Here is a 72,089-nt window from a genome sequence, read left to right on the forward strand (position 1 = left end):
TGTATCAAAGAGGAAGAACAACTTATGGGAACTAACCAGATACAACGGTCCTCATACATGTTGTGCAATAGGTATAAACCAGGATCATCCCAACTTGGACTCCAACATTATTTGTCAAGCAATCATGCCCATTGTGAAGCAAAGCTCTCATATAGCTGTTGCAGTGTTGATTTCTGCTATACAGTCACAATATGGGTACACTGTCTCATATAAAAAAGCGTGGTTGGAAAAACAGAATGCCATTTGCAAACTTCATGGCGAATGGGATTCCTCTTACAACGAGCTGCCCAGTTGGTTTCATGTTGTGCAAAGACTTAATCCCGTGACAATTGTTTAGTTCGAAACTCAACATCATTACGTGAATGATCGAATGGTTCGCGATCGCTGCCAATTTTACCGTGTCTTTTGGACTTACCCTCAGTGTATTAATGCAGTCAAGTACTGTAAACCAGTTGTCCAAATTGATTGTACTTTCTTGTATGGGAAATACAAGCAAGTTTTATTATTGGTTGTGGTCCAAGATGGAAACCGCAATATTCTTCCTGTTGCATTTGCCCTCGTTCAAGGAGAAGACACTGACTCTTGGGCTTTTTTCCTTAAAAATTTACGTTTACATGTTGTCACCAGGGAACGAGTATGCATTATTTCAGACTGAGGAGCCGGGATAAAAGCAGCAATGGACTCTTTGGGTACAATGTATAGACCTCCACATGTTCAACATCGTTATTGTGTCCGTCATATTGCTGCAAACTATTACGGAAAATACAAGAAGAACGATGAACGTCAGTTAGTCGTGCGGATGGGTATGCTACTTTTTCCCAATTTTTCTATCAATTTCTTATTACTTATTTATACTTCATATTAACTATTACATATTCCTAATGGCTTAGGTTGCGAACTCTTACCTCAAAGGTTTGAGTCGATGCTACAAGAGCTGTTTGGCAAAAATAAGAAGGGGTGCGAGTACATTATGGACATCAGTAAAGAAATGTAGACAAATGCATATGACGGGGGGTATCGCTATGGTCATATGACAACAAACTTGGCTGAAGCAATAAATTCAATCTTAAAGGGGGCGCGTCATTTACCAGTCACGGCGTTGGTTAAAACGACTTATTTTCGTTTGGGTCAACTCTTTGCAAAGCTCGGTGGACAAGCTCTTACTTGGATGCAAAACGGACATATTTACCACCCAAGACTAGTAGTTGATTTACAGAAAAAAGTGGCTGCATCAAATGAGATGTTAGTTACAAATTTTTCTTGCACCCGTGAATTGTTTCGTGTAACCGAAATGCCACGTCCGCTGCAAGGGATTGGAGCTAACTCTTTCAGAGTTAATCTGCAAGAGAGGTGGTGCGATTGTGGTTTCTTTCAAGAACTCAAATATCTATGCTCTCATGTCATTGCTGCTTGCTCACATTCGCATTTGAACTACAAAAATTATGTTGATCCCTTATACCAACTTTCACAAGTATTCAAGGTATATGTTGAGTTTCCGCCCATAGGAAACGAAAGAGACCCAAATGAGATTCAAACTTGGCTTACAATTGTACCAGATCCATTGCTATTGAGGGACTCAGTCGTCGTCCAAAACTACTAGAATTGTGATATGGATATTCGGGAGAAGTCAACAGAACAAAAACGATGTGGGCATTGTAGAAACATCGGCACAATAGAAAAAAATGTCCACAATAGAAAAAAATGTTACAGCTCATACCATATAACCGTTAACTCTTATGTAATTAATATTGTATTTAAATGAATGTTTTTGGTTCTAATAATTTAATGTTATTGTATTTATATAATTTGTCAATGTATGTACACCTAAATAATTTTTTTAACTTTTAAATACATAAATATTTTTAATATATTTATTTATATAATTAATATTATTAGTTATAATTTTTTTAAAATATAATAATAATTCCACCTTCTAAGTAGAGAAAATATTAAATAAACAAATTAAAAGTTATTAAAAATTTTATGTATACGATGACACATTTCATGTTCTGATTGGAGGATTAAATTTATTAAATTAAATTTTCAATAAGACTAATTTCATAAAATATGTAAGTCTTGAAGATTAAATATGTAATTATACTAATTTATTAACTTATGCATCAATATTTTCGTTAAATATTGATAAGAGATGACTAGATTGATAACATTTAAATAATTAACTGATAAAATTAATAGATCGATAATCAAAATCAAAATAATAATATAACCATATGTAATATATAATTTCATACATTTTTCCTATAACTACAATAAAGTCAAAATTGGTTTTCATATATTGTTATATCATATTAATGTAGATAATTCACTCCACCTTTAACACACATTAACAAAATACATTTGATAATTCTTACATTATAATCGAAATACTTTACATAATATATTATTAATTTATAATAATAATAAAAATAAAATATTTATTATTAAACAAAATACGTGGCAGTCGAGCTGGCGAAAGACGCGTCCTCGGGGATGTGCCTTCCACACGTTGCATCCAACTCAGCGAAAACACGGGTAAAGCGCGTCCCCGGGGACGCGCCTTTCGTCAACTCAGCCGAAAGGGTGCCACTTCGGGAAATATATATTAAACGATGCCAAAAAGGTAAATATTCGTTAAAGGCGTGTGTCAAATAGCCGAAAGTGGAGACGTGACGGCACTTGATATGATTAAAAACCACGTGGAGTTTGGATCTAGGATCTAGGATCTAGGATCTAGGATCTAGGATCTAGGATCTAGGATCTAGGATCTAGAGATTAGGGTAGTGATCCTTTGAAATCGCATCACGTGGCGCCGCGCGCTGTTTGTTTTTGAAACGCTTGTATTACCTGATGGATTGGTAGGACACGTGTTTTATTCTATTGGGTCGCGTGTAGGATTCGAATGTCCACATTTTCAGCCACGCACATCAAAATCAAAATCAAAATCAAAATCAAAATTGATTCACTAGTGTGGTGATAAACATTAAAAAGATATTCCATGAATATAATGCAATAATTAATGTTTGTATGATTGATTTGTTTAATATTTTATATTAATATAGCGATCGGGAGATTGAGATATTTTGGCTAAGATATCTGATTGGTAGACAGAATAAAGTAGATTGACTTGGAAGCAGAGTGAAATTCATTTTAATCCATAGGTATTTTTGACCACGTGGAAACTGCAAGTGCAAGAAATCAGGTCTTTTAGACACGTGGAGTAATGGTTTCAAATTAAATCAAGAACCTGTGGATTTCCTTTTTAACTCTCCTGGTTCTTGTACCCGCCGACCAATGACCAAAACACTTTATATTAAATTATTTTTAAGATAAATTCTAAGTTTAATCTTAATGTTAATAGGGAAAGAGAAATGAGAACTTCAAACTAAAAAAAGTATTTTTAATAAATCTAAAACTTACAATCTAAGAAAATATAATGAAATAAATTTAAGTAATTTAATCAATTGACTAAATATAAATTTGCTCTTATATATTAAACTGCTACATCATATAAATTGATTATATTTGCATATTTTATATTGAGGTGGCACAATTAGGGTGCTCAAAATTGAGTACCTGCAGCTTCAGCTACCTGAAGTATTGGGTACTCGAGTTATTCGGGTATCAAAAAATTGACACATGACTCGGTCTGTAACATCAGGATACCTGCAAGTCGGGTACTCGCATAATCAGGGTACTTACTGATTCGAGTAATAAGGTATCTGATTCTTTTTTTCAAATTAAAAAAATTGTAATAATTTTTATGTAAAATTAAGATTCGAACAAACTTAAATACTTTAAAATCCGAATTACATAAATTAAAAATAAATTTTAAAAAATTAAATTGCATAATCCAAATATAAAACTTAAATATTAAAATTTTAAAGCAAAATGAAACTAAAGAAATATATTAAAATATATTAAAAATTTAAATTAAAAAGGTACAAGGTACTCGGTTAAGTCATATTTTGTGATCCGGGTTTGATATGAAAATCCGAGAAAAATAACGGGTCAGGTACCTAACCCGAAAATTCGAATACTTTCAATATAAATACCTAACAATTTTCAATCGGATCGGCGAGTCAACTGGCCGAATCATTGGAATCGGGTATTTTTAAACAACTCTGGTCACAATAAATTAAATGATATATTTCAACATAAAAGCATAAAAAATTAATATCAAGCTAATATTATTAATATATTTTTTTGAAGGAAAATATTATTAATATTAGATTGGATTGGGCAAAACTCTCGAGATATTGTTCTCGAAGAAATTATTTCACGAGATAATGCACTCCCTAGATTAATTGCTCAAATAAGCTGAAAGCCACACTGTTGGTCGTAGGTCGCCATGCCATCCGGGCGACCTACTAGGTCGCCATGGCTTTCCGGCAAGCTACGAGAGAGATTAACTTTGCATGTGCCATGCATGTCACAACACGTTGGGCATCCGAGGTTATCCGAGCGAGGCCATCCGACCGAGGGCATCCGACCGAGGCCATGCACGTCCCAACACTCCCATGTATAGGTCGCCATGGCTTCCGGAGGTCGCCATGCACGCCACTAGCTTTGCTCCCTCGTTCCACAGCTGCTACCTCCTGCTCCCTCGTGCCATAGCTTCGAGACTATCCCCTCCCACTATCATAGCTCCATTGTTGCAGTGTAAAATCAGCTGCTGCATGCAGCAATTAGTGTTGTATTATTGCAGCGTTGAACGGTTGAAAAATTTGCATCCTTCAACGTCAATTATACAGCTCAAAAATTGATTACAACGTAGTGCAAATATCATTATATATTGGATATGAGGGGTTTAGGGTAAAAGCATAAGAAAGAAAGAAAATTTGTTGAGAGAAAGGAAAGGAAAGGAAGAAGAAGAAAGGAAGATAAAGGCTCAAACATCGTTCGTGAGGTAGTTTTTTTATTGTTTAATTTAGTTTATTATATGAAATAATTAGTTTGTTAGTTTGTTAGTTTAAGGTTTAGGGTTTAAGTTATTTAATTAGTTTGTTAGTTTAAGTTATATTATTTAGTTAGTTAGTTTGTTAGTATAAATTATTAGTTTGTTAGTTTAAGTTATATTATATTAGTTTGCTAGTTTAAGTTATATATTAGATTATATAAAACATTAGTTAATTTGTTTCTTAGTTTAAGTTATTAAATGTTAACAAAATATTTAATTAATTTGTTAGTGAGTTTAAACGTATATTAGGTTGTTTGTTGAAGTTTAAGTTATATTATAAAAAAAGGGATTAGTGTTTAATTAGTTTGTTAGTTTGTTATTTAAACTAAGTTATATTATAATAAAGAAATAATTTATTAGTTTAAGTTATATTATAATATAATAGATTATATAAAATTAATTTTTTTAATTTATTGTTGTTTAAAGAAATATTTTTTTACACGTATAGGGCATTATTCCATAAGATTTGCCCACGTACAGATTGATTCGAAGAAAGAAACAAGAAAGGAAATGAAAGGAAATGAAGAATGCATAAATACAGGGGTAATTTATTATTTTTTGTTGTTGTGTATGTATAAATTAGTTAGTTAGTTAGTTTATATTAGATTAAATAAAATTAATTTGTTTAATTTATTCTCGTTTTAAAAAATATCTTATCTAATTTTTTTAATCTAACATTTTTTTTGTAGGGAAAATAAACAACAACTTTTTCACGATTGTCCATTATAATAGACAGATTATGGAAAATGAGGTCGGAGTTGTTTTTCAATCTGAAAACCCAATAAATATGATGTTAAAAAAGACATCACATTTGTAGAAATGAAGTAGAAGATTGAAAGAAAAATTTGAGGTACAGTTGATGGTTTGAGGTACAGGTTTATGATATGTCCCAACCCAGTCAGATATGTTGCAGTACCAGTTGAAGGAGATTATGATATTGGAACCGTGATTGGATTACATGAGTCAACCAATATAGCAGTTATTGAGTTATTTGTTGTTATGCGTAACATATGTGATGTTCCTGGGTCATCAAGAGATGTGGCTTAAAATCCATCTGAAATGGTTTTCGATAGTGAGTTTGAGTACCCAAGATACATGTTCCAGAACAGTTTTATGGAACTATTAGAAAGTGAAAATGAAGTCGGAGGAACATCTACAATAGCAGAGTATGAGACGAGAAACATACCGGAATTGGTTGTTGATATTGATGCTAAAAATCGATGGGGAGAAATTCATGATGATTCAAGCGAAGATGGAGAAACCGAAGAACTCGTTTTGGGCGACGATGAAATTTTTTTCGGTAAAGGTGCAATTGATGAAGTTCTGACACCGTATGAAGCTACTCCTCACATGTACGAGATAGAATATGATGCGATGAGGGCACCTGAATTCCCAGACATGCCACATTTACCTCCATACCAAATGATTGAATCATTCGATAATTCTGGTGAATTTTCAATTGGGGTGCAATTCAGAGGAAAAAATGAAGATACGCTGGTGATTAAAGAGTACTACATCAAATGCCATGTTGCAGAGTCAAACTAGAAAACCGTATACGCGAAGTGTGTAAAATATGGCCCAAAGTGCAAGTGGAAGATCAAAGTGTTGAAAAATAAAAGGCACGATGCTTGGGTCATCACGAGGTACAATGGTCCGCACACATGTTTGCGAAACTCCATCGAACAAGACCACCGACTATTGGACTCCGATGTAATATGCGAATACGTGAAGGCGATGGTTGAAAATAATCCAGGATATCTTGTTTAGTGTTAGCTGCATATATTCGAAGCCAATTTGGATATCAAGTAAAATACGACAAGGTGTGGAATGCGAAGATGAAGGCAATGAAGCTGACATATGGAGATTGGGATACATCGTACAATGAGCTACCACATTTGCTACAAGCAATGAAGCGATTTATCCTAGGAACCATAGTGAAGTCTCAAATCATGCCCACATATGACGAAGAAGGTCAACTTGTGCCAGGGAAGAAAATATTCCATAGACTATTTGGGGCATTCAAGGCATATATAGAAGGATTTCCATTTTGCAAACGTATGATCCAAGTAGATAGTACGTGGTTGTATGGTCAATATAGGCATGTACTCTTGATGATAATAATGATTTAATAATGATTTTATAATTATTAGTAATAATGATTTATTATTATTATTTAATGATTTGATATTAATATTTAAGAGATTCGAACGTTAACCATTTATTTTTTAGCAAATAACAAATCTTTTCATATTTAAATCAAAACACAAAGGATTTTTTTTTAATAATTATATGATTTTGTAATGATTTGATAATAATGATTTTAATATTTAATGATTTGATTATTTAGTAATGATTTGATAATAACCATTATAATAATGATTTAGTAATAATCATTATAATAATGATTTAATAATAATTTAGTAATGATTTGATAATAATGATTTATTATTAATATTTAATGATTTGATACTAATAATCATTATAAATATGTCGAATTTGTTAAGGTTAAAAAAACTAGTCTAATTTCAATATTTAATTTGTAACAAATAACAAATGAGTTTACAATTGTTGTCGATGCCGGGGTGTTGTTGAATGATAATGTCGGGGCGGACGTCTGATGCATTATGGCCATTGCGGTTGCTCAGGAGCATAGTACCCATCCTCCTCATGCATTGGGGCATTTGAACTGCCATTCCACCAGTTTGCGATTCCATCCCACTAGCAAACGTTGACTGAAAAATACTGGTATTTGACATCATAGATGTCATTTGGTCAAAGTCATACGTCGACTCAAACATGTGAGATTAGATGGGTGCTTCAGGCTGCACAAACTTTGGTATGTATGCCGGGACAGTAGAATCATCAAATGCGTGATGCAACGATCCCGCATCGTCGGACGGTTGCGGTGCGCTGTTATCCACATCGGTCATTTCCACTTCAGGTTGTTGAGATGAACTCCCACTCCCACTCAGTAGAGAGTATTCAGCTTTACCAAATCTTTTCTTAAACCTCAAAAAATGTCGCATCTCTACCATTGTTGTCAAGAACGACTTTCCATTATCCCAAAAATAAGTAAGGTAAGTCGAAGTCTCAAAATTAAAGTTGTCGTCTTGAATGAGGTCAAGAGTTGGCATAAATGAAGTCCTATTATTCCAAGCATTAATGTAGGTTGCATGCTTCTCAACCCAATTCACCTTTTCTTTATGGCGACCATCAAATCTGTGCAGGTGGTCATGCGTCTTAACCCAATTCACCTTATGACGACCATCTAAGTTTTGGAAGGTCATGATCCCATAGACTCCGTGGAATAGATTGGTGGAAGTGGAATTGCCTCAGCACTCTATCACCAAATTGGATCTCAACAAAAGCAAAATTGATCAATAGTGTAACAACACACCAATATTGAAACCCATCTAAAACATTGTGCGACACCAACACCAAAATTTCTTCATTCATGTATGGTCTCCAACTAAACTGTACAATTAAATTAACAATAAAATTGATTTAAATCAAATAATATTGTTAATTTAAATAATAAATAATAATAACAGATTATACATACCTCATTTTTGGCCTTAATGTCTATCTTCAGCCTGAACTCTTTAATGTTGTTGAACACCAACCCCGTTTCTTCAATTTTATGCCTCCATCTGTTTATCAATCAAAACAAAAATATGGTCATTTTGTTCAATATTTTTAATCAAAATAAATAATTTATAATTAATATTTTATATTAAAATAGAGAAATCATATTACCTTCTGGCAAGTAGAAAGTCAACCTAAGTTCGACTAATCGGTGTAAAAAATGGAAGCCTATGCTAAGCCCATGATTGTAGCAGCAGCAGACATCTACCGATTTCTAATGTATTATTATCATTCACGACTAATGACGCCTTGCACATCTCACGGTACAAGAACGCCAATATCGTCGATGCCTAGCTATATTGCATACTATTCTCAAAATTTCTTAAAAAAAGAAGATACTGAGTGTGAACATAACTACCAGATTTATCCGGCATCAAAATTCCCCCAATCAATTGTAATATATATGCTCGTGTTGCATATATAATTTCGTGCTCCGTACTATTTGGTTGAAGCTGAAATTCATTCTTCAACTATGACAACCTCACACGCCACCCTTTACACTCTGGTGGTATGAGCGTTTTCCCAAGAAACAAACTGCAAAGTTGTGCCACATTATTAAACTCATTTGTCATTACCACCGGCATCCCATTAGTTTGGACCCCGAGTTGCATTGCCACATCCTCCAGAGTAATCGTACATTCACCATACGGAAAATGAAACGTGTGTGTTTCTGGTCTCCAACGTTCAATCAACGCACTGATTAAATCTGGGACCAACTTGTAATCTCGCACAAATGTTACATACCAAAATTCAGCCTCTTGCAGGTTTTCTTCTATCAATCGGTGTGGCTTGGGTACTTTATGTAGCCGATGACGAAGGACTCGCTGCTCGTCCTCCTGCAATTAAATAATGCAAAAAATTTATCACAATCATAAAATAATATTAAATATTTATTAATAATAATTTATTAAACAAATATTTTATTCACCATTATTCCCAAATGACTTGAAATATGTTCATTGTCAAGTCTCAACAGTGGAATTTGGCTAGCCATTCGAATGAATCTGTAAAAAAAATTAAACAACAATATTTAAAAAATTATTTAATATAATCTAATGTTAAGTAACTAACTAACTAACTAATTTACAACACAACAAAAAAAATTAATATAATAACTTATAATATAATAAACTTATAAAGTAACAAACTAAACTTTTTAAAATAGAACTTAAACGTGATTTTTTTCTTAAACAACTAATAAACTATTCTTTAATATAACTTCAACTAATAAACTATTCTTTAATATAACTTAAACTAATAAACGATTTTTTAATTATAATTTACTACTAAATAACTAATTAACTAAATTTTTTATATAATATAAGTTCAACAAATCATATGACAACTTAACTATTTAACTAACACAAACTAATTACATTTTTTTTATATATAACTAACGACTAACAAACTAACTAATTATTTTTATTAATATATAACTATCAAACATACTAATTAAATAATTTTTTATTTCTATATGATATAACTTAAACTAACAATAATATAACTTAAACTAACAAACTAATTAACTAATTTTTTGTTTTACCCTAAACCCTAAAGTAACAAACTAATAATTTATAATAATAAACTAATTTAAATAATTATTCTTTTATATAACTTAAAATTAAACTGATAAACTATTTTTTATTATAATAAAACTTAAACTACTAATAAAATAATTAACTAAATTTTTTAATATAATATAAATTCAACTCAACAAACAAATATAACTTAATTTTTTTAACTAACTACAAACTAATTAACTATTTTTTATATATAACTAACGACTAACAAACAAACTAATTAATTATTTTTTTAATATATAACTATTAAACAAACTAATTAAATAATTTTTTATTTATGTATGATAGAACTTAAACTAACAATAATATAACTTAAACTAACAAACTAATTAAGTAATTTTTTTTATCATAAACCCTAACCCTAACCCTAAACTAACAAACTAATAATTTAAAATAATAAACTAGTTTAAATTAAATAAAATGAAAATTTACCTCGATGTTTGTCGGACTCCCTTTTTTCTTCTTCCTCTTTTTCATTTCCTTTCTCTCGGCACTCTTCTCCCTTTCTTTCTTATGCTTCCCTAACCCTATATCATACCCCCTATATATTAAAGAGGGCCGACTGCTTCAATTCATGCACCAATAATTGAAGACATCATGAGCCGTTGATTCTTGTGGATTGCAGCAATAATTGTTGCATGAAGCAGCAAATGATGCTGCATGAAGCAACGAAAATTATGCTGCAATAATGCAGCGAATAAAGGTGCATGGAGCAGACGAGCATGTAGTGGAGAGCAGGCGAGCATGCAGCAGGGAGCAGGTGTAGGAATCTTGCGGGGACCATGTTGCCCAGTGTGTAACAGCCTCAGTACCGGGTTAGTGACTAAATTATAAAACTTCAGAATTTGGTGATTTAAAATAGAATGATTGAATAGTGTTGTAATTTGGTATAGGGTTAAATTGCAAGGAAGATGGAATTGAAGGATAGAATGATCATTTGTAAGGGAAAATAATTAAGATTTCTTGTAATTATATTAGCTACACTTGGAAAGAATGAAGAAAAACATAAGCTTCCATAATTCTCTTATTCTCTTCTTTCCTCCCAACGTGAAAACTCATAGCAAAGGTGAGATTTCTCATAAGCTAATCGTTTGTTAAAATTTAAGTATGGTTTTGCTCCTTAGATGCTAATTAAGCTTATAGAAAGCTTAATTTGCTTTAAATCCATAAGGTGAGGAAGTTATAAGAGATTAAAGAAAATAGGTTTTTAAATAAATTTATGGGAAAAAGTTGATAAGTTGAATTGAAGTTTAATTTGACTTGTCATCGTGTTAATTAAGGAATACAAAGTGTTAGAATTAGATTTGGAACATGTTGGAATTTGAGTGAGATTCTTGAATTTCATGTGGAGGAATGGATTTTTAAGTTTAAGAGGTATTAAATGGATATTAATTAGTTTAAATAGGTGTATAAGAGTTAAGAATATAAAAAGAGGGGAAATATAAAGTGTTGAGAAGATAATGAAGAGATTTTCGTGCTAAAATAACATTTTTGGGCTATGTGCATCGATGCACATTCAATGTGTATCGATGCATCAAGGGTAAACCCTAGAAATTATTCAATGTGCATCGATGCACTCCTTTAAAATAAAAACATCGAATGTCATCAGTGTGCACCCCCTAAAATACAAACATCGAATGTGATTTATGTACCGATGCATAGATAGTGCATCGATGCACCCGTCAAAGTATGCATCAATACATGGGGTAGTGCATCGATGCATGCCTTCATTAAAAGTTGAAAATATATTTCTTTTCAGCCTAAGGAGTGATAGCTTAGAATATATTAATTAGTATACTGATTAGTATCAATGTATTACTATATAGATATAGAACATAATTTCGTTCCGGAACAAACAAAGGATTAGGATCAAGTCAAAACAAGCAAGGCCAAGGTGAGGGCACATACTAGATAGAATTGTATGGAGATAAGACTTGCGATAAGTCTATCTCTTATAGTTGAATTCATGATTTCATATTCATGTACATACATTCACATATATATATATATATATTAAATCCAGTTATTTCATGTATAATTCATTTATGCTTTAATATGATATTATATGAAATAATGAAATTTTCAGAGAATCAATCCAGGTATGTGAAATAATGAAAGTGATCATATGTGTTTATATGAAAAGTGATGAAAAAGATATGAAAATGAGAAATGTATTCATATTTAAACCCATGTGAGTTACTATGAGAGCTATAAGTATAATTGGCATGCCAAGAGTCGAGGGATTATCAGTGGTCTTCGGGACATAGTGGTTCTTCGGAACAATTAGTGGTCATTCGGGACATAGTGGTCTTTCGTGATAAATATTCAGTGCCCCTTGAGGGAATTATACGAGCTGTGGTGACAACATAGTGTACAACCTCTATGTACTCACATACCTTTGTTCTCAATAATATACATGGGCAATCCAAAGATCAATTAAAGTGGAATTATTATAAGAATATATGTTTTATATGTGAATGTTACTATCATATATGTTATAGTGAAGTAGATGCATGCAAATAAAGATGTCATGATCAGATAGAAAGAATGCATGTTCATGAATGCATTATTTTGTATATATATTTTTATATTAAGCCTCACTAAGTCTATGACTTAGCGTGTAAGTAATTTACACGTAGGTACCAAAAATCAAGAGGAGCAGTAATAGAGGCGGCAAGGACAACATCACTACTAAAAGATCATATCAGAAGTAATTGACAAAGTAGGTATTTTGGTTGTGTATAGAGTGTTGGCATGTAATAAGTGGTTAATTAGGAATGCTCTGATCAATTTTGTATTTTGTGATCTCTTTTATGTAAATTAATGTATTTGGTTTGAATGAAAGTTTAAAATTTCTCTATTTTTCTTTAAGTGTCAAAGGTTGAAAAGTCAATGTGACACATCAGACTCGTATTCAGGTCGGATACGTGTTGAGGGTGTTACATTTAATGGTATCATATCTACGGTTTAGTCGATTCTCGGCATAAACCGAAGTCTAGAGTGTCCTATAAAGTATACATGCCAACAAAATAGTGAAAACTTCGTATATGGTATAATAGTAAGTATGTTGTTTTGCTGATAGAATGATATGGGTATGTTTTTATATATGTCCAGACATAGTAGCTCTAGAAGTGAAGCGGGAGATGATAGGCCCGCTGAAAGTAGTAATTCACCTGCCCTGGCCAGGCAGAGTGAAGATCAGGCACCCTTTAGAGTGCCTGTAAGTGATCAAGATGTGTTCTTCAGAACACTGGATGCGGTATTGGCGCGTTTTCAACATTCTGTTACTTCAACTCTAAGAATGAATGTTACGAAGGAGTTGAAGGGTTAGGAGCACCAGAGTTTAGAGGTGAAGTCGAAGAAGGTCCTTTTGTTGCGGACCTTTGGCTTAATGATGTAAAAATCATGCTAGAGGGACTTCATTGTTCCGATCCAGAAAAGCTGGATGGAATAGTCTCATTGCTCCGAGGGCAAGCAAGGATTTGGTGGACCAATGTTACATTGAGAATGTCTGGTGATCAAGTAACTTTATCTTTGTTCTTAGAAGAGTTCAAGCATAAATACATCGACGATTAATTCATTAGACAAAAGAAGCAAGAGTTTATGAACTTGAAGTAATAGAATCGTACAATGTATGAGTACGAATGTGAATTCTACAAGTTGAACCGCTTTGCTGCTGAGTTAATTCCTACATAAAAGGATGTTTGTGATTGGTTCGTGGAAGGTTTACGTCCAAGACTGAAGGAAATGTTAATTGTGTTAAATTTATCCTCATTTAAAGAAGTGGTAAACCGTGCTAAAGCTCTAGAAAGAGCTCAGAATGAAAGGTTTGGAGATTCGTGGGCTCAGACATAAAAAAGAACATGTGCATCATCGAGTTCGACACCATCAAAAAGGGGCAAAGATGCTGGTCCTCGACCCCAAGTGAGATCAGAGTCAGTTGCATCCTTTGCAAGGGGATCAAATCAGATGAGGGGTCGACAGACACAATTAGTGGGATCTGGAGCTGGGAGATCTAACCCGAGCCAAGTCAGACAATGTCCACATTGTGGAAAGAACCATTCGGGGATATGCAGGATGATTTCTGGAGCCTGTTTTAAATATGGGGAAACCATACATTTTGTTCGAGATTTTCCCATGTTAGCGGATGAATATGCTCAGCCATAGAGGCATGCCTCGGCTACACAGAGAGGAAGAGGTAGAGGTAGGGGAAGAAGTCAGTCAGAATCCTCGACTCCACAAGAGATACGCTTCACAGCTCGGGTGTATAATCTCAAGACTAGCGAGGATAAAGATGACCCAGAAATAATAGCAGGTATCTTTCAGTTGTATGACAAGAATATGCTTGTACTGATTAATTCAGGGTCTACATATTCTTACATTTGTAGTAAGTTAGTAAAAAAATTGAATATTCCGTTATAATCTACTAGCAGTGAGGTAATAGGGACTAATATGTTAGGACGCATTGCTCGAGTTAATATGATATGTTGAGGGTGTCCCATACAGATTCAGGGAATTAAATTCCCTGCTAATATGATAGAATTACCTTTTAACGAATTCGAGGTGATACTGGGAATGGACTGGTTATATCGTTATTACGCTAATGTTGACTGTAGACTGAAAAAAGTAACATTGAGAAGTTCAGAAGATATAGAAGTTATTGTATTTAGTGAAGAATGAAACCCATTGGCTAATGTAATATCAGTGATGTCGACAAAGAAGTTATTGCTACAGGGATGTCAAGGGTTTATTGCAAGTGTGCTATGTGTGAGAGCAAAAGAGAAGGGGATAGAAGAAATTCCTACAGTCAGAGATTTTTCTGACGTTTTTCCTGCAGAGTTACCAGGTTTGCCTCCAGACAGAGAGGTAGAATTTCAGATTGAAGTAATGCCAAAAACTGTACCTATTTCCATGTCACTATATAGAATGGCCCCAAAAGAGTTACAAGAATTAAAGATCCAATTACAATAATTACTGGATAAAGGGTTTATTAGACCGAGTGTTTCACCATGGGGAGCTCCAGTTTTGTTTGTCAAAAAGAATGATGGATCCATGCGTCTTTGCATTGATTATAGGAAACTTAATAAAGTGACCATTAAGAACAAGTATCCACTCCCCCGAATTGACGATTTATTTGATCAGTTAAAGGGTGCTTCAGTGCTTTCGAAGATTGGTTTACGTTCTGGTTATCATCAATTGAAGATTCAAGATAAAGATACTCCAAAGACGACATTCAGAACGAGGTAAGGTCAATATGAGTTTATTGTGATGCCGTCTAGAGTTACAAATGCTCTAACTGCTTTCATGGATTTGATGAACTGAATATTCCAACCCTATCTGAATCGATTCACTGTGGTATTCATTGATGATATTTTAGTGTATTCGAAGTCGGAAGAAGATCATAGTTCCCATTTAAGGATCGTTCTACATATTTTGAGAGAAAAGAAGCTTTATGCCAAACTCTCCAAATATGAATTCTAGTTGAAGGAAGTGAGGTTCCTTGGACATGTAATTTCTGCCGAAGGAATTCGAGTGGATCCTCAAAAGATTAAAGCCATTTTAGAGTGGGAAATTCTAAAGAATGTGTCAGAAGTCCGGAGTTTTCTGGGGTTAGCTGGTTATTACCGAAGGTTTGTTAAAAACTTTTCGATAATAGCATTACCCCTAACTAAATTATTGAGGAAAGAGGTAAAATTTGTATAGACTCCGGAGTGCCAAGAAAGTTTGGAAAGGCTGAAAAAGGTTTTAACAGAAGCTCCAGTGTTGATTCAACCCGAGTCTAACAAGAACTTTGTAGTGTACAGTGATGCGTCTCATAATGGGTTGGGATACGTGTTAATGCAAGAAGGCAAAGTGGTGGCCTATGTTTCGAGACAATTGAAACCTCATGAGAAGAATTATCCCACACATGATCTAGAGATGACTACAGTAGTATTTGCATTTAAGTTATGGCGTCACTATTTGTATGGTGAGCGATGCTATTTGTATACGGATCATAAGAGTTTGAAATATTTGATGACTAAGAAGGAGTTAAATTTAAGACAACGAAGATGGGTGGAATTCTTAAAGAATTATGATGTAGTGATCAATTTTCATCCGGGGAAAGCGAATGCATTAAGTCGAAAGACGTTTACATCCTTAAGAGCTTTGGATGCCAGACTATCCTTAAGATGAGACGGTGTCATATGTGTGGAATTGACTCTCAAGCCATCATGGCTAGATCGAAATAAAGAATTGCAAGCTAGAGATGAAATATGTTTAAAGAAGTTACAGCAGATAAGGAATGGAGAGGTTATAGATTATGAAGTGAAAGTTGATGGGAACCTATATTATCAAGGGAGGCTAGTGATTCCAGATGATGATGAGTGGAAGAAAGACTTGTTAACGGAAGCTCAGTGTAGTCCATTGACTATGCATCCGGGAGGAAATAAAATGTATATGGATCTCAAGAGTCGATAATGGTGGCCTGGAATGAAGAGAGACATTACGGAATTCGTATCTAAATGTTCAGTGTGTCAGCAAGTTAAAGCTGAACATCAAGTTCCGTCAAGACTGTTGCAACCTATGTCTATTCCTCAATGGAAATGAGAGAATGTAACAATGGATTTTGAAACGGGATTACCTTTGACCCCGAATAAAAGAGATTCCATTTGGGTGATTGTAGACAGATTGACTAAGTCAGCTCATTTTATTCCGGTACGAGTTGAATTTTTCATGGATAAGTATGTTGAGTTATATATCATAGAGATTATACGTCTACATGGTGTACCTATTTCTATTGTTTCGGATCGAGATCCTAGATTTACTTAACAGTTTTGGAAATCATTACATAAAGCGTTGGGAACTTGGTTAAACTTTAGTACAGCGTTTCATCCACAAACCGATGGGCAATCCGAGAGAACAATCCAAATTTTGGAGGATATGTTAAGAGCTTGTGTTATCGAGTTCAAATGATCATGGGAAATGTACTTGGCTCTTGTTGAATTCGCGTACAACAATAGTTATCAATCAAGCATCAAAATGGCACCTTATGAAGCTCTTTATGGAAGAAGATGGCGTACGCCTCTAAATTGGTTTGAGCTTAGAGATAAAGAAATTCTTGGTCTGGAGTTGATCAAGGAAGTGGAAGAAAAGGTTCAAGTAATTCAAAGTAATCTCAAAGCAGTAGCTGATAGACAGAAATCATACGCGATTCTAAAGAGAAAAGAGATCGAATATCAAGTAGGTGATCGAATATCAAGAAGGAGATAAAGTGTTTCTCAAAGTGTCTCCTTGGAAGAAGGTTTTTAGATTTGGTCGAAGAGGAAAATTAAGTCATCGATTTATTGGACCTTATGAGATTGTAAAGAAAGTTGGACCAGTGGCTTATCAATTGGCATTACCACCTGAAATGGAAAAGATTCATGATGTCTTCCATGTCTCAATGCTTTGGAAGTATAGATCTGATCCCTCCCACATTGTGACTCCAGAAGAGATCGAGATTCAACCGGATTTGACTTATGAGGAAGAACCGGTTCAAATTTTAGCTCATGAAATTAAGCAATTAAGGGACAAGACTATTCCATTAGTCAAAGTATTGTGGAGAAATCACAAAGTAGAGGAAGCAACATGGGAGCGTGAAGAGGATATGAGGAATCAGTACCCCCATCACTTTGTGTAATGAAAATTCGAGGGTGAATTTTCTTAAAGGGGGGAGATTTGTAACAGCCTCAATACCGAGTTAGTGACTAAATTATAAAACTTCAGAAGTTGGTAATTTAAAATAGAATGATTAAATAGTGTTGTAATTTGGTATAGGGTTAAATTACAAGGAAGATGGAATTGAAGGATAAAATAGTCATTTGTAAGGGAAAATAATTAAGATTTCTTGTAATTATATTAGCTTCACGTGGAAAGAAGGAAGCAAAACATAAGCTTCCAGAATTCTCTTCTTCTCTTTTTTCCTCCCAACGTGAAAACTCATAGCAAAGGTGAGATTTCTCATAAGCTAATCGTTTATTGAAATTTAAGTTTGGTTTTGCTCATTAGATGCTAATTAAGCTTATGGAAAGCTTAATTTGCTTTAAAGCCATAAGGCGAGGAAGTTATAAGAGATTAAAGAAAATAGGGTTTTAAATAAATTTATGGGAAATAGTTGATAAGTTGAATTTGAAGTTGAATTTGACTTGTCATCGTGTTAATTAAGGAATATGAAGTGTTAGAATTAGATTTGGAACATGTTGGAATTTGAGTGAGATTCTTGAATTTCATGTGGAGGAAAGGATTTTTAAGTTTAAGAGGTATTAAATGGATATTAATTAGTTTAAATAGGTGTATAAGAGTTAAGAATATAAAAAGAGGGGAAATATAAAGTGTTGAGAAGATAATGAAGAGATTTTTGTGCTAAAATAACATTTCTGGGCTATGTGCATCGATGCACATTCAATGTGTATCGATGCATAAAGGGTAAAACCCAGAAATTGTTCAATGTGTATCGATGCACATGAAGTGTATCGATGCACTCCTTTAAAATAAAAACATCGAATGTCATCAGTGTATCGATGCACAAGTGGTGCATCGATGCACCCCCTAAAATACAAACATCGAATGGGATTTATGTACCGATACATAGATAGTGCATCGATGCACCCGTCAAGGGATGTATCGATACATGGGGTAGTGCATCGATGCATGCCTTCATTAAAAGTTGAAAATAACTTTCTTTTTAGCCTAAGGAGTGATAGTTTAGAATTTATTAATTAGTATACTGATTAGTATCAATGTATTACTATGTAGATATAGAACATAATTTCGTTCCGGAACAAACAAAGGATTAGGATCAAGTCAAAACAAGCAAGGCCAAGGTGAGGGCACATACTAGATAGAATTGTATGGAGATAAGACTTGCGATAAGTCTATATCTTATAGTTGAATTCATGATTTCATATTCATGTACATGCATTCACACATATATATTAAATCCAGTTATTTCATGTATAATTCATTTATGCTTTAATATGATATTATATGAAAGAATGAAATTTTCAGAGAATCAATCCAAGTATGTGAAATAATGAAAGTGATCATATGTGTTTATATGAAAAGTGATGAAAAAGATATGAAAATGAGAAATGTATTCATATTTAAGCCCATGTGAGTTACTATGAGAGCTATAGGTATAATTAGCATGCCAAGAGTCGAGGGATTATTAGTGGTCCTTCGGGACATAGTGGTTCTTTGGAACAATCAGTGGTCCTTCGGGACATAGTGGTCATTCGGGACATAGTGGTCCTTCGGGACAAATATTCAGTGCCCCTTGAGGGAATTATACGAGCTGTGGTGACAGCATAGTGTATAACCTCTATGTACTCACATACCTTTGTTCTCAATAATATACATGGGCAATCCAAAGATTAATTAAAGTGGAATTATTATAAGAATATATGTTTTATATGTGAATGTTACTATCATATATGTTATAGTGAAATAGATGCATACAAATAAAGATGTCATGATCAGATAGAAAGAATGCATGTTCATGAATGCATTGTTATGTATATATATTTTTATATTATGCCTCACTAAGTCTATGACTTAGCGTGTAATTGATTTACACGTAGGTACCAAAAATCAAGAGGAGCAATAATAGAGGCGGCAAGGACAACATCACTACTAAAAGATCAGATCAGAAGTAATTGACAAAGAAGGTATTTTGGTTGTGTATAGAGTGTTGGCATGTAATAAGTGGTTAATTACGAATGCTCTGATCGATTTTGTATTTTGTGATCTATTTTATGTAAACTAATGTATTTGGTTAGAATGAAAGTTTAACATTTCTCTATTTTTCTTTAAGTGACAAAGGTTGAAAAGTCAATGTGACACCTCAGACTCGTATTTGGGTCGGATACAGGTTGAGGGTGTTACACAACGTAGATAGCGACCTACCCTTGCTCGCTCGCTCGGATGCCCTCGCTCAGATGCCCTCGGTCAGATGGCCTCGCTCGAATGCTCTCACATAACTCGCTCGGATGGCCTCGGATGCCCAGCGTGTTGGGACGTGCATGGCACATGCAAAGTTAATATCTCTCGTAGCTCATCGGGAAGCCATAGCGATCTAGTAGGTCGCCCGGATGACATGGCGACCTACAGCCAACACTGTGGATTTCACCATATTTGAGCAATTAATCTGGGGAGTGCATTATCTCGTGAAATAATTTCTTCGAGAACATTATCTCGAGAGTTTTGCCGATTGGATTGAATCCATCGATTAAATCGAGCAACCTTTTAAATACGATTCATATATGAATAAAAGATGTTAATGTGTCAAGCAAGATTCAATCTCGTGTTAATTGTTACCCAACAAGTTTTTTTATTTTTCATATTAATTTAATATCAAACTGTGAGGTTATACAATGATCATAATTATTTTATAATAATTCGATAAAAATAAATAAATTATAAAATAATCATTAAACTTATCAAACTTATATACTCATTATATGATTTCTTTTTTTAATTTGGAGTTAGTAGAATGTAGTATCTGTTCAAAAATAAGTTTCAGTCAAACTTATATACTCATTATATGATTTCTTTTTTTAATTTGGAGTTAGTAGAATGTAGTATCTGTTCAAAAATAAATTTCTGTCATTTGACATTTAATACTCACACATCTGACATTAATTGTGCTCAAACCAGAGATCTTAAGGAATAACAATAATTTATTTACCACCGAAGAGGCTGAGTTCGTGCAATGAATTACATGATTTAAAAATAAAAAAATAGAAATCTAACAGTATAATAATATTAATTATTATTGTTGATGGAATAAATTGGCCTAATTGTCATTTGCAATTCATCCATAATAGTTTAGGTAAAGAGTCATGATTGGTTTCTCTTTACGAGAGAGAGTTTATCATGAGAGTGAAGAAGAAGAGAATTGTTAAGAGACAATGAAGGTTACACCCTCTCTTCCAAGTGTGTTAGGGGTATTTATAGGGATCATATCATGGTGGTGTTAGACACATGATAATTATAAATATGTGTAGGACAACGTACTAAATAGATCTTATAGTCAAATCTTAAATTTTCGCTTGGCTATTTCATGTGAACCTATTAGAAGAATTGCGAGGGTTGTATTCGAAAGATGTGGACTCATTAGAGGCTTTGATAAGCAGAGAGGTCTATTTGGAGACCTTGACTTGTGGATAGCTAGCAACTTCCATGGATCATGTTTGATGGAGACTTGAAAGTTTCTAGAGATCATCTTGGGGTATAACAAGTTGTCCCTATTGGTCGAGGGAATTTTATATAGTGGCTTGATTTGAGACTTATTTGATACAATAAATATCTTAAAATTCTCATCTTTAGGATAGCGGTCGTTCATTTTTTTTAGAAGAGCTTGGTTGATGACAAATAAGTTGTGTCGACCATTGACAATTCGCTCATTTTAATTTAGACAGTTCATTTTTTTTAGAAGAGCATGGTTGATGACAAATAAATTGTGTCGACCATTGACAATTCGCTCATTTTAATTTAGACAGAAAGTTACGGTTGGTGAACGAACGACCGTTGACCGATGGATCGGCAGGGGTTACATTTGTTCGTTGACATAGTGTATCGGTAGTAGATGATTTATTAATGAGGTGAGCACATTTTGATTATTGCTTTGATATATTTTGATGTAGTTAGGGGCATCCTGACGCTAGTAAGAGTAGCATTAGCTCCTGCGGAGATGGAGGAGTTATTCTTGGAGGCATAGGCTCGTTCAGATGACAAGGGAACAAATATTTGAATCTTGGCATTCCATTACAGTGGAAACTTTCAACTATTTCGACTGGTTTTAAGACGTAATCTGTATCGGGAGGCATCTCAATCAATTTTTGACCTGTTATTAGAATTATTTTTTCTTGATAATGATATTTTCAATGAACCAAACGTCCCTTTATGTGTTATTTTTCTTCTCATTCCTCGCCATTCTCCCGGACTCACCTTCCTGGTTGCAGTTGCCTGATTTGTCACTACTGCTTGTTGAACCTCCCCAACATCTGGGACCTGACCTTGAATTCTCTTGTCTAAACACTGTCCAAACCTTTGTTCAAAGTAAAGAATAAACATACTGATAAAGAAGTTAATTTGATGGGTTTTGAGGAAAAAAATTTCAAGTCATGCGTGTTGTCACTTATATATATTCATATAATTTCTATCTGATTCAACCCATATTTTCCTCTTAAATTCCAACCCCACTTATCGCCTCTGCCTTTACCTCCGCCCACGGCCGCACTGAGTTGCTCTGCTTGAATGAACACCTCTCTTGACCTCGCTTGCTCTGCCCGAATCTACAAGGTAACCTAGGCGTGCGGTATGGTCTTGTTCATTTGTCAATTCAAATTATGTTATTGTTTGTATTAAATAAATGAAAAAAAATTGAAACGGTGTATTGCGGCTGTAACAGACTAGCCTATTGTGTGTGTCGTCGTTTTATTTTGGTTCGTTTAGTTTATTTTTTTTCTTCTTCAAAAAGACACCTAAGCTCCTTTATTTTTCAAGAAAAGAAAATTAATATGACATTCGAACTATTACACTTAATGTGAGTCTCAAATATAAAAAAATCTAATGTAATCTATTGACCAACGATTTCATCGTTGACCATTACGATTCTGATGTGATATTTCACAGTGCTGATGTGATAATTTATGATGATTGATGAATTAAATTAATTTTTTTGATTGAGTTTGAAGACCAAATTAATTTTTTAAAACTTAATGGGCTTATTTATTATTTAGAAAAATATTTAAAATTTAAAATATACAAATATAAAAATATTAAAAATTAAAATATTAAAATATTAAAAATAAATATATATATATATAGATATATATATATATATATATATATATATATATATATCATACTGATCGAAAATATTATTATTAAATATTTTTCTTATTTATTGAATGCCTACTCTACTCGAGGTGACTCGGGCTGCTCACGAAGACGTGGAATGGCTTGAGCGCCTTAGAGTGAAGGACCTGCAAAATGATCCACCTTCCTCCAAAGACCGATTATATCAAAGCCACCGCGTCCGCAATAATATCGACACCATCATCTCCACCACCGAGAAGCTGGTAATTCCTCCCTATCTTATGCAAATTTGAGTTACGGTTAAAGCTTTTCTTATTTATTGAATGTCTTCAGGTTGAGATATATGAAGATAAAGATAATGCAAGGAAAGATGAAATCGCGGCTCTCGGAGGTCAAACGGCTACTGGAATTAATATCTTTAGCGCTTTTTACGATAGATTGAAGGAGGTAATTGTTTTCTTTGGTTTTTTTTTCCTAACGATGAGTCGAAAATGAAGAGTATGATAGAAATTCCACCCTGCTGCTCGTGTTGTCGATGCAAATGAAGAGTATGAGGCTTTACTTAAGGAAGAACCAGTCATTGAGTTCAGTGGAGAGGTCCCAACCCACCCACCCACCCACACAACACATTTGCATATAATTAAAATCACATTTCGTTACAGTAATTTCTTATTTTTATGTGTCCTGTTAGCAATTCATTTTCAGGAAGCCTTTGGTCGGTAGTTGGACTTGTACGAATTGTTCAATCAGTACATTGATTCTAAATTTGGAGCCAAAATTGAATACTCGGCTTACCTTGATGTCTTTTCATAGCCGCACAATTTTCCTTGGAAATTGAAGTCAACATGGTAAAATTCCTTCAATTCTTTTTTTTAATTAAAATAAGGTGATTTGCCCACTGTTTAATTGCTTTATGCTTTTCTACCTGTTTAGCATGCTGCTTATATTGTATTTTCAAATATTTATATCTGTAGGCAATACAAGGATTACACGGGGAATTTGGTGGAGTATCTAATTTACTTCTTTCAGAGGACTGAACCCCTGCAAGATCTTGACAGAATCTTTTCTAAGGTTCACATTATTTACTTAATAGTTACTTGAATATTTTTTTTTCCAAAAAGAGACTCTTAACCTTGAGGATGCTATGATGCTAAACTTGAACCCTATCTGTAACATAGGTTTATAGATTTTTTAGAAAGAAAAGAACTAAAAAACATTTGTCACTTGTGACCATAGTTACAGAAATCGCTAAACAGCCCACGATCTACGTACCGTACGATGTGATCCGAAACGCGGTACGAACGCGTTTCAGTCGTTTCAAAATCGTGTTCCAGTCGTTTCAAAATCGCGATTCGGTACGAGCTTTGGGTTTAGATGGAGTCCTAGCTCCTCGTCGGAGCATAGGACGGCGGATGCCATGGAGGCTTTGGGTTTCGTCGAGTGTTAAAGAGGAGCTTGAGGGAGAGGAAATGGGGGAACGACGGGGGTCGGTTTAAGGCTGAAGAAGATAATGAATTAGGCGAAACTAACCTTGGATCTGGGCGTTCATCGCCTCCTGCAGAGAGAGTTTGTGTCGGTTGAGCTTTTGTTTTTTATTTCTTTTCCTGCTTTGTTTGCTGTGTAGCTTTTGTTTTTTATTATGTTAAAACTATACTTTAACGTGCTTTGTTAAATTTCTTCGTACACTAGAATTCATGTGCACTTGTTTTAAGTTTATTCAATCATTATTTTTCTACTTTTTGATCCCTCTAAAATTTTAATTTAGTATAAAAGTAACTTTTGAAGTGTTAAATTTATTTTCAACTTTGAAGTATTGAAGTTATTGAATGAAATCTATAGTATTGAAGTTATTCTAAGAAATTTGAAGTTTTGAAGTTACTTATAAAATTTGATGTAGAAAAATAGCAACCTAAGAAACTGGTACATCGTACCAATTAATATGTTACATCGTACCGGAGCGATCCGAAATGAGTCTACCCCTCGTACCGAATTTTAGGGACCTAGCGAATTGCGATCCCGTTCCACGTCCCCGTACCGGAGCGTACCGCGATCCATGTGACTATGCTTGTGACGCTTCTGCCTTGAGCTGATATAAATATAAGATGGAACTTTTTTTGGAAGTACAAATGTAGAATGCTTCTGATAAATTAAAATACTTTTATGGTGGTTCATGATAGGTTGAGGCTGAGTTCGAGGAGCAATGGGCTGATGGCCAGGTACAAGGATGGGAGAAGCAAGGTCAAGAAAGTGAAGGTGATCCTGCCCAGCTTCACGTGATTGATCTTGATTATTACAGCACAGCTGAAGAGCTGATGGAATTGGGTCCAGAAAAGTTAAAGGAGATAATTTTGGTATTCTTTGATATGTCATCTTACTAGCTAGCTTTTGCTGTAGTGACTCCAATCTCTGCAGTTCAGTGATTAGAAATGTGTTTTTCCTCCTTTAATTATTAGTTAGGCAACTGCATGGTCAAGTCGTATTAAAGAGTGAAATATGAAGATTAGAAACATGTTGTTATTGTGTTCTCCGACCTTGTCACTGTAAACATCTTATCTTGCTGGTCAGTTTAAATTTAATTAGGTAATTTGAGAATGAAAAAGATTACAAGGGCAGGGCTATAAATTCTTATGTTGTGATTTGATGTGTTCATTTGTGCAATGTTTGGAAACATAAATTTAAAAGTTCAGATTTGGAGTTCAATTTATATATATTGAGGGAATGAAAAAGCAACCTCGGAATAGTTTTCTTCTATTTTAATTGATATAATTTGGGTTTTAAGATCCATCTCAATTACATGTCAAGCTTTGCCACTTTGCCAAAACCCAAAGGCATCATTTTTTGAGTTTTTCTAGGCAATTATTTGATATGCACTTAAATTACTTTGCCAGCAGCTTAAAATTTATAATTGAATTACCTCATTTTTTGTTTCCTTTTTGGTTGATGATTAGTGAATTGTCTATTTATCCTCACAGGCATTGGCAGCATTAGGACTTAAAACTGGACAATTATTTGATATGCACTTAAATTACTTTGCCAGCAGCTTAAAATTTATAATTGAATTACCTCATTTTTTGTTTCCTTTTTGGTTGATGATTAGTGAATTGTCTATTTATCCTCACAGGCATTGGCAGCATTAGGACTTAAAACTGGAAGTACTGTCCAGCAGGGTGCAGAGAGGCTTTTCCTCGCCAAGGTAATATGTTTTTTCGGCCCTTTCATTTTTCTTGAAATAACAATGTCTAATGCTGTCATAGGCATGTATTTGGCAATGTTACCTTCCAAGAACATGGTTCTATATAATTATAGCATATTTGCGTACCACTATTTTTGAAATTTGAAATGGTTTTTTTTTGACAAATCTGCATATCAGACTCTCTTGCTAGAATTTGCTGAAAGGAATTAGGCATATATTATTGGGGCTCATGTATAAAGGAAATGGGTTGCAGGCTCAAAGCCTGGAATTATAGGATAATAAAAGAAAATCAGTGGTGAAACCTGCTACGGCTATGAAATAATTCGATACTAGGTTGTTATGTTGCAATATGTTGATGGGATAACTATAGACTAGTGTAACGGTAATTGTGTTTTTCTGGTAACATTATATCAAATAAATTCAAAAAATATATATTCAATGTCTTTGTACTTCTCACAGCACACACCTTTGGAAAAGCTGGACAAGAAACATTTTGCAAAAGGCTTACATGGACCTCGACAAAATGGGTCCAGTGCAGTTTCACAAGACATTAACAGTCTGAAACATGTTGCGTTGATGGAGGCCAAGATGAAGAAGCTCTGTGATTTACTGATAAGGTTAGTTTGTTGCTTACTTTGCCCTTGACTATATTTGATAGGAATGTGAAATATGAGTGAAAGCCTTTGCAAAAGTACATTTTGCTGCTGTTTGTAGTCCTGAGATAAGAATTATAGTTTATGGTATTTAATTAATATTTCTGTTATCTTTTGTAGACAATTGAACAAACAAAGGAAAATGTGGTAAAGAAGCAAGCATTGACATATGCGGAAATGGAACAAGAACGTGAGGAGGTAATTTAATCTCTCATGGTATAACCAAGCAAGTGTTTCTAACACTGGAACAAAATTTCATTGATACATTGTGATGGTACAATTATAATTAATGCAACGCCATCCCTCAACACCCTGTAAGGATGGCTGTCGTAGAGTTTTGAATTGGGGGGGGGGGCTGTATGAACCAATCCACTTGTTGTCAACCCTCACTTTCAGGTGTATCTGGGCAAAAGTTGTTCTGTGTTTTTCACATAATCTCAAGGGCACATTTTAAATGGGAGGAATTAGGAATTTTGCACAATTCGTATGACTATATTTAAGGCGCAACAAATAGAGGGGATGAGATATCTTTTATTGAATTAACTGATTAAATATTTTGGTTTTTCCCTCTTCCTCTACCAATGACTTCGATTTGTTCTAAATAGGTTTTTTATCTTTTGATTGTACATTTTTTTTCCATCATAATAAGGTGCTAACATTTGGACAACTGTCTCGGTTAATCAGTGCCTTCTTAGTTCAGTACCTGTGTTATAAATAAAATATATATAGTAAATAAAAGTTAAAACTCTCTCTCGAACGTATTAGTATCTTTAAATTCTGTCTGTTGTGGTTTTGTGACAATAAATTGTTGCTTTCTGACAGGAAGAGACGCAGGTGGACACTGAAAGTGATGACGAAGATCAACAGATCTATAATCCTCTTAAATTGCCAATGGGGTGGGATGGGAAGCCTATACCATATTGGCTTTACAAGCTTCATGGTCATGGTCGGGTAATTTCTCCTACTAATCCTATACATGATGTGAATTTCTGCATGCACTGTTAGTTTGAAATTAAGTGTGAGAATAGTCTTATTGTTTACTACATAAACGAGCTTAAAGGAGCCTAATTGAGTGAGCTCAAGAAATTTAAATAGCTTGAGGTCAGCTTGGATAAATTACACCCCCAGGAGGAAGGAGTCTATGCACAAAAACCTTTGAATTTTTCTTCACTCCTTGTCTCCAAGTCACAGGATCTCATATAGCTGTCCCTATTTATTTTTTGTTGATCAGGAGTTCAAGTGCAAGATTTGTGAGAATTACAGCTACTGGGGCCGACGGGTTTTCGTGAGGCATTTCAAAGAATGGCGGCATCAGCATGGCATGCGATGCCTTTGTATTCCCAACAGCAAGAACTTCAATGAAATCACTAATATTGAGGTATGTGATATTTTCTTCTCAGATATTGTGCAACAATTTATGTTTCTTTCAGCCCATCATCCTACCTGTGGTTTTTTCTTGATCGAGCGTTACGTACCATTGTCATTGGTGTTTACTATTGTTGTAACACCCCAACCCGTCTCCGACCCGAATACGAGTCCCAGATGTCACAATGACTTTTTAAAACCTTTTTCTTATAAAATATCAAGACATTTGAAATCTTTTTAAGAAAATACGATAATATATTATTGAATCATGTTTGTTATAACCAATTTAAGAAAATATACGTTTTATGAACAGTACAATACGGTATGAATAGTACCGTATGAACAGTACCCTACTACAATACTCCGAATGTTAAAATTTCCAGATTGTAATAAGGGAACCGATTCCCCTGCTACAAGGAATCGATACTCTGCTATAGTACTGCTACAGTACTTCCATAAAATATGTATAAATTTATAAAAATCTTAGCTTTCATCCATATAAAATTTCCATTTACAAATACTGTAACATCCCAAACTAGGGGTTAGTGGCTAAATTGTAAAGTTTAAGAATTTGATGAATTAAGTAGAAGAATGGAATAATTCGATGATTTATTTGGAAATAATTCCTAAAAGTTGTTAGTAATTATTAAAGTAGATGAAGGGCAAAATGGTCATTGAACAAAGATAATATTAAATATTAATAAATGGGTATTATAATATATGAGAGGTATGATTGAAGAGATAAGTTTTAGACTTATCTTCTTCATCTTCATCTTCTCTCAAACGTGAAGAGCCAGCTTGCAAAGGTGAGTTTCTTTGTTAGTTGGTTATTTGCTAAATTTATGGTTGGGTTTTGATTATTAGATAATAACTAAGCTTAAGGAAAGCTTAGGTTATCTTAAGATTGAAAGATAAAGAAGTTATGAAAGATTAAAGAAAATGGGTTTTTAAAGGAAATTTTGGAAAAGAGTTAATAAGAGATTTTTAAGATAGAATTTGACTTGTCATTAAGAAGAATAAGAGATTTATGAAGTTAGAAAAGATTTATAACAAATTTGAAAGTTTAGTAAGATTCTTAATTTTAAGAATCTTGATGAAATATGGAAGATAAATATGATTTATATGGACATAAGTTGGTTTCAATAATGATAGTTGAGTTTAAAGTCATAATAGGGGATTAAAATAGAAGAATTGATGAATTTCGGGCTTGAAATGCAATTTCTGGACAAGGTGCATCGATGCACATTCATAAGTGCATCGATGCATTCCTTTAAAAGAAGACATCGAATGCCTTTGATGCATCGATGCATAGATAATGCATCGATGCATCCTTTTAAAATAAAAACATCGAATGCATTTTATGCACCGATGCACAAGTAGTGCATCGATGCATACCTTCATTGAAAGAGGAAATGGGCTTTTCTCTTAGCCTAAGAAGTGACAGTTTAGAATATAACAATTGGAATATTGATATGAATCTGTGTATTGTTATGTAGAGATAGAAAGTGATCCGTTTCAGGACAATTGAGGAATTAGAATCGAATCAAAGCAAAGCTAAGGTGAGTGCAATTTATTTTGTACTTATTTTATTGAATTAACATTGGCTTGTGATGAGCCAGTGATGGAGTTACTATGGTAAGAAGTAACTTCTAAATTGTTATGTGATTACCATGTATGCATTAATACATAGAAATAGATGGATGTTATGTTATATGATTTATATGCTTAAGTGAAAATGCAACATATGATATATGTTATTTGACATGACATGCATGGTTACATGAAAGAAAGCTATGTGACTACATGTATATGTGAAAGAAGCTATAAGCTTATATGCACATATGATATACGTGATATGAATTACATGAAAGGATTTACATGAATACATGTGTATATATATAATACATGTGATATGATATGAGATATATGGTTACACATACATGTGATATGTGACAGAAGAGAAAGAACAAGTGATACGAAGTGTATAAATAAATGCCCATAGTATATGATACGAGAGCTATAGGTATAGTTGGCATGCCAAGAGTCGAGGGTTTTACCTATGTCTTTTGAGACATATGGATAGTATACCTATGTTCTAAGGAACATATGGACAGTTTACCTAGGTTCTTTGGGACCTATGGACAGTTGCCGAGGTTCTTTATGACCTCTGGATAGTTACCGGGGTCTGTGTGACCTCTGGATAGGTCCTTCGGGACATTTATACGAGCTGTGGTGACAGCATTAGTGCACAACCTCAATGTACTCACATACCTCTATTCTCAATAATATACATGGGCAATGAAATTGAAAGACAAATGAAAGTGAAAGTGATAAAAGAAGGTAAGTTGCATGTGTGCATGACCTGATTGTATATTGTTATCATACCATAGATTCATGCATATTGATATGTAGTGATTCAATGATATGAATGCACATACATGAATTATATGTGTTATATGATATATGGTAAGTGGAAAGGATTATTGATAGTGTTTGTATATGTATGTCTTTTATTTATATGAAATGATATATGGTTATATTATATGTTTTATATGCCTCACTAAGTCTATGACTTAGCGTGTAAGTGATTTACACGTAGGTACCAAGAACGAGAAGTGAAAGAATAGAAGTGGCAAAGACAGTATCACTACTAAAAGATCAGATCAGAAGTATTTGACAAAGTATGTATTTGGTTATGTATAAAGTGTTGGCATGTAATAAGTCATTAAGTACGAGCACTCTGATCAAGTCTGTATTTTGTTTTAAATAAAGTTTTAAATTTCCCGGGATTTTTCTTAAGAGTCAAGATTTGAAAGTCAATGTGACACGTCGGACTCGTATCCGGGTCGGTACGGGTTGGGGGTGTTACATTTAATGGTATCAGAGCTACGGTTTAGCCGATTCTAGGCTAAAAACGAAGTCAAAAGTGTTTTAAAAAGTATACATGCCAACGAAATAGTGAAAACTTCTGATCTGATAGAAAGTAAGTATACTGTTTTGCTAATAGAATGATATAATTGTATTTTATTAGATGTCTGGACAAGACAACTCCCGAGACGTAGCGGGAAATGATAGATTAGCTGAAGGTAGTAATTCACCTGCCCTGGCCAGGCAAGGTGAAGGACAGACACTTTCTGGAGTGCCTGTGCAAGATCAAGATGTTTTCTTTAGAACGTTAGACGCAGTGTTGATGCGTTTCCAATCTCCTGCTCCTTCCACTCCGAGAAGGAATATAGCAAAAGATTTAAAAGGATTAGGAGCTCCTGAATTCAAAGGTGAAGTTGAGGAGAGTCCTGTTGAAGCGGACTTTTGGCTCAATGACGTAAAGATTATGCTAGATGGACTTCATTGTTCTGATATGGAAAAGTTAGACGGAGTAGTCTCCTTGTTTCGTGGACAAGCAAGAATATGGTGGACGAACGTTACTCTAAGAATGACAAATGACCAAGTGACCTGGTTCTTGTTTTTAGAAGAGTTCAAACACAAGTATATAGGAGACCAGTTCATCAAGCAAATGAAACAAGAATTCTTGAATCTGAAGCAATTGGATCACACTATATATGAATATGAGTGTGAATTCAATAAGTTGAGTCGTTTTGCGGCTGAGTTAGTTCCAACAGAAAAAGATGCATGCGAATGGTTTGTGGAGGGCTTACGCCCGAGATTAAAGGAGATGTTGATTGTGTTAAATCTGTCCTCGTTTCAAGAGGTAGTGAATCGTGCAAAAGCTCTTGAAAGAGCTCAGAATGAACGTTATGGGGATCAAAGAGTTCAATCTTTTAAAAGAACGGGGCCTTCATCGAGTTTAGTATCACCCAAAAGAAGTAGAGATTCTGGTTTTCGATCTCAAGCACGGTCAGAGTCGATGACATCCTCTGCTAGAGGATCAAGTCAGATGAGAGATAGACAGACTCAATTTGTAGAGTATGGTGATAGAAGAGCACAATTGAGACATTGTCATAATTGTGGAAGATATCATGGTGGGATGTGTAGAATTAAATCTGGAGCTTGTTTCCGATGTGGGGAAATAGGACATTTCATGAGAGATTGTCCATTGAATGACAGAGAGCTTGCACAATCAGAACGATCTGTTTTGATGTCTCAAAGAGGTAGGGGTAGAGGTAGAGAAAGAAATCAAACAGAATCTTCTACTCAACAGGAGATGCGCTCCACTGCTAGAATATATAATCTTAATGATAATGAAGACTGTGAGGACCCAGAATTATTAGCAGGTATCTTTCGGTTGTATAGTAAATGCGTTATGATATTGGTTGATTTAGGCTAGCATAATTACATTTGAACAGTAAATTGATGAGAGAAGTACTAATTTTAGTTATGAGTTAATTGTAGTAGTTTTATTGATATAAACCCATTAAGGTATAATGTTCAGGTAAATAAGATTTGTGGTTACTTGAGTGGATTAAATAGCGTATGAGAACATGAGAAAATATATGGTTTAGTTATGCTATAAGGAAATCTTGATAATGAGGAATAAATAGAGAAAGATATGAGAATGATAGAGTTTAAAGAATCAAGTAGGATAAGTGTTATAAGTGGTGTTAGATTATTTATAGCATGAGTGAAAGAGATATGTATTGAGTAATTAAAGAGGACGGTATATAAGGATTGCTTCATATTGTTATAAAGTGAAAATTCGAGGACGAATTTTCTTAAGGAGGGGAGAATTGTAACATCCCAAACTAGGGGTTAGTGGCTAAATTGTAAAGTTTAAGAATTTGATGAATTAAGTAGAAGAATGGAATAATTCGATGATTTATTTGGAAATAATTCCTAAAAGTTGTTAGTAATTATTAAAGTAGATGAAGGGCAAATGGTCATTGAACAAAGATAATATTAAATATTAATAAATGGGTATTATAATATATGAGAGGTATGATTGAAGAGATAAGTTTTAGACTTATCTTCTTCATCTTCATCTTCTCTCAAACGTGAAGAGCCAGCTTGCAAAGGTGAGTTTCTTTGTTAGTTGGTTATTTGCTAAATTTATGGTTGGGTTTTGATCATTAGATAATAACTAAGCTTAAGGAAAGCATAGGTTATCTTAAGATTGAAAGATAAAGAAGTTATGAAAGATTAAAGAAAATGGGTTTTTAAAGGAAATTTTGGAAAAGAGTTAATAAGAGATTTTTAAGATGGAATTTGACTTGTCATCAAGAAGAATAAGAGATTTATGAAGTTAGAAAAGATTTATAACAAATTTGAAAGTTTAGTAAGATTCTTAATTTTAAGAATCTTGATGAAATATGGAAGATAAATATGATTTATATGGACATAAGTTGGTTTCAATAATGATAGTTGAGTTTAAAGTCATAATAGGGGATTAAAATAGAAGAATTGATGAATTTCGGGCTTGAAATGCAATTTCTGGACAAGGTGCATCGATGCACATTCATAAGTGCATCGATGCATTCCTTTAAAAGAAGAACATCGAATGCCTTTGATGCATCGATGCATAGATAATGCATCGATGCATCCTTTTAAAATAAAAACATCGAATGCATTTTATGCACCGATGCACAAGTAGTGCATCGATGCATACCTTCATTGAAAGAGGAAATGGGCTTTTCTCTTAGCCTAAGAAGTGACTGTTTAGAATATAACAATTGGAATATTGATATGAATCTGTGTATTGTTATGTAGAGATAGAAAGTGATCCGTTTCAGGACAATTGAGGAATTAGAATCGAATCAAAGCAAAGCTAAGGTGAGTGTAATTTATTTTGTACTTATTTTATTGAATTAACATTGACTTGTGATGAGCCAGTGATGGAGTTACTATGGTAAGAAGTAACTTCTAAATTGTTATGTGATTACCATGTATGCATTAATACATAGAAATAGATGGATGCTATGTTATATGATTTATATGCTTAAGTGAAATTGCAACATATGATATATGTTATTTGACATGACATGCATGGTTACATGAAAGAAAGCTATGTGACTACATGTATATGTGAAAGAAGCTATAAGCTTATATGCACATGTGATATACGTGATATGAATTACATGAAAGGATTTACATGAATACATGTATATATATATAATACATGTGATATGATATGAGATATATGGTTACACATACATGTGATATGTGACAGAAGAGAAAAGAACAAGTGATACGAAGTGTATAAATAAATGCCCATAGTATATGATACGAGAGCTATAGGTATAGTTGGCATGCCAAGAGTCGAGGGTTTTACCTATGTCTTTCGAGACATATGGATAGTATACCTATGTTCTAAGGAACATATGGACAGTTTACCTAGGTTCTTTGGGACCTATGGACAGTTGCCGAGGTTCTTTATGACCTCTGGATAGTTACCGGGGTCTGTGTGACCTCTGGATAGGTCCTTCGGGACATTTATACGAGCTGTGGTGACAGCATTAGTGCACAACCTCAATGTACTCACATACCTCTATTCTCAATAATATACATGGGCAATGAAATTGAAAGACAAATGAAAGTGAAAGTGATAAAAGAAGGTAAGTTGCATGTGTGCATGACCTGATTGTATATTGTTATCATACCATAGATTCATGCATATTGATATGTAATGATTCAATGATATGAATGCACATACATGAATTATATGTGTTATATGATGAGTATATGGTAAGTGGAAAGGATTATTGATAGTGTTTGTATATGTATGTCTTTTATTTATATGAAATGATATATGGTTATATTATATGTTTTATATGCCTCACTAAGTCTATGACTTAGCGTGTAAGTGATTTACACGTAGGTACCAAGAACGAGAAGTGAAAGAATAGAAGTGGCAAAGACAGTATCACTACTAAAAGATTAGATCAGAAGTATTTGACAAAGTATGTATTTGGTTATGTATAAAGTGTTGGCATGTAATAAGTCATTAAGTACGAGCACTCTGATCAAGTCTGTATTTTGTTTTAAATAAAGTTTTAAATTTCCCGGGATTTTTCTTAAGAGTCAAGATTTGAAAAGTCAATGTGACACGTCGGACTCGTATCCGGGTCGGGTACGGGTTGGGGGTGTTACAAATACACCTTTAAAACATTACAAAATTCAATCATATGATTTTACAAAACCGATTAGAACATATCAGATTTAATCCTTTATTTACATGCCAACCACTATCCTTATTACAAAATACATACTATACATTTCTTTTCTGATCTGATCTGATCTTTGGAAATGAGAAACTGACATGTCTTGCATAACTTTTATCAATCTTCCTCTTCTCGGAACCTACGCGTGAAACAATCACACGCTAAGTCGTTGACTTAATGAGGCATATAAAACATAATTATATGCTAACTGTAACTTCTATAATGCATGAACATTAATATTACCTTATCATACCAAAGCATATATTCTTTTCTGTAATATATACATACATGCACATATTATGTAACATAACAGCATTAACATGCTTATCATTTCTCATTTTATCGTCACTAATTTCTTTATATACCATATCAACATATAACAAATACATTTCACTTAAGAATACACACAGTATCACATATGAATCTTGTAAATACTTTTGATGTCTTTTATAGGCTCATGTACATTACTGAGAACTCAAGGTATTTGAGTACTGTGAGGTTGTGCACTATACTGTCACCACAACTCGTATAAATTTGCACCGTAGTGTCACGTAGAATTTGCACCGTAGTGTCATATAAGATTGTCCATAAGGACCACGTATAAATTCCTTAAGAATCATATACATATACCAAGGATCAAGTAGGTGTCTCAAAAGACCTCATACATGTTCCAAAGAATACATATACGTCCTGAAGGACCACATAGAATTTTGTCCCGAAGGACCACGTAGACCCTCTACTCTTGGCATGCCAACTATACCTCTAGATCTCATGACACATAACATGGGCATTATCTTTCATATTTATTACATATTCATATCGGCACATAGTTCACTTACACGTAGAACATTTTCATATGATTCATATTCACATGTCACATAGCTTATACCTTGTTTTTATGTCTTCTCATAGACATATATTCTTTCTCACGTAGTCACATAGATCCATATCATATAACATATATCACATGTGCATGTAATCATATAAATCATATCATATACCTTATATTATTTCTCATGTGTTCATGTAAACATGCATGTCATATTTTGTTCACATATGTTCATATATACATCATACTCATCACATAGGCATGCATTCTCATATATTCACATATACATGTCATTTCATTATCCTTATTATTCTTATCATCCCCATTAACCCCTTTTACTTACCATATTCATATCAAATAACACATATATATCACAACACCAAAGAACAAACATGTCATCATGTAATTTCTATAACATATTTCATATTCTTATATAATCTTATAGATTATTTATATTGTTTCATATGACTTATCACACTAATATATACTTATGCAAATCATGTAACATACATTATAACCTGTTAACACATATAAATCATATAACATTTTAGAATTTACTTCTTACCATAGTAAATCCTTCACTGGATCATCGCAAGCCAATGTTCGTTCTATAACATAAGCACAAATTAAATTGCACTCACCTTAGCCTTGCTTTGATTCAATCCTAATCCTTTGATTATTCTGGAACTTGTTTAGGCTCAATATCTACATAAATATAACATTTCAAAACAACTATCAGAAGCCTAAACCTTAAACTTGATTTTGATAACTTAAGCCGGTTTAATGAACCAAAATTCCATTTTTCATTTAGGGGGGAATCGATACCCCCAAGGGGGAATCTGTTTCCCCTGCACAATCTAGAATTTTCGTTCAAGCCCATAAATCACTGTTCATTGCACGAAAATTCTCTATTTCCACTTCAATTCTTCATATTTCATCCCTTTCATATTCTTAACTCAAATATCATACTTAAACTAATTTATATCCATTTATTTAATCCTAAACCTCAAAATTCTATTCTCCATATAGAAATCAATAATTATACCAAATTTTCCATGTTATCCAAACCTAATTCTAACACTTCTAACTTCTTATTCTCATAGATGACAAGTCAAATTCAACTTAAAATTAAACTTATCAACTCTATTTCAAGATTTCATTCAAGAACTCAAAATCTTTAATCTCTCCTATACCTTTAATCTTGTTGTTTTAGAACAAATTAAGCTTTCCTTAAACTTAATTACCATCTAATGATCAAAACCCAACCTTTAATTCAACAAATAATCAACAAAATAGAAAACTCTTACCTTTGCCGAGCTTCCACGGTTGGAGAAGAAAATGAAGAAGAGAAAGAAGAAGATAATTCTTCTCCTACGTGATTCATTCATATAAGGGGGAAAATATCTTTCTTGTCAAATGACCATTTTGCCCTTTAATTCTTTGAATAATTATTAAAAACTTTCAGGAAATATCCTCAAATAAATCATTGAACTATTCAACTATTTTACTTTGACCAACAAATTCTGAAATATTTCAATTTGGTCACTAACCCGGTATTGAGGATGTTACAATTGTAGTATTAAGTAGACAATTCGTTTGGCATATGTTCCATACTAAAAACTGATGGCAATGGTAATGGTGAGATGGCAGCAGCAAGTTGAGCTATTTTGTTTTTGTTAAATAAGACGTTATCTTTGGTTGGTACTTCAATAAGCTCTTTTTTCAAATATAATGTTTCGAGTTTATTTGGGTATAAATCAAAGGTTATTTGTCAACTTAGATACAAGTTAAATAATAGGGCTTGTTGGGTATAATAAAAAAGTTTACGGGTGTATCAAAGTAAAATGTTAAAAGTTAAAGGGTGTTTTTAGCCCAGTGCTGTAAGCATAAAATACAAAAATTGCAGGAAGCACAAGAACTGTGGGAGAAGATAAGAGAACGGCAAGGGGTGAACAAGTGGCGGCCTGATCTTGAAGAAGAATACGAAGATAAAGAGGGTAACATCTATAACAAGAAGACATATACGGATTTGCAGCGACGGACTGATTTAAAATAATGTGACAGGGAACCAAGTGTTCCGTGGCAGACACGCATGGTGCGTATTTTCATTACCACTTATGTTTTCCTTTGTGGCAAACCCTGAGGTTGGAATACAAGAAATTGTCTCAATTTCTAGCTGAACTAAACTGGTGGCATTCACTGTTACCTGGGAGTTTCATTTGGATGAATACAAAGCTTCAACCAGTGTAAATTTATATGATAATGTGAAGATTTTATCAACTTTTAAGTATATACAGAGATGGAAGTGTATAGGTTCTTTCTTCCAAGGCTGGGATGATGGGGCAGTATATTCATTACCACTTATGTTTTCCTTTGTGGCAAACCCTGAGGTTGGAATACAAGACATTGTCGCAGTTTCTAGTTGAACTAAACTGGTGGCATTCATTGTTACCTGGGAGTTTCATTTGGATGAATACAAAGCTTCAACCAGTGTAAATTTATATGATAATGTGAAGATGTTATCATGTATATACAGAGATGGAAGTGTATAGGTTCTTTCTTCCGAGGCAGGGATGATGGGACAATTTTGACATAACCATAAAATTAGTCTCTAATGTCTTATATTAAGACATTTGGGTTTAATTGACCAATGATTAATGCTTTCTATTGATTAGGTAAGTCCACGTGGACTGGATTGCTAAAGTGGCATCTCCACGTATGTTGTCACTTCAGTAAAATGTAAATTAATCCATTATAAATAATGTTTTTACTAATCAATTGACCCTTATCAATTAAGGGTTTTCATCTAATCAAAAGATATTTTGCCTCGAAATGCTTAAAAAAAGAATAGAGACTAATTTTATCATCGTACCAAGAAACTTTAAGGGGTTGTTAATTCTATAACGTCCAAAAAGATCTTCGAAATAATTTTACAATTTATGCCAGCTCGTGGTGCGTTCCCCGTTAAAGGCGCATTTGGAGAAACCTTTCATCAAAATCTCCATTGGATTATCAGCTTCTTGAGCCACACAGGCTTTATAGTATAACTAATGACTATATTAAAATAATGTCAAAAAGGCACAAATCAAAATAAATATAAAATATTTGTCCTGATTGTTGTAGAATGTAAACAAACATCCACATTCAGACAGATTGACTCTAAATTCAAGTCTTACCAAACTGATGTCTCAAAAGTATCCACTATCAACAAAGTTCATCATTTCTATTTTTGCACCCAGAAGCATAGTAAGGAAAAAAAAACAGAGATTTACTCCCCCCCCCCCCCCCCACATTCTACATGAGCTTTGCCCTTGAAAAATCCATCTCAGGATGCTGCAAAAATACCATCAAAATAATTGAGCAAATTTTATCAGCAAAAGCTCCATGTAAGGATTAATAGTCAGTTGGATGAACCAAATTTCGTAAGAGAATAACTACCTCGGACATGAATTTCTTTAGAATTTCCTGCTTTTGGAGCTCATCACTGGTTGGAAGGCCCATGGACTTCTGTCTTTGGTCGAACTGCAACAAAGAGCACAGTTTGTGATGAGTACCAACTACAATTTCTGATGGATCTAAAATGTAAATACCCAAAAAACAACATATTATACAAAAAAAATGAACTAATTACCATCATCTTCTCTACAGTTTGTCGTGTTTCGGGATCCAAGTCAGATAGCTTGCTGTTCTCTGGTTCAACTTTCTGAGTGTCTATCTCTGGATCTCCTTTTACCAATGATTTCCACCACTCCATTTGGTTGTGCTTGGTCAAAAGGATCGACAGTGCACAACTATCCTCTACAAGAAGTGCGGGAAATTTTTTAAAGCACCGATAAAAGTGAACATGGTATTGTTAGTTCATTTCCACAAAAAGTGGTCTTAAATGGAATATCAAGATTGCGACGAGATTACATAAAAATTCTAATAATAATGATGATAAAATCAGGTACAACTATTTGACCAACAATGCAAAGATATTACATAAGGATTAAGAAAAAAAGAAGAAATCTGCACATTTACAAGAGCAATGAAATAAAGTTTAAGCAGATCATCAACTTCTTTTCTCAAGATTATACAAAAGAGAGACATTCAAAAGCATTTACTTATGAAGTTAAAGTAATCACCAACTAAATTGATTTCATGTATAAGTCAAGATTTACTAGGGTGGAATTTAAATATAAGTTGCTCCTACTCTTCATTTTTTTTCAAGTAACTATGTCGAATACCTTGGTAGGGCATACTTCATACATGGGCATGGATATAATACCATCCAAAGATGCCCAGAATATATGTAAAATTTTGAATATACTCATGTCAGATACATAATCATATCCAACGCTCACAATTGAGTCCAGAAAACATATATTGTTGAAATACTTGCAGAATTAATAATTGCAAACTTGTAAACTCGAGCTTGCACTTTGCAATACAAGACTCATATTTTCTTTGAGATAACATACCTATGCTCCAATAACAATCATCGGGTTTGACAGCTTGGAAAAGCTCCCCCTGAAAATTAAAAGAAGTATGTGATTCTGAAGTAAACCAATTAAGACTTTCTCAAAAAGCACATGGACTTACATCAATAATAGGAGGTTGGCCCTTTAGTCCAACTTTGAGATGATTCTTCTTTATCTCACATACAACAAACCTTGATTTTGTTCCACCGGGAACTGGAACATTAACAGTGACCTCTTGCAGGGTCTGTGTCCAAGAATATTTCTCCAGATCAAGGCCATTGCCTTTGTTTGGAACTGCCCAAATATTTTGAAAAGTGTAAATAATTCAGTGAGGAACCTAACCACTCTTTAAGTTTCATTTTTACATGCCTCTAAGAATACCAAATTCAAAATCTTCCATGTAATACTTGACCATACGTTAACCCCAACTTAATCACAAACCTTTCCCCTCCCCCTAACCAATAAAGAGAAAACACCCATACAACAAAAAGACATAAAGAAGTCCCTTTATTACATGCATTCCAACAGGGTGTACATCTTTGGAGCCAACTATGGAATTAACAGGCATAATCATGTGTAATAAAATCATACCATTTACAACTATCATCAGCTCCGATTGCGAGAATGCAAAACTAAATTAGCTAACAAACAAACATGAAAGATGTTGGGGGGGGGAGAGAGAATACCATGCAATTCGACATATAAGCAAGAAATCTAGCACCACCAACAACATCCAATACTAGAAAAATTTATGGAAAATCATACTGGACAAAAAGTCCTACCCAACATGTATCCCACGTATTCTCTAGAGAACAAAATAATCATTCAAAAAAAGTCCCCACACCAGGGACACCTATTACTTAATTTTTCGTAAAAGGCCTTCACCTGTGTCGGGCACAATGACACAAATAGCGAGACAAGAGGATAGACGACTAGCATTACATGGAAGGGGTGTAAGTAATCAAGCTTGAGTCAAATCTATAAACAGCAATAGCTCAAGCTCGATTATGTGACTCAACTCTTGAAACTTGTTCGAGCTTGCTTAACATAGGGTTCCTTTCCATCTCCGACATACAAGAGCCACTGCCCAAGTTTCAGTACAGTAAAAAGAAGCAGCATAGTGTTGTTTTTAGTTTCATTCCAAACAAGTGCTATAAACAAAAGTTAAAACCCTAAATAACCTAGTAAGTAATTATTATCTGAATCCTTTAAACCCTTTTCGTCATCTGAAGTTCAAATCACAAGGAACCAAACATTTAGCAATGCAGACCTCAGATTATCATACTTTTTAACTAAGACTCGAATTTCCATATTTTCGGCCATCCATGAGTTAGCCTTGCATGCAACACTTGAAATAATAAGAAAATGAAAAGAAATTAAGAAATTCGAACCTTTCAAACCAGAGTTACTCTCTTCTTCCTTTTTATCCACCTCCATTGACTCCATCTTCACTTCTTCCTTGATCTCCTTGGCTTTCTTCACCTCCTCCTTTTTTATCTCCACCTTCGGAGCCACCTCCGCATCCTTCTTGCTCTTCTCCTTCGCAGTTCTCACAATAGCCGCAATCTCCTTATCAACATTCTCTTTCCGAAAAAAATCACTTTCTTTAGCCAGAAAATCAAAAACCTTGTCCAAAAAACCCAACGGGATCCGACGGATCCAAGCTCGCGTTAAACGGCACCGCTTTCGGAGGAGTCGGCGGTGAAGAAGTCGAGGGTTTCGGCTCTTCTTCTTGGAACTCGGAGATTATTGCCATGATTTGACTCGGGTGAGTTGAGATGCGGCGGAATGTTGATTCTTTTATCAGTTGTTGAAGAGTCTCCTTAGGGATTGATTATATAATAGGGAGGCGTTGAGCCAACGATGGGGATAGTGTGTTTCGTTTCAAACTTCCAATAAGGTCTAGATTACCCAATACTATTAACTTGGGTAAATTACATGTTTAGTATCTAAACTATATCTTTTCATTTGTTTTGATACTTAAATTTTATTTTTTTAAAATCATACTTAATGCTTAGTTTATTTTGATACACTGCAGTTAAAAACTTGACGATGATGTTGATGTGTCATCATAAGATAATGTTATGTCACCATTGAAAAATTTTAAAAATGTCACGTCAATAGTTCTGTTAAGTTTTTAACTACGATGTACCAAAATAGAACCTAAGCTAAATGTTATGCATGATTTAAAAAAAAAGTTTACTAAATAAGAAGATACATAGTTCAATGACCTATGATGTACTTGATCCTAAAATTCAATATGATTAATTTTTTTTTGACAAATTCTAAATCTAGTCTTAATTCTACTTGGTGAGGAGTGGAATGGGGAACTCTGAGGGAAGGAAGGGGAGTGTTCTTAATGAGTTTAGAACTCATGACATAAAAGAATATGAGATAACAAAGGTGAGCAACTTAGCCAACCAATGAAATGTGATTTCTCTCAATATTGTTTTTAACAATTACAACTGGATTTCATTAATAAAAAAAAATGAAATGAATCATAATTACAATGCAACCAAAGTATAGAGATAAAAATGGAGACAATAGTCACCAAAAAAACTTATAGAAAAATAAATATATTAAAATCAAAGATACAAAGAAAAATAAAATATTCCTTTAAAAATGACAATCAACATCAAAAGAACCTATTAACTTTCATAAAAAAATTTGTTTCTATCGAACGAGACGCTTTACGAAGTGATAAAGGAGTGGTGAGTGAACAAAATTATCTGATAGGCTACTTCGCTACACAATTCTTATTATATCGGCAAATAATCTTTTACCAACGAGTAGAATACGTTACCACCGACAAACCATTCAGAAAATTAATGTCGTCAGAGTATTAGTGTGAGCATCAAAACGACCACAAGGTATGTGAAAAACATACCAAAAGCCATAAGAACTGTGTCACAAGAGTAGAGAAAACACATGTCACAAGAGCAGAGAAAAAATGTGTTACAAAGATAAATATTCTTATTCAAAATTGAGAGAAAAAACTCAAGAAAAAAACATAATATGAAAAAAATAAAAGAATTAATAATTATCGACAGTTAACAATCAATATTAAAATTGGTGTCAATGACTGAACAAAAATCAAAAGGAAATAGAAATGTGACAAAAAATATGAAGACAAAATTAGGTTAAAAAAAGAGTTTTCGATATGATTATTTCTTTGTTAACATATAAAATCCAAATTATCTATATAATAAGTGTATGGCTTTTAATATTTGATGTACATGTTTAAAATATGATTTATGTTAGATTGAAGTTGGCATTTAATACTTAAGCCAATGATTATATTGATATAATGACTTTATTCAAATGATATTAATAATTTAAGGTTATAATTATAATATTTTAAAATCTTGAGACTAATTTAAAGGTTTTTTTATTAAAATATAGTAGGTATAATTTAGTATGTAACAACCCCAACCCGTACCCGACCCGGATACGAGTCCGAGGTGTCACATTGACTGTTCAAAACGTTAACTTTGCCAAAATCTAATAAAATTCAGTTTAACATTCCAACAAAACTCAAATAATCTTTATTGTATAAAACATATGGTTTTACAAAATTGATCAGAGCGTAACCAATACTAATCTTTTATCTTACATGCCAACTACATTTCATATGAAAAAATATATATAATTTAAATGCATTTCTGATCTGAACTGTGGAAAGGAGAATCTGACCTGTCTTGCTCCTCTCAGCTTCTCTTCTCGTTTTTGCAACCTACGTGTGAAACAATCACACGCTAAGTCTATGACTTAGTGAGGCATTAATGTATAAAAGTAACTCTAACTACTTAACCATGCATATACATGGCATATAATACTATCACACACACAACAATATAACATCACATATAATCAACTGTACACATATACACACCATTCATCATTTCCATCATTAACCTTATTTCACTATCAATATAATTATTATTTATATATTGTAATCATATCATTTTTATACCTAACGTTTTTAACCAACATGACTCATTTAACTACATAATATACATATCATCATTTAAATCATATAATACAATTTATTTCACCAAAAGCATACATATCATATAGTTATTATTATCTCTTTGTTAGCCCATGTACATATGTGAGAACTATAGATATGTGAGTCTACTGAGTGTTGAGTTAATCGATCGATGTAATCGGCCAAGAGGGGGTGAATTGGCAATAAAAATTTTGGTGGAAGCTTTTGCAGAAAATTGAAAGTAATTGCACAGCGATTTACAGTGGTTCGACTTTATCAACCAAAGTCTACGTCCACTACCTTAGCTATCCACACTAAGGATTTTCCAACAAATTCACTAATTTGTTTTTTCTTTTGAGGCCAAAGAGATAACCTTACAATTCCCTCAAGAATATACCCCAATTCTTGAGAACACTCTTTTCTCAAAGAGAAGATTACAAATTTGCAAACTTACAAGAAAAACCTCACAAGACAAATATGTTTGCACAATTTTAGAACAAAGAAAAAACACTCAAGAATAAATACAATTGAGCACAATAAGTGTTCTTGAAAGCAAAATGAATATTGAATGAAAAATAGACTTGAAATGCTCAAACTTGAGGTTTGATGCTTTCTCTTTGATTCTCTCTTGATTCTAGTTGCTTGATATTTCTTGTTATTGATCAATGGCTTCTAAGTTTGTTTAAATACACCTTGAATCACTTCTGAACGTTGGGGATGATTAGTGGAGTCAATAAAGCCGTTTAAGTGTGAAAACAATTAATTAAAGCAGTTGGGAGAGTCAGTGCATCGATGCATACCCATGGTGCATCAGTGTAAAATTCAAATATTTTGACCGTTGGACCCTTAGTGCATCGGTGCACTAAGAGTGCATCGATGCATCAAGTGCATTCGATGTTTCAAAATAGCCAGAGTGCATCGATGCATGGCTGGTGCATCGATGCATCAAATGCATTTGATGTTTTCATAAAATCCTCAGTGCATCGGTGCATGGTAAGTGCATCGATGCATGAAATGCATTCGATGTTATATTTAATTCATGGTGCATCGATGCATGGATTGGTGCATCGGTGCATCACTCTGAAAAATTGATTTTAGGCTTGATTTTGGTTCAAAATACTTTGTGAAAATTGTTTCAAAAATATATTAAGTATAAAACACAATTTTACACATTTAGTAAGGTTTGAAATTGATCTTAAAAGACTTGGAGTAATAATTTGATATTCGATTAATTGAATCGAATATACTTAGAAAATCATTTGTAAAATCTTAAAATTTATTTAAACTAATTTGTTATATCGAAACACAAAAATGTTTTCAACAATCTCCCCTTTTTTGATATAACAAAACATTTGTGTTAATTTAAGATTTTCTAAAAATTTGAAATCAATTTTGAAAAATTACTCCCCCTTACTATAACACTTCTCCATTTTAAAAACATTTTTAACACTTAACATTTCTCCCCCTTTTTGTTAAATCAAAAAGACTTACAAACCAATTTAAACAAGGTTTTGAAAAACATAGCCAATTGATTAAATATATATATATATATATATATATAGCTTAAGCTGCTAAGATCACAATCAAAAGAGAGATTAACCATTAGTTTCATAATCAATATTCATAATAAAATGTGAAATGGTAAATTGGTCATATTTCAACTAAAAAGTAAATGATGCATATATTGAAACAAACCAAAATATATATTAAATAAAAGTTCAAATATCCATCAAACAAACATTAAAGAAAGACAATCAAAAATGTTTTAACAATTTAAATTCAAGTTCAAACCCAAAAACAATCAAAGTAAGATAAGTCTATTCATCCATCGAATGATCAGGAGGAGGAGGAGGGTAACGAGCTCTCATCTCAAGCGTGAGTGCATCCAAATGATCATTCATATCTTGTTGTCAAGCTCCCAAGGTAGAGAGCTGAGACTCAATAAATGTGAAGCGCGAATCCATGGACGCATACCGTAAATCAAATGTCTCCAAAAACGAACGAAAATATGAAGGCATTTGATCTTCTTATGGAGCTGGTTCCGGTGCAGGCTCGTCATCAGGTACGTGATCATCGATGTCTTGCATAAGTTGTTGAAATTCAGGATCATCGTCAAAAGTCGGAGGAGGAGCACGAGATGAGCCAGGAGCAGCTCGTGAGGAACTAGCTCCCGGAGTTTGCTTTCCGGGTCTAAAAACCCATTGACCAGTTACCTCGTCTTGTTTCCAATCCGCTTTCTTCAAGGATGTGAGATTGATTTGATTTTGGAGTGGGATAGGATTGTCGAGAGAGACGTCTAGACCAAGTTTGATAAAGAGGTTACTAAGAAGACATCTATAAATCAATGTTTCAACATGTTTTGAAGGAACAATGTTTATGATGTCCACTAGTTGACTGAATATAATATGGGGAAGATTTATTTTGATTTTATTTTTAATACAATACATCCACCATAAATCCCTAGCACGAAGTGTGGAGTACCTACCTCCGGATGGTCTAAACCACTAAGAGATCATCAAATGGAGAAAACGATCGTGATGAGATCGTAGAATACTAACACTGGAGTTTGGAACATAGGGATATTCCACATTTTCACACTCATTATATACACCACTATCATCTAACCCAAATCAGAAAGCTATAGTCTCGGGGTCAATATTAATATATTGGCCTAAAAGATAGGATATAATGGCTATAGTTCCATATTGAGTTTCATTTTGAATACACACCGCATTGGAATAGAAAATGCGGACCAATTGTTGATAGACGATAGGTTTAAGCTGAAACAATTTATCAAACTTCCAAGTTTTAAGAATTGGAAGGTATTCGAAGTCAATGTCAACCATGGCTTGAAGCTAAGGAATACGCTCTTCACGGATTCTATAAGTTTGGAAATAATTTTTGTACCTAGAGTACAATTTGTCTCTGCGGCGCTCAGGCATGTTAAAACAAGATCCTAATAGAGATGAAGGTGGAGGAGGAACGGGATTAGGAGGTTGGTTTGAACGAGAACGACTCGACGAAGTCCTAGGGCGTTTGGTATTAGACATGGTTTAAGAATCGAAAAAAATATAACCTACAAATTGAAACACATGTATGCACAATAATCAATCCCAAAACTCAATTGAGTTCTCAATAATTCAAGGTTCTCTAAACTGAATCCTAATGGGCAATGTTTTGAAAAAATATTTGAAAATAATATTTGTAAATAATATGTATAGTTTTTCATGAAAACACCATAATTAAATCAAAAACATCAAATTTAGAAATTAAATTTAGATTTTTGATTTTTTTTATTTCGAAAATTCACAAATTCATTGAAAATTTGTGAGTTTTTGATGAAATTAGTTGTAAAAACTAGTTTGTAATCATCAAACTATCAATGCCCGATATAATGTTCATCCTAGAACTAATTAAAATTAGTCCTAAGATCAAAAAATAATAAAATAGGGTTTTTGAAATATTACCTTGAAAATTTCGGATTTGAGAGGAATGTGATGTTGTTTTGCACTATTTGATGACAAATGCATGATTAAGAGTTGAAAAACTCGAAGATTCCAATAATATTTCGTTGATTTTAAGCAAAAGGAGATTTTAGAGAGAGAGAGAAGCGAACGATGTGAGTGTTTTAGAGTTAGGAGTTTGAGAATATGAAGAAAATCAGGGTTTTTATCTAAAAACCTGACGTATGCATTGATGCATGACCGTGCATCGATGCACATTCAAGGCGTGCATCGGTGCATCAACATGATGAATCGATGCACATTCAAAGGGATGCATCGATGCACTGTTAAGTGTATCGATGCATGAAGCACAGAAATGTTAAAAATCCGTTTTAAACACTTAAAATGCTAAATTAATTAGCTCTAGTGGTATTAGCAACTCATATATTGAAAATTAATCATGTTCAATCAATCAAATTAATCTTTAAACAATATTTGAACATAAAATTAATTTTCACCAAATAACATAAACTCCCCCTAACTAATAGCAAAGAATGCAATCAAAAATTACCATTATAAGCATTTTTCATTTATTCTTAAAAGTGCTAAAATTATTTTAAACACTAAGTGAAGATAGGTCAGTTAAACCTAATTCTCTCCTAAGTGTCCAAAATCTTTCCTTGTCTAAAGGTTTTGTAAAGATATCCACTAATTGATGCAAAGTATCAACAAATTCTAGAACTACATATTCCTTAGTGACATGGTCTCTAATGAAGTGATGTCTTATTTCAATGTGCTTAGTTCTAAAGTGTTGGATGGGATTTTTAGTGAGACAAATAGCACTAGTATTGTCACACTTGATAGGAATAGTACCTACTTCAATTCCATAATCAAAAAGTTGTTGTTTCATCCATAAAACTTGTGCACAACAACTACCGGCTGAAATGTATTCCACTTCAGTGGTAGATAATGCAACACAATTTTGTTTCTTTGAAAACCAAGAAATCAACATATTTCCAAGGAATTGGAAAGTACCGAAGGTGCTTTTCCTATCTAATTTGCATCCTCCATAATCCGCATCAGAAAAGGCATGCAAAGCTAGAGTCTTTAGGATACCAAAGTCCTAAACTAGGTGTGTCCTTAAGGTATCTAAAGATTCTCTTAACAGCTAGTAAATTTGATTCCTTAGGGCATGATTGAAATCTAACACATAAGCAAACACTAAACATAATGTCCGGTCTACTTGCAGTTAGATACAGTAAAGATCCAATCATTGACCTATATAATTTAACATCCACATATTTACCTCCTTCATCTAAGTCAAGCTTTGTTGAAGTGCTCATTAGAGTGTCATGAGGCTTACCATTTTCCAGTCCAAATTTCTTGAGCATATCTTTGACGTACTTAGCTTGATTTATGAAGATGCCATCTTTTCTTTGTTTGATTTAGAGTCCCAAGAAAAATGAGAGCTCCCCCATCATGCTCATTTCGAATTCGCTTTGCATTAGCTTAGAAAATTCTTGGCAAAGAACATCATTAGTAGAACCAAATATTATATCATCAACATAAATTTGAACTACTAATAAATCTTTACCTTTATGCTTTAAAAACAATATAGTGTCAACCTTCCCTTTTGAAAAACCTTTTTCAATTAAAAAGTTTGACAATCTTTCATACCAAGCTCTAGGAGCTTGTTTTAAACCGTAAAGTGCTTTTGTCAATTTAAAGACATGATCCGGAAATTCTGAATCTTCAAAACCTGGAGGTTGTTCCACATACACTTATTCTTTTATAAAACCATTTAAAAAATATACTTTTAACATCCATTTGATATAATTTAAATTCATGAAAACATGCAAATGCTAATAACATTCTAATTGCTTCCATCCTAGCTACGGGAGCGTATGTTTCATCATATTCTATGCCCTCTTCTTGAGTATACCCTTGAGCAACAAGTCTAGCCTTGTTTCTCACTATATTACCACTCTCATCAAGCTTATTCCTAAATACCCATCTATTACCTACAATAGATTTATTATTAGGCCTTTCAACTAATGTCCATACTTTACTTCTCTCAAATTGATTTAACTCTTCTTGCATAGCCATAATCCAATGTTCATCTTTTAATGCTTCTTTGATGTTCTTAGGCTCTATGCATGAAATAAATGCAACATAATTACAAATATTTCTAAGAGAAGATCGAGTAGTTACCCCTTTGGGTGGATCACCTATAATTTCACCATCCTTGACATAGTTGTACTCTCTTGGGTAAGAAACTTCCCTTTCTTCAATGGTTGGATTCTCTAAAGGATCATGAGTTTCCTTATCTTTCGTTTCCTCCTTTGATGATGATGATTCTCCAACGTCATGTCTAACGTCATTTGCTTGTACAATACCTACATCATCATTAACACAAGAATCCTTCCTTGGAAGAGGATTATCATCGAAAACACATATATAGACTCTTCTACAACTAAAGTTCTTTTATTAAATACTCGATAAGCTTTAGAATTTAAGGAATAACCTAGAAAAATTCCTTCATCACTTTTAGCATCAAATTTGCCAAGGTTTTCTTTATCGTTGTTTAAAACAAAACATTTACTTCCAAAAGGATGAAAATAGCTAATGTTAGGCTTTTTATTTTTGAAAATTTCATATGGAGTTTTCTTTAAAATTGGCCTAATCATTACTCGATTTACAACATAACAAGCGGTATTTGTGGCTTCAGCCCAAAAATATTTTGGCAAATTATTTTCACAAAGCATGGTTCTAGCCATTTCTTCTAAAGTTTGATTTTTCCTTTCAACAACTCCATTTTGTTGAGGGGTTCTAGGTGCTGAAAAATTATGGTTAATACCATTAGAATTACAAAACTCATTAAATCCAAGATTTTCAAATTTAGTGCCATGATCACTTCTAACACTAGTGATAGAGTAACCTTTTTCGTTTTGGATTACTTTTGAAAATGTGATGAAATTTTCTAATACTTCATCTTTAGTACTTAAGAATAGAACCCAAGAATATCTAGAATAGTCATCTACCAAGACAAATGCATATTGTTTTCCACCCAAGCTAGTAGTCCTAGTTGGCCCAAAAAGATCCATATGGATCAATTGTAATACTCTACTAGTTGATACATCATTAATGATTTAAAAGAAACTCGCTTTTGTTTTCCTTTAGCACAAGCATCACAGATTTTATCATTATCAAATTTTAGTTTAGGCAGCCCTCGAACCAATTCTCCTTGAACTAACCGTTGCAAAACACTCATTCTAGCATGTTCTAGTCTCCTATGCCATAACCAACTATGCATAAATTAGTCAAGTTAATAGAATCTAAATACACCATGTAAATGTTTCCTATTCTATGACCAACAAGCATAATCCGATTAGATGCAATGTCAATAACTTTACAACCATTAGTTTCAAACATGACATTGAATCCTTTATCACAAAATTGACTAATACTCAAAAGATTATGCTTTAATCCATTCACATATAAAACATTTTTAATTTTTATGGAAGAGGTATTACCTATTGTACATATACCTTCAATGAGACCTTTTAAATTATCACCAAAAGTTACTTCTCCTCCATTTTTGGCGTTAAGCTCTATAAACCAGTTTTTGTCCCCGGTCATGTGTCTCGAGCATCCACTATCAAGGTACCATGAATTTGAATTTGTTTCCCGTGGCTTGTAGAAATGCTCCTTTCCCTACAAACATAGATTAATTTTTGATTTTTGGTACCCAAATTCTTTTCGGTCCATATTCATTAGTTTCCAAAATCCTAGTCCCCTTAGGTATCCATTTGTGTAGGATATCTTTATCTTTAGTAATAATGAGCTCTTTAGGAACCCACATACTTCTAACTATTTTTCTATTAGAGGTTCATTGGGGACATCTATGATTGTATTTTTTAAAATCTTTTCTAACAAAGTTGGATTTTGAATTTTCTCATTTTTCAAAACGTTTTGTTCCAACTTTATCAAAAGAAGTTTTAAGATCATCAATCTTCTTTTGATGATCATCATGAACTTTTGAAAGTAAGTTATGCAAATCAGTATTTTTCTTTTCAAAATCATTAATTTTGATTTGCAATTCTTTGATCTTACTTTCAAGCTCATTGTTGGTCTTGGATATAAGACTATTTTCGTTTTTCAATTTTGAAATATCATTTTTGTATTTTGAAAATAGAGTCTTATAATCCGAAGCCAACCCATTATAATCCTCTAATAACTCATCATAAGATAATTCATCCAAATCGAATGAGTTAGAGGTTACCTTAGAATCTTCTCCGATAGCCATCAAGCACAAGTTTGCAACTTCTTGTTCCTCTTCATCAGAACCTTCTTCACCGCTCCATGTAGCTACATGAGCCTTGTGCTTCTTTTTGGATTGACCCTTTTTCTTCAATTATGGGAAATCATATTTGACATGCCCCCACTTTTTGCATTCATAGCAAATGATCGGGTCTTTCTTCTTCGATACAGTTTTGAAGCCTTCATGACGTTTGAATTTTCTTCCTCGGTTGGGCATCATCATTTTTCTGAATCGTTTGGAAAATAATGTCATTTCCTCGTCATCATCATCGTCATTCGAATCACTCTCATCTTTTGTGGATTTGAGAGCAACTCCAATGTTTTTCTTCTTCTCCTTCTCCTTTGGTGTCTCGTCAATCTTATCGAGGTTCACTTCATCTTCAAGCATCATTTCATGAGTGATAAGGGAACCGATTAGTTCTTCAAGAGTTAAGGACGTTAGGTCCATAAACTCTATGATTGCCGTCTTCTTTGATTGCCACGATTTTGGAAGGGAGTAGACTAACTTCCTCACAAGCTTTTCATTTGAAATGATTTCTCCATATGATTTGAGACCATTGACAATCGTTAAAAATCTATCCGTCATGGCTTTGATATCTTCATTTGGTTTCATCCTGAAATTTTCATAGCTATGCGTTAGAATACTAATTTTAGATTTCTTTACCTCATCGGTACCTTCATGAGTGACTTAAAGTTTATCCCATATTTCTTTGGCAGTTGTACAAGATGAAACTCTTCTGTATTCATCTGGTCCAAGAGCACAAAATATGATATGGATGGCTTTGGGGTTGAGCTGGAACATTCTTGTCTCTCATTCACTCCACAATCTTGGATGAGTGAGAGGCTTGATGTATCATTCTTCTACGGCATTCCATGCTCCCATGTCACTTGCTTGAATGAAGTACATCATCCTATTTTTCCAATAGGCATAGTTAGCCCCATTGAAGAAAGGAGGCTTGTTGACGGGCATCGAATCAAGACCGGAGTCGAAGTTTGAAGTAGAGGCCATTGATGACTTTGATTATCGATGTAACTCTTCCCGAATCAACTCAAGAGGTGATTAAACCTTCAAATGAGTTAGGCTCTGATGCCAATTGTTGAGTTAATCGATCGATGGAATCGACCAAGAGGGGGTGAATTGGCAATAAAAATTTTAGTGGAAGCTTTTGTAGAAAATTGAAAGTAATTACACAGCGATTTACAATGGTTCAACTTTATCAACCAAAGTCTACGTCCACTACCTTAGCTATCCACACTAAGGATTTTCTAACAAATTCACTAATTTGCTCTTTCTTTTCAGGCCAAAGAGATAACCTTACAATTCCATCAAGAATATACCCCAATTTTTGAGAACACTCTTTTCTCAAAGAGAATATTACAAATTTGTAAACTTACAAGAAAAACCTCACAAGGCAAATATGTTTGCACAATTCTAGAACAAAGAAAAAACACTCAAGAATAAATACAATTGAGCACAATAAGTGTTCTTGAAATCAAAATGAATATTGAATGAAAAATAGACTTGAAATGCTCAAACTTGAGGTTTGATGCTTTCTCTTTGATTCTAGTTGCTTGATATTTCTTGTTATTGATCAATGGCTTCTAAGTTTGTTTAAATACACCTTGAATCACTTCTGAACATTGGGGATGATTAGTGGAGTCAATAAAGCCATTTAAGTGTGAAAACAATTAATTAAAGAAGTTGGGAGCGTCAGTGCATCGATGCATACCCATGGTGAATCAGTGTAAAATTCAAATATTTTGACCGTTGGACCCTTAGTGCATCGGTGCACTAAGAGTGCATCGATGCATCAAGTGAATTCGATGTTTCAAAACAGCCAGAGTGCATCGATGCATCAAATGCATTCGATGTTTTCATAAAATCCTCAGTGCATCGGTGCATGGTAAGTGCATCGATGCATGAAATGCATTCGATGTTCAATTTAATTCATGGTGCATCGATGCATGGATTGATGCATCGGTTCATCACTCTGAAAAATTGATTTTAGGCTTGATTTTGGTTCAAAATACTTTGTGAAAATTGTTTCAAAAATATATTAAGTATAAAACACAATTTTACACATTTAGCAAGGTTTGAAATTGATCTTAAAAGACTTGGAGTAATAATTTGATATTCAATTAATTGAATCGAATATACTTAGAAAATCATTTGTAAAATCTTAAAATTCATTTAAACTAATTTGTTATATCGAAACACAAAAATGTTTTCAACACTGAGGTTCTGCATTATGCTATCACCACAGTTCGTATGGGGTCCCACTAGGGGCATGTGAAATTTATCCCGAAGGACCACTGTATATGTCCCAAAGGACCACTATATATTCCTCGACTCTTGGCAAGCCAACTATATCTCTAGATCTCATGACACATAACATAGGCATTATATTTATATCATTTCAGATATTCTTATCGCATAGGCACACAATTCACTTCCATATAATTCACATGTCACATATACCTTTTCTCATATTCCTGTCATTCATAATCACATATACATATGCTCATATCATTTCTCATTTAATCACATAGCTTATGTCACGTTTCATAAGATTTCATATTCCTTTATCACTTGATTTGTTTATTGTTCTTATATCTTTTCATATACATATAAATACATATTTTCTCATCTTATAACTTATATTACATTTGCATGCAATCTTATGACTTATTATCAAGCAATTCAGATAATATTCTTGTATTGTTTCATAGATCATTATCATATAGACATAAATGCACATCACATAACATGTAATGCAAGCATGACATATTCACATAGTACATAATCCTAATCATACTTCGACTCATGCTATCATATATTCAAATATCGGGAACAGACTTATCACAAGTCTAATTCCCATGTAAAAATACATATATTCCAATAGTATACACTCACTTGTGCCTCACTTGCTATCAATTACTCCTATGGCTTACTTTCTCCTCTTGAGCAATTCTAACCTTTCAATCATTACGAAACTTGCTCCCGATCGATATCTACACAATCATGTATATATATTAGCATTCTAAATACTTTGATTTGATCCTTGATTTCTTAAGCTATAAGAAAGATCTACTTTCATTTTCCCTTTGAAGTGCATCGATGCATTAACTATGCATCGATACACAATTTGCATTTGATGCTTCCATTTTTAAGGGGTGCATCGATGCACTTCCTGTGCATCAATACACACTGAACAATTTCTGGAAATTTACCCTTGATGCATCGGTACATGTTGAATGTGTACCGATGCACACTAGTCTAGAATTCATATTTAAGCCTGAAAATTCATTCTTTTCAACTTTAATTCTTCATGTTCTATCCCCTTTTCACATACTAAACTCAAATACACATACTTAAGCCCATTTGAACTCATTTATCACCCCTTTAAATCTCAAAATCCTATATTCCATATGTAATTCAAGAATTACACCAAATTTGCAACATGTTCTAAATCCAATTCTATCACTTCATATCTCTTAATTAGATTGATGACAAGTCAAATTTAACTTCCAATTCTAATTATGAACTTTATTCCAAGTTTTCATTCAAGAGCTCCTAATCTTTAATCTCTCATAACTCCATCATCCTTTATTTTTAAGATAATTTAAGCTTTCCTTAAGCTTAATTATCATCCAATAATCATAAACCAACTTTAATTTCAACAAATAATCAACTAAACATAAAAATCACCTTTGCAGTAGTGACTCGCGGCTGAAGAAGAAGAGAACTCTGGAAGTTTGTTTTGCATTCTTTTCTCTTCCACGTGAGTTTCCTTATCTTATAAAGGAAAATAAAAATCTTTATGTCAAATGATCATTTTTCCCTTTACTTCATCTAATAATTACTAACAATGATGCATAAAATATCTTCAAGTAAGTCATTGAATTATTCAATTATCCTACTTTAATCACCAATTTCTAAAATTTTACATTTTAGTCACTAACCCGTAGTTTGGGATGTTACAAATCTCCCTTCCTTTTAAGAAAATTCGTCCTCGAATTTTCAATGCACACATTGATAAGAATATATCTTATAATGTTCTTTTGTTGTTTCATTTACTTACTCTTTCCTTCCTTTAGTTTCTCAACTACCTTTTTCCCTTATATATTCATCTACTGTCACTTATCATATAAACAATAACCAATAACCTCAATTTATTTATGTCTTTTCTCTCCTTTTATTCTGCATTTTCCTTTGACCTTTCTAAAATTCCATATAATATCACTCATCACGTAGACAGTAACATTCATTTTCATCACTCAACATCATCAATCCATCTCTAATTACTCTTATTCCATCATCATTTGATCAAGAACATAACCTTAAATCTTCTTCAAATATGATTAAGCATACACTTTACATAATCAAACAATCTTTTCACATCACCTTGTACACTTTTCATATTTCTATATCGAACTTATCATCTACACTTCCATATAACCTTTGATCATGAAACATGCCTTTTAATTTCCTTATACCTTTGCTCTTCCACAAATCAAAATCTCCTTGTAACATAGATCATATATTTTTTTCAGGCTCTTATACTCTTTTCATATCACTTTTACTTATCCCTGATTACCGATCTTCATCGCATCTTCGTAACTTTGATCATTCCCTTTATTTATACAAAACCTCTTCCTTTACCATCTCTTGTACTTGTATTTTTCTTCCTTAAAGCTCCATACAATTACTTTTCTTCTTATCCACATCATAATTATTTGATCAGAATACACAACTATATTCAGATCCACATCTTAATTGATTAATTCAATTTTATTTTTTCTTCCAATCTTATAACTCTATCACCTTTACTCTGACAGCTAGTCAATAACATTTGTTCAATCTAGAGCACAAGCCCTAATCAATCAATCATATACATCCTTTCCAATCAAAATTATCTCAAAATTAATTTACTTAACTTATCAATTTCACCTCTATTCTCATACATCCTGTAATTTCCATTGTTCAAACTCAACATTCTGACTTCCTCTGTCTTATAAATTGATCATCGATATACACATTCTTAAACTCTTCTTATAAATCCTTAGCTTGTATCCAGATCCACTTCATATTTATTTATCTTATTCTGAACATATCTTATAATTCTGATATATTTTTATCACATATTCTGGTTAGCCAACGCTAACTCTTTCTATCTTATCTGTAAACCCTTATCATATACACACTCTTGCTTATACTCAATACTATCTCTTCATTTCAAACTCATAAGCTTTGACTTTATACATCTTATACGCTTGTCACTAATACACTTATTCTTGAACTCTTCTACCAATTCTCACTACATCATTTGATCTTTTAACGCTCTTATGGTGACACTTGTTCACCATATTCTATCTTATCCACTAAATAACAAAACGACTTCATATCACTTTTCTGATTTAAAACAGTGAAAACTTTCTATCATTATTCAGATATGATTTCAACTTTCTGAAATCAACCTTTAATCTTATAAGACACTTTCTGAGGTTTCCGCTCTTCATTCTGTCTGGCTAGGGAAGGTGAATTATTATCACCATCAGATTTGTCAGCCATTGATTCACTTCGAAAATTTCTATAATCAATTTCTACTATATCGTACAAATCTTATTCTATTAGTAAGACAACATACTTCTTACACTATCAGATCAGAAATTCAGTTTAACTTTGGTATCACATTGACTGTTCAAAATGTTTACTTTACCAAAATCTAATAAAATTCAGTTTAACATTCCAACAAAACCCAAATAATCTTTATTGTATAAAACATATGGTTTTACAAAATTGATCAGAGTGTAACCAATACTAATCTTTTATCTTACATGCCAACTACATTTCATATGACAAAATATACATATAATTTAAATGCATTTCTGATCTGAACTGTGGAAAGGAGAATCTGACCTGTCTTGCTCCTCTTAGCTCCTCTTCTCGTTTCTGCAACCTACGTGTGAAATAATCACACGCTAAGTCTATGACTTAGTGAGGCATTAACGTATAAAAGTAACTCTAACTACTTAACCATGCATATACATAGCATATCATACTATTACACACACAACAATATAACATCACATATAATCAACTATACACATATACACACCATTCATCATTTCCATCATTAACCTTATTTCACTATCAATATAATTATCATTTATATATTGTAATCATATCATTTTTATACCTAACGTTTTTAACCAACATGCCTCATTTAACTATATAATATACATATCATTATTTAAATCATATAATACAATTTATTTCACCAAAAGCATACATATCATATATCATATATTTATTATTATCTCTTTGTTAGCCCATGTACATATGTGATAACTATATATATATGTGAGTCTATTGAGGTTATGCACTATGCTGTCACCACAGCTCGTATAGGGTCCCACTAGAGGCATGTGAAATTTGTCCCGAATGACCACTATATATCCCTCGACTCTTGGCATGCCAACTATATCTCTAGATCTCATGACACATAACATGGGCATTATATTTATATCATTTCACATATTCTTATCACATAGGCACACAATTCACTTCCATATAATTCACATGTCACATATACCTTTTCTCATATTCCTGTCATTCATAATCACATATACATGTGCTCATATCATTTCTCATTTAATCACATAGCTTATGTCACGTTTCATATGATTTCATATTCCTTTATCACTTGATTTGTTTATTGTTCTTATATCTTCTCATATACATATAAATACATATTTTCTCATCTTATAACTTATATTACATTTGCATGCAATCTTGTGACTTATTATCAAGTAATTTAGATAATATTCTTGTATTGTTTCATAGATCATTATCATATAGACATAAATGCACATCACATAACATGTAATGCAAGCATGACACATTCACATAGTACATAATCTTAATCATGCTTTGACTCATGCTATCATATATTCAAATATCGAGAACAGACTTATCACAAGTCTAATTCCCATGTAAAAATACATATATTCCAATAGTATGCATTCACATGCTATCAATTACTCCTATGGCTTACTTTCTCTTCTTAATCAATTCTAACCTTTCAATCATTACGGAACTTGCTCTCGATCGATATCTACACAATCATGTATACATATTAGCATTCTAAATACTATGATTCGATCCTTGATTTCTTAAGCTATAAGAAAGATCTACTTCTATTTTCCTTTTGAAGTGCATCGGTACACTCTGTAGTGCATCGATACACTCCTTAGTACGTGCATCGATGCATTAACTATGCATCGATACACAATTTGCATTTGATGTTTCCATTTTTAAGGGGTGCATCGATGCACTTTATGTGCATCAAGGGTAAATTTCTAGAAATTTACCCTTGATGCATCGGTATATATTGAATGTGTACCGATGTACACTAGTCCAGAATTAAGCCCGAAAATTCATTCTTTTCAACTTTAATTCTTTATGTTCTATCCCATTTTAATATACTAAACTCAAATACACATACTTAAGCCCATTTGAACTCATTTATCACCCCTTTAAATCTCAAAATCCTATCTTCCATATGTAATTCAAGAATTACACCAAATTTGCAACATGTTTTAAATCCAATTCTATCACTTCATATCTCTTAATTAGATTGATGACAAGTCAAATTTAACTTCTAATTCTAATTATGAACTTTATTCCAAGTTTCATTCAAGTGCTCTTAATCTTTAATCTCTCATAACTCCATCATCCTTTATTTTAAAGATAATTTAAGCTTTCCTTAAGCTTAATTATCATCCAATAATCATAAACCAACTTTAATTTCAACAAATAATCAACTAACCACAAAACTCGCCTTTGCTATGGTGATCACGGCTGAAGAAGAAGAGAACTCTGGAAGTTTGTTTTGCCTTCTTTTCTCTTCCACGTGGGTTTCCTTATCTTATAATGGAAAATAAAAAATTTTCATGTCAAATGACCATTTTTCCCTTTACTTCATCTAATAATTACTAACAATGATGCATAAAATATCTTCAAGTAAGTCATTGAACTATTTAATTATCCTATTGTAATCACCAATTTCTAAAATTTTACATTTTAGTCACTAGCCCGTAGTTTGGGATGTTACATTGTATCTGTTAAAAAACAACTCTAAACCATTTGATATTAAAAGTTCATGCATTGATATTGCTAATGCTCGAACTCAGAACCTAAAGGAATAACAATATTTACCACCAAGGTCACTGGGGTTCGTGACTAATTTAGAGTTTGACCTACAATACAATGACGTTTGGTGCATGTAAGCCAATTTTTGGTTAATTGACTTGAGAATTTAAAAATAAATAATTTTTAAAGGGGTTAACTTTGAGGTTTTAATTTTATTTAAATATTTTTCATGTTTTTATGGCTTCGAATTTATTCTAATTAATGATAATATTTTTCAGGTATAATATATCTTATTTTATTATTGCTTCCCGTACTTATTTTATGGTTTTCATTGATTTAGAAAAGAAAATAGTTACAATACTTCACAAGCATGATTATATTGATGTGGGATGTTTGTTTTGTTTTTAATATAATTAAGGCTAAAGTACATAAATGATCTCGATTATAGGTATTATTTATTGATTCTATCTATTATTAAAAGTAACAAAATAGTTCATTTGGCTATAGAACATTGTTTTGTTGAGTCCCTTAACTATTAAAAGTTGCAAAATGATTACCCGACTATTTATATGTTTTAAACTTGTCATTTTCTGTTAAAAATTGAAGTCCGTCTAAGCTGGAAAATAACATGATGACTGAGATATGATAGCTGTTTGAGATTCTAGGATCATATTTTATCATATCTTAGTCAACATGTTAAAGTCCAACTCAAACTATTGTTAATTTTTTAACGGAAAAGGACGAGTTTGGAATATATGAATAGTCAGATGGCCATTTTGTAACTTTTAATAATAATGGTGTAACAACCTAACCCGTATTCGACCCGAATGCGAGTCTGATATGTCACATTGACTTTTCAAAACCTTTTTCTTACAAAATATCAAGACATTTGAACTCTTTTTTAAGAAAATATGATAATATATTATTGAATCATGTTTGTTATAACCAATTTAAGAAAATATACGTTTATGAACAGTAAAATATGGTATGAACAGTGAACAATAAAGTATGAACAGTACTTCTACAATACTTCCATAAAATACATATAAATTTATAAAAATCTAAGGTTTCATCCGTATAAAATTTCCCTTTACATATACACATTTAAAACATTATAAAATTCAATCATATGATTTTACAAAACCGATTAAAACATATCGGATTTAAATATTTGTTTACATGCCAACCACTATAAGTATTACAAAATACATACTATTAACTTCTTTTCTAATCTGATCTTTGGAAAGGTGAAACTGACCTGTCTTGCATAACTTTTATTAATCTTCCTCTTCTCGAAACCTACGTGTGAAACAATCACACGCTTAGTCGTTGACTTAGTGAGTCATATAAACATATAATAAAACCATAAAACATTTCATATATCAAATCCACACATGTATATATATGATTATCTTCTTCCTTATCATTATCCTATTATTATCATTAATATCTTTTATCATATAATCATATACTTATCATATTTACACATCATATACCATTTCATAAAGAAATACACTTAACATCATATAATTCATGTGATATAGTTCATATAACTACAAACATACATCTTTTCACATAACCAATATATGAATCACGTAATTTTTCCATATAACAAATCACATATACATATCACATTCAGTATATTTGTTTAATCTCTTTATTAGTCCATGGTACACTGGTGAGAACTGAAGGTATGTGAGTACATTGAGGTTGTGCACAAATGCTATCACCACATCTCGAATAAATTCCCACTAGGGGCACTGAATATTTTTCCTGAAGAACCGCGTAGAAATGTCCCGAAGGACCACATATCACATATGTCCCAAAGGACCACTCCCTTAAGAACTATACACATAATACAATGGACCAAATAAGTGTACCGAAGTACCACATACATGTTCCACAGAATTACATATATGTCCCGAAGGACCACGTGTAACATTCTTAATACCGGGTTAGTGATCAAATTGTAAAGTTTTAGAATTTGGTGATAAAAGTATAATAGTTAAATAGTTTAATGACTTATTGGAAATATAGTTGAAGGTTGTTTGGTAATTATTGAATGAATTAAAGGGTAAAATGGTCAATTGACAAGTAAGATTTTTATTTCCCTTTATAAGATAAGGGAACCACGTGGAAGATGAGAGATTTCTCCAGAGTTCTCTTCTTCTCCTTTCTTCTTTTTCTTCATGTGAAGCCATAAGCAAAGGTAAGATTTCTTGTTGGTTGATATTTAGCCGAATTTAAGATGGGGTTTTGATCATTAGATGATAACTAAGCTTAAGGAAAGCTTAAGTTATCTTAAAATCAAAAGATAAATGAGTTAAGGAAGATTAAAGATTTGGAGTTCTTGAGTGAAATATTGAAGTAGAGTTTATAATAAGAATTGAAAGTTGAATTTGACTTGCCATCAATATAAATAAGAGATTTATAAAGTTAGAAATGATTAATAACAAAGTTGAAAGTTTTTTAAGATTCTTAAATTTTAAGAATCATGATGAGATATGGAAGATAAAGATGGTTTATATGGATATAAGTTGGTTTAAGTAATGGTAGTTGAGTTTAATGACATGATAGAGTCTTAAAATAGAAGTATCGAGTGAAAAGTTGATGGTTTTCGGGCTTAAAATGCAAATTCTGGGCAAGGTGTATCGATGCACATTCAATGTGTATCGATGCACTCTTTAAAGAAGAAACGTCGAATGCAATTAGTGCATCGATGCATAAGGAGTGCATCGATACACCCCTTTAAAATGAAAACATCGAAGGTGGTGGGTGTATCGATGCATGGGTAGTGCATCGATGCACATGTTAAAGAATGCATCGATGCACTATAGAATGTATCGATGCACTTCAAAGGGGAAATAGAAATAGGCCTTTCTTTTGGTCTAAGAAATGATAGATTAGAGTATATCAATTGGATATTGATATGTATCAATGTGTGATTATGTAGATATCAAACATGAACAAGTTCCAGAATGATTATCAAGTTAAGATTCGATCGAAAGAGAGGAAATCATAAGTGGATTGGAACGTAGTGAGGCCAAGGTGAATGCAGTTTATTTTTATAAGATTATATGGAAATTGGACTTGTGATAAGTCTATTTCCTATAGTAATAGTTCATTAAGTATTGATCATAAGTATGTTAACAACATGAAGTGTATGTATTTTTGATTATATGAATTGATATGTTTTGTATGTGCTATGTGGTTACGTAAAACACTATTACGTGTAATGAGAGAATATGAAATAATTTATGAAATTATGGAATATAGAAGATCAGTCAAGTGATATATGGAAATGGAAATAGATGTCTATGAAGAGTTATAGGAGCAAATATAAGTCATGATAATGAATATAAGACTATGTATACATGGTTATGAGATAAAATATGTAATAATAGGAAAATATGATGAAAGTGAGTTCATGAGAAGTGATAGGAACTAGGTAAACATGTGTAATAGTATATGCTTAATAGAAACATGAGTTGAACAAGTACATAGTGGTATGATCCATTATGAGAATTAGTATAATAGAGCTTTTTGATTTAATGAGAGTTAAGGGACTAAATAAGATTGAATTATAGAATGAATGGGGGAATACAAAGAAATGAAGCATAAGGTAGATGATATGACATAAGTTATTATATACATATATGATATATGTTATCAAGTAATATGAAAGGACTCGGAAAATTGATATAAGCTATGTGGAAGTGTTCTAGGTGTTTCTATGTTCTATATGAAGTATATATGATTATATGTGAACAAGATATGATATGTAGGTTTACATGAACATCTAAGAAATGATCTAAGCTATATGATATGATTTACGCGATTCTATGCACTTTGGATATATGTTATATGATATGGATCTATGTGACCACGTGAGAAAGAATATAAGCTATGTGACATGTAAATGTGAATTATATGAAAATGTTCTACGCGTAAGTGAAATATGTGAATATAAGTAATAGGAGCTACGTGCTTATGAGATATGAATATGAAACACGAGCTATGTGAAAATAAGTTAAGTAATTACATGTGCAAATGGAAATGTTATGTGAAAAGCTATGTGGCTATGTGAAGATGTGTAATGGTATAAAAGATAATGCTCATGTTATGTGATATGAGAGCTAGGGGTATAGTTGGCATGCCAAGAGTCGAGGGATTATATCAGTGGTCCTTCGGGACAAACAGTGGTCCTTCGGGACATAGTGGTTCTTCGGAATAATCAGTGGTCTTTCGGGACATAGTAGTCCTTCGGGACAAATATTCAGTGCCCCTTGAGGGAATTATACGAGCTGTGGTGACAGCATAGTGCACAACCTCTATGTACTCGCATATCTTTAGTTATCACATGTGTACATGGGCTAATAAAGAGATAAATATAAATAAACTTGATATGATGATATGTTTGTTTCCTTATGAAATGTTATGTGTGATATATGATTGTACAAATGGTAATTATAAGATCATATGATAAAAGGAATTTATGATAGTGATAAAAATGAAGATGATCTAGTTGCTTGATTGTATATGTTATATGATATAAGTGAGTACATGTTAAGATATATGATATGAACATGAGAGATTATATGAATAGGAGAATAAGAGATATGAATGATAATGACATGTATGTATGTATGTATGTAGTGTATTTGTTACATGAATAAGGATATGAGTGGTATGATATAATAGTAGTAAAATTATTCATGCATGATTACAAGTTATAGTTTACATTATATGTTTATTTTCCTCACTTCACACGTAGGTTCTGAAAAGCGAGAGGAGAAGTGAAGAGGAGCAAGACAGGTCAGACTCTCCTTTCCACAGATCAGATTAGAATTGTAGTTAAGTGTAGATATTTGGTTGTATATAGTGTGTTGGCATGTAACGAAATTGTGAATTACTAATGCTCTGATTGATTTTGTTTATTTTGGTCCAACTTGTGTGAATTAACATCTTTTATTTTAATGAAAGTTTAAAATTTTCATGATTTTCTTTAAGAGTCAAAATTTGAAAAGTCAATGTGACATCTCAGACTCGGATCCAGGTCGGATACGAGTTGGGGGTGTTACACCACGTAGAATTATCCCGAAGGACCACGTAGACCCTCGACTCTTGGCATGCCAACTATACCTCTAGATCTCATGACACATAACATGGGGATTATTTTTCATATTTATCACATATCATATCATCACATAGTTCACTTACACGTAGAACATTTTCATATGATTCATATTCATATGTCACATAGCTTATACTTTGTTCTTATGCCTTCTCATAGACATATATTATTTTTCACGTAGTCACATAGGCCCATATCATATAACATATATCATTTCTCATTTGTCCATGTACGTATGTCATATCTTGTTCACATATGTTCGTATATGCATCACATAGCTCATCACATAGGCATGTATTCTCATATATTCACATATACATGTCATTTCATTATCCTTATTATTCTTATCATCCCCATTAACCCCTTTTACTTACCATATCCATATCAAATAACACATATATATCACAACACCAAGGAACAAACATGTCATCATGTAATTTCTATAACATATTTCATATTCTTATATAATCTTATAGATTATTTATATTGTTTCATATGACTTATTACACTAACATATACTTATGCAAATCGTGTAACATACATTATAACCTGTTAACACATATAAATCACATAACATTTTAGAATTTACTTCTTACCATAGTAAATTCGTCACTGGCTCATCGCAAGCCAATGTTCGTTCTATAACATAAGCACAAATTAAATTGCACTCACTTTAGCCTTGCTTTGATTCAATCCTAATTCTTTGATTATTCCGGAACTTGTTTAGGCTCAATATCTACATAAATATAACATTTCAAAACAACTATCAGAAGCCTAAACTTTAAACTTGATGTTGATAACTTAAGCCGGTTTAATGAACCAAAATTCCATTTTTCATTTAGGGGGAATCGAAACCCCCCAGGGGGGGAATCTGCTCCCCCTGCACAATCTGGAATTTTCGTTCAAGCCCAGAAATCACTGTTCATTTCACGAAAATTCTCTATTTCCACTTCAATTCTTCATATTTCATCCCCTTTCATATTCTTAACTCAAATATACATACTTAAACTAATTTATATCCATTTATTTCATCTTAAACCTCAAAATTTTATTCTCTATATAGAAATCAATAATCATACCAAATTTTCGATGTTATCCAAACTTAATTCTAACACTTCTTATTCTCATAGATGACAAGTCAAATTCAACTTAAAATTCAACTTATCAACTCTATTTCAATATTTCATTCAAGAACTCAAAATCTTTAATCTCTCCTATACCTTTCATCTTGTTGTTTTAGAACAAATTAAGCTTTCCTTAAGCTTAATTATCATCTAATTATCAAAACTCAACCTTTAATTCAACAAATAATCAACAAAATAGAAAACTCTTACCTTTGCCTAACTTCCACGGTTGAAGAAGAAAATGAAGAAGAGAAAGAAGAAGATAACTCTTCCCCCACGTGATTCATTCATATAAGGGGAAAAATATCTTTCTTGTCAAATAACCATTTTACCCTTTAATTCTTTGGATAATTACTAAAAACTTTCAGGAAATATCCTAAAAAATTATTGAACTATTCAATTATTTTACTTTGACCAACAAATTCTGAAATATTTCAATTTGGTCATTAACCCGGTATTGAGGATGTTACAAATGGGACTCAACAAAACAACACTCCATAGTCGGAGACCATTTATTAGCTTTTAATAGTCGAAAGACTCAACAAAATAACACCTTATAATCAGGGAACCATTTGAGTATTTTACCCTATAATTAAATGACACATAACAATCATACAATCATGTTTATGAAATATTTTTCTTTCACCACCTACATGTGAAATAATTATCTATGCACTTCACCATTATTTAAACTAAATTTATTCCAACTCCATAAAAAAAATAAAAATCAACTTATACTACTACCACTATCACCCCTTAACTACACTGGGCTTTGCTGTTGAATGCTTTGTTGCAAAGTTATGAACTTTATTCTATAAATGGATGCTTTGTGTTGAAGTTAAGGATTTTATTATTTTTCCCCCATAGATTTTATTGTCAATTTATATATAGTTTCATATATTTATGACGTCATCTTATTTTAGAAAAATAATAATAATTTCGTGACAATTAAGATTAGAATTATTTGATTTCCCAATGAGTGAAATAAACGAAGTAAATCAATATAATTTCATGCCAAACCCAGACGATTGATAGGCAAAATGATTGAGAAGCTCGTGAGAAGAGCTCACAAAATCGATAACATTTTGTCTTCCTAAATGTTAGAATATTAACATGTTTTATTGTTACCATATTATATAATAATGCTATAAATAGTAGACGAGGCATTGGATAAAAGATACGATCTTTGAAGATAATGTATATCCAATCAAACATGTCTTTCGGTAAAAAAAAAAAAAGTGCCCGACACAATTAATTATCATACTCAAAGCTTGCAAACGGAAGGGCATGGGGAAAAATCATGTCTATTACACAATTCAATAGAAGCTGAAAACTTTCCATCCATTCAACATCCCAGAAGGGGTTGACAGAGGTGGAACACACGACCGAAAATCGTTCAAACAAACTGACAAGAAGTTGTTAAACTTTGATTCAACTGAAGTTTTGTATGCACGGACCGCCCTCGGGATTTTGTTGTTCCTTCCATACCCTTCCAGTAACCCTCAGCTTTAGCTCCTTCCTATCTCCACCAGAGAAGAAAAGTGCCATGTTCCGTTGGATAATCAAACCATCATGGCTGTCCCTGACTTTCCGGTGACTATCACGGATGCTACGTGGGGTACCTTCCCATGTAAGTTTCCGGCCGTTTGCTCCAACCTCAAGGCTGTAGCTATAGTTCCTAGCCTCAACTTCGTCACCCATGAAACGGAGAAATGCCATGTAGACCGGGGCCATACCCAGCTGGAAGGCTTCAAAGTGAAGACAGAAATATTGACCAAAAGAATGGAAGACCTAACAAAGAGCAGAAAAGCCAGCAGATTAGGGTTCGTATTAAGAAGATTGTTACAGAGTTTTATTCGGCTACTTGCAACATGCCCGATCGTATCCGAGCATCCTAGAAATAACTAATCAAAAGATGGCACAGCTGAACAAACTTACTGTTAGCATCCAAGTAGCATTTTCAACTTCTCGAGGGTTGGACTTCACATAACGATGGTTAAACGTGCTTCCTGTGTGCATGTCAACCTTGTGATCATCTCTCAGATGGGCAACCAGGAAGGGAATATCCCCAACAACCGAACACTCAGATCCGGCATAAGGGCAATTGTATGGTCTGAAATTGCAAATCGCCTCGTGTTTGAGCTTGCTGTAATATGGAAATATTTCAGGGCATCCCCGAGTGCAGTATTTGCAAGGCAATTCAAGGGACTCCGCCACTTTCTCCAATGCTAAACATCGAATATCACCCAGTTCCAATCTACAAGTGGGACACTGGTTGTGTACTCTTACTTTACAGGTAGAACAAAGTGTATGCCCGTTTTGGCACTGCAAAAAAGCTGTCGTGTTAAATGAGCAATTTATCGTCCACCCTTCATCTATACTCACTATATAATCAAAAAAAAATGTAATGATCTCGGAGTCCCATACCATTACAACATTCTCTGGCATAAAATCAAGCAAAAACAGAAAATCTCAAGTTATCCCGAATTCCCGATCTATATCATCTCTTATCTTTGCTAGACAGCAACAATTAACAAGCAAAACTTCAAACAAAATATTTACATTCTCCACCAATCCAAATCATTTCTAATTAGGAAAAGAGACTCAACATAGCCACAAGATTAATCCGACGTTCGGTCGATCCAGTCCTTACTAACAATCATTCAGTTATAAACAATAACAACAACAACAAAACCATATTCCCATATGCAATGGGATAAGGGGGAGGTAGAATAGTAGGTTGCCCCCAACGCATGGTTGAGATCAGCTTCTGTAGAAGACCTCTGGCAGTCAAAAATTAAAATAAAGATAAAATACAATGCATGTATAAATAAATAAAGAAATACATAGTTGAATAGTTTTCATATACAGTCTTCATAAGCGCGTTTGTACTGGGAAGTACTCCCTGCAAATAAATCCCTGCGTAAAAAATCTCTGTATATAGACAGAACCGTAAGACTCGACTAAAACTTAAAAAGAGAAAACATGAAGAGAATGATACACAGTAGTCAACGTTAGCAAGCTACGAGAATGAATAAAGTCCAATGGGATAAAACCTAAACTAAGGTAACACTACTCCGCTATCCTAGTTTTAAGCCTTCATAAATTCAAATGACAGAAACGTATAAAAAGTAGAAGTCATGAAAATTACTATAAATGCATTAAAAGAAGACATAGATGACACACCCTATAGATGTGACCCGCACTACTCTGCTACCCTGGTCGTAAGTCACTACTCGCTATCCTAGTTTTAAGCCTTCATAAATTCAAATGACAGAAACGTATAAAAAGTAGAAGTCATGAAAATTACTATAAATGCATTAAAAGAAGACATAGATGACACACCCTATAGATGTGACCCGCACTACTCTGCTACCCTGGTCGTAAGTCTCCATAATTTCCTATCAGAGGTCATGTCCTCGGTAAGGGCTAAATCCTTCAAATCAGATCTCAAGCAGTCTTCCCACTTCCGCCTTCGTCGTCTTCTCCTTCTGGCACCGTCGACTGTAATCGACTCTACCCTCCTGACCGCATCCGATGGTTGTCGCCTTAGGATATGCCCAAACCACCGTAGTCTTCCCTCCCTCAATTTTTCGGATACAGGCACCACCCCCAAGGACATCCTAATAGCAGAGTTTGATGTCATGTCCCACAGAGTCTTACCACATGCCCATCGAAGCATTCTCATTTCTGCGACCTCCATCCTCCTTACGTGATCCTTTTTGATAGCCCAACATTCTGATCCATACAGCAGCGCTGGTCTTATTGTCATTCTATAAAAATTTCCCTTAAGTTTTAGAGGCACCTTCTTGTCACACAAAACTCCAGTTGCAGCCCTCCACTTTAGCCATCCCGCCTTTATACGGTGTGTAACGTCATCATCTACACCCCATCTTTATGTATCATAGACCCTAGGTACTTGAAACAATCCTTTGAGGGGAGAACGTGTCCTTCTATGCATACTTCTACATCTTCATCGTTTTGGTTTCCACTGAAGTTTAAACATAAATACTTTGTCTTTTCAATATTGATCATTAGACATTTTTCTACCAAAGCAGTCTTCTAGGTAGCCAGTCTACTGTTCAGCTCAGTTTTTGTTTCAGCAACTAGGACAATGTCGTCAGCGAAAAGCATGCACCATGGAACACCGTCTGGTGTCGCACAATAGATGTCATCCATAATCATGGCGAAGATGTAAGGACTAAGTGCCGACCCCTGGTGGAGTCCGATTTCCACCGAAAAAGCCTCGGTGTCGCCAACTGTAGTCCTGACGTATGTAGTAGATCTACAGTACATATCACGAATCGCCCGGATATAAACAGTTGGGATCCGTCTCGTTTCCAGGATCTTCCAGATCGTCTCGCGGGGAACGCTATCATACGCCTTCTCAAGGTCAATGAACGCCATGTGAAGATCTCTATTTTTTCCCTATATTTCTCCATAAGCCGTCGAAGTAGATGAATCGCCTCCGTAGTAGACCTGTCTGGCATAAAGTCAAATTAGTTTTCCGAAACCCTAGTAACCTGTCTCAACCTAGCCTCTATAACCCTTTCCCAAAGCTTCATGGTATGGCTGAGTAATTTAATACCTCTATAGTTTCCACAACGTTGGGGATCTCCTTTATTCTTATAGATTGGTATCACCGTAGACTCTCTCCTCCTCTGGCATCTTGGTAGTCTCTAAATAATATAAAATGTTGGTCAACCACTTAACTCCCTCTTCTCCTAGGGCCAACCACACAGTGATAGGAATTTGATCTGGGCCGACAGCTTTGTCCCTCCCCATCTTTCTAAGAGTCATTTTGACTTCCTCAAACCCAATCCTACTTGAAGGGCAATCATTGGCCATAGTATAATGTTCGGCTGATTCATCAACGGTACTATCTCTACAGGGAGAGGCACCGTCATTAAATAAGCCAAAGTAGTAACTACCCTAAACCCTCTTAATATCATGATCTTTCACTAAAAGAATATCATTGTTGTTCTTATAACCTAATAATTTCTAAAACAGCCTCGCTAAAGCTATATGTTAAAAGAACCCAGAAATTCCATCCAAATTTGAAAAGCAACCATAAATCAAACTGAGGGGTTTAAAATTTCTGAACCAAAATCCAACGAAGAAACAATCTAGAATCAAAACATAATGAAAATCCCAATTAAATGCAAGGCAAATATATTCGAACCCATCAACCAACAAAATAAACCAAAAAATAGCAAAATCTACAAAAGAAAACCCGAGATTGGAATACAAAGAATACACAATTAAATTGAAAAAAAAATAGAAGACCTGAT

General features: G+C 33.4%; 3 pseudogenes; 1 reads left to right on the plus strand and 2 right to left on the minus strand.

Annotated features, from left to right (window-relative positions):
- The first annotated feature begins 23,114 nt into the window (after window positions 1-23,114).
- Window positions 23,115-38,230, plus strand: LOC120191863 (annotated as a pseudogene).
- Window positions 38,231-39,242: 1,012 nt separating this feature from the next.
- On the minus strand, window positions 39,243-42,496 carry LOC120191801 (annotated as a pseudogene).
- A 25,589-nt stretch (window positions 42,497-68,085) lies between these two features.
- Window positions 68,086-72,089, minus strand: part of LOC120191675 — a 4,497-nt pseudogene continuing 493 nt past the window's right edge.

This window comes from Hibiscus syriacus, unplaced genomic scaffold (genome assembly GCF_006381635.1).
Source record: "Hibiscus syriacus cultivar Baekdansim isolate YM2019G1 unplaced genomic scaffold, ASM638163v2 tig00116971_pilon, whole genome shotgun sequence".
Classification (NCBI taxonomy): Eukaryota; Viridiplantae; Streptophyta; class Magnoliopsida; order Malvales; family Malvaceae; genus Hibiscus; species Hibiscus syriacus.